The following is a 72,089-nucleotide window of genomic DNA, read 5'->3' on the forward strand; positions in this document are numbered from 1 at the left end:
ACGTTGAGGATAAACCGGTACTAAAAGCTCTTGTGTCCTTGGATGACCTCGGTATCTTACCAACACTATACTACGTCCACGATGGGTGCGCTTGCCCATATGTGTGTTTAGTGTTAGTAAATATCGTTTTTTATAAATTTAAAACTTGGCTAAAAAGTGTAAAAAGGGCTTAAAATATACACCTAAAATATATTACACTACACACGCATCAGTCATCCAAACATACTTGTGATTTTAAACCTGTCTATTGTTTTTCAAACTTTGCTGAAAATGGAAAAAAGGTAGGATGGATAATTGATTCTGGGGCTAACCAACATATGGTAATGACTGATGATTATCTTATTAATCAAAAGGATGTCACTGAATTAATATTAAAGTTAAACACCCTAATGGCACTAGTTCCTTGGTAACTAAATTTGGTGATATTAAATTAAGTGACAAGGTCATTCTTTATGATGTGTTTGTTGTGCCTAATTACTGTGTCAACCTAATCTCTGTTCATAAACTTGCTAGAGATTGTAAGCTTATTGTTTCTTTTGATGAACATAATTTCTATATTTAGGATTCTCAAACAAAGAAAGTCCAGGTGACTAGTAATCAGTTTAATGGTCTATACTTCTGTGGTAGTTCTTCTGTTTCAAATAAGGTGTGTAATGCTAGCAATTATGGTATAGTAGTGATGTGGTGGTGCTGATGGCTTGTGGTGTTTGCAATGGTGTTGTGTTGTTGTTGGTGGTGGTGATGGCTGGTGGTAAAATGTTTATAATACCACTCAGTTATATATGAATTGTCCCTCACTTAACGTTGCATTCAAACGGGGTTAGTCAGTTGGATGAAAATGATAACAAATTGTAAACCTTAGGGACCCAGATATAACACTTGGATGAAACACACAAATATGACCAAACTTTAGAGTCGATTTCAACATTTTACTCTATAAAATAATTAAAACACATTACTAAAACACTACAAAGCAAGATGCTAACTTAGAGACGATTTTGACATTTTACTCTATAAAATAACTAAAACACTACAAGATGCTAACGAAGTGAGAATTATACCGAGTACATACTTAAGAGTATTACATTAAAATTACACAAGATAAGTCAAAATAAAAAGTTGAATTTAGCTTGATTTTTAATCCAAAGTGTTAGTGCACTACATCTGTTGATTGCGTCTAGGTGTCTAGGATCAGGTCTTATATCGTATTGTATAGCATAGGGCACGTTTTACGAGAAAACATGTGTTTGTATGGGTTGTATAGGCTAGGTCCGCTCATATGAACATGAGGATTATGGTTCGCTTATTTGGCATGATGGTCCGCTTATGTGTACCATTGTGGTCCGCTCTTATGGTCATGTGACACATAAGCGGACCCAACTGCCTATATATAGGGTTGTTCGAGCGGACCTCAGTAGTTGTTGTCAAATTCCACGTCGAAGCTCTGCTGGTGTGAAGATTGAGCTGTAAAACGTTTCAAATCAATAAAACAAGCAGTTAGGAGGAAGAACTAGCTATATCTACTTGCATTTCTTATTATTCCGCATCTGAAACGCAAGAGACAACCTTTGAACGACTCGTTCGGGTCAACAAACGATCCTACAAGTGGTATCTCTGCAGATTATAGCCGGATTTCATTGATTTTTCTCTCTTCTACACCGTCTTTTCTTCGTTCGGATAGTTTTAACGGTCGAATTCATCTCAAAATTTCAAGGATTGTGCGCATCAGTATAACGACAAACCCTGGAAAGTTTCGTGTCAAAATTCGAAGTTTTAGTGGGTCAAATCATGTTCGTTATGTGGTTCGCTCGTACTGACGTCATCATGATCCGCTCTTAGATCACTATCTGATTCGCTTTTCTGGTCTCAGCTGGTTCGCTCGAGTGTACATTTTTGCTTCTGGTTTGCTCCAAAATCAAGACAGGTCCGCTCATTTGTCAAAAATGGTCCGCTCGAACGGACATTGATTGAGTTCGCTTATTTGGTCCGGATTGCCTGGTTCGCTTATTCAGTCACCCGGTCCGCTCATTTGGTTCGCTCATTTGGTTTTGTCCGATTCGCTTTTAAGGGACCGCTCTAAAGGACTTTGTCTGGTTCGCTTGTGTGTATCTTTCTGGTTCGCTTATCTGATCAGAGTTGGATCGCTTTTCTGTCATTTGTTTAGTTCGCTTATAAGTCAGTATGGATTCCGAGTTTTACAACGCTTTTGCTACATCGACTACTCCAGCAGTAATTGCTCAAGCAATGAATTTAGAAAAGAGACGGGAACGACTCAAAAGCCCCCTAGATTGATGAGCATTGAGGAGTATTATGGGTGGAAGGATCGGTTTGAAAACTGGGTTCAAGCAAACCATCTCAGATCGTGGGAGTGTATATTGAAGAAGTACACATTGCCTCGAACAGATTTGCAAGTTATTAAAGAGATATCCGAGTTTACCGATCAAGAACGAGCAATGTATAGAGCCGAGAAAATGATGATTAGTTTGTTGCAGCAGGCTATAAAGGAAGATATATTCATCTTGTTACAACACGACAAACTGCTAAGTCAATATGGGATGCTCTTAAGGTTAAATTCGAGGGAAGTGAAAACATGATCAAGAGCAAGAAAGCACTGTTAAAGAAAGAATTCGATTTGTTTAGCAGTTTGCCGGGGGAGGATACTAAAAAGCTAATCGAGAGATACTGTCACTTGGTGCGATCGTTATCGATGTTGGGAGTTGAGAAAGGTCGTGAGGAATGGGTGGATAAATTGGCTGACGCGTTACCTCAGAATGAGTGGGGAACGTATTTGATGATTTTAAAGAATACTGGTGTGTATGATGGGCTGACTATTTCACAGTTCATTGAGAAAATCGAGAGTCAGGATCTTGAGCAGCAAAAGATCGCGAGAATGAACAGTCCGAGTGGTCAACAGGACGTGAAAATGTACTACCGGGGTAGTGTTCCAGTCACTGAGTCTGAAAGAAGTCCTAAGATTCAAACTGCGTTCAGTGCTGGTGATTCATCTGAGAAAGCTGATCAGGGGTCGAATAAGAGTAGCAGCGGGTTTTCATCGTTTCCGAGTGTGAATCCGAAAGAGACTAACACAAGTTTTCAGTCTCAGAGTACAAAAACTGGAAACGGATACGTGATTCAATGCAATATAGCTCTTAATCTTCCAGAAGGTCAAAGCTTCTCTGAAGACACTGCTAAAGACCACATGACACTTCTGGGTTCAGTTCTGTTATCCTATGAAGGTCTTGTTGCTGGTCGGATCGGAAATCCTATGCTCACCAAAGAGGATTACGATCAAATAGACGCTGAGGAAATGGAACTCATGGACATTAAATGGTGTCTCGCAAGTGTTCTTCGACGAGCTGAGAAATTCAAAACTATTACCGGGAGAAATGACTTTCTTGATGCTCATGTATCTACTTTAGGTTTTGATAAATCTAAAGTTACTTGTTTTCGATGTAGGGAGAAAGGTCATTTCAAGCGGGAATGCAAGGGAAGAGAAGCTAGCGGAGCACAGAATCCATCCGGGAAAGATGATTACTGCCGCAAAGCTATCTATCAGCAAGTCGGTCAATCTCAAGAACCACAGACAGCTCATGGGAGAAAGATTGAAGATCCCAAAAGAGCATGTTTGGTAGATTTCAGCTGGAGTAATTACATATCATCTGAAGCCACAGCAACACGCATTATCAATCAAGATGATGAGAAACTACCAGAAGGTTTCAGTTGGGATATGTTTGTGGATGAAAAGGGAGAGTTTAAAGCTTTCATTGCCAAGATTGTCCGAGAGCCAGATTTGTTTGCTACTTGGATGAGATCAATTGGAGAGGCTGTGAATAGTGAAGATGAAAAATCTGTGTCATCTGAAAGTTCAGATAGTACTGATAAACTTTCAGAACATTCTGGAGAAGTATCAGAAAGTTCTGATGAAGGTTTACGGGGTTCAGATGAAGATTTACAGAGTTCTGATAAAAGTGTACAAAATGAAAATGTTCAAGAGAAAGAAGTTGTTTTTGATAAAACACCGATTGTTTCTGATGTATCAGATGATAATTCTGATAAATCTGTAAAATTTGATCAATCACCTGATCATAGCAGCAGTGATGATGAGGAAGAAAAACATATAAATATTGCAAAAACTCATCTATCTCCTGAAAGTTTTCATTTCTATTTTGCAGAAAGAATGGAAAAACTGAAGGAGAAACGAGCTGCTAAAGAACAACAAGCTGAATCTGAAGGTGATATTCAAAACGCTGAGAATGTTGCTGAGAAGATTACTGAGGCTGTGATAGAAGAAGAAAAGGTGGTAGAAGTTGTTAAAACAATCGAATTTGAGAAGATTGTTGAAGTTGTTAAGCCATGTGAGAAGTGCTTGGAAGCTTGCAAGAATTGTGCAGCCAAAGACGACATCATAGCTGAGTACGAGAAGAAAAAGGAGCAGTTACTGTTCAATCTCAATTATGTGAAAGAATCATACGATGTCTTGAACAAAACAGTAACTGGTCTTCAAAAGACAAACTCAGAGAGAGAACAAGCACTGACGATGTTGAATGCAGTTTTAATGACAAAACAAAAAGCAATAAATTTCTACATCGAAGAGAGTGCTAAGTGGAAGCAAGCGTTGGAGACGGAAAAAATAGAGAATGAGAGAATTAGACGTTTGTTACAAAGCTATTCTAGTTCTGATTATCTCATTGATCGTATTTACCCAACTGTTGCAGGAATGGAAGCTTTCAAAGATGAGAAGCTAAAAGACAAGAAAGACTGTGGTAAGAAATCGACTGTTAGTTACAACAAATGCCCGCCTCCGATTTGGGATGGTTATTCACCTAGGAGACCAAATGAGGAGCAATTGGAAAAAGCAGTCAATATAAAGCTTAAAACCGACACAACTGACGTTTTACCAGATAATATTGATGTCACGTATACCTCGTCTGATACTGATCATGAGTCTGAATTAATAAAAAAGGTGGTCGATCAGGTGTTGGATACTGATGAGGAGTCTGAGTCGAAATCTGGGTCTGGAAAGTCAAAGTCGTCAGTCAACAGTCAAAATTCGTCGGATAAACGGTCTTATAGTAAAGAATTTTTATTGTCAAAGGCAGATTTGAATGATGAAACATTTGAAGTTGTGTATACTTTGAATGGTTCGGACAAATTATATTACAATAAAGAGTTGCCAATAATGAGTATTAAAACGGAACTAATAAACAAAACTTTCAAACTTATAGAAGTTAATATTCCAGAATTAAAAGTTTTGAAAAGTTTTTTGAAAAATCTAAAAAATATACTTCTAGAGTTCAGCAACGTTTAAATAAGAAAAAGGGCAACAATTCTGGGTATGGTTTTCAAAAGAAACCTAACCAAAATCGTAGCTACAAAAAGAAGGGCCTTGGTTTTGTTCCATCAGAAAATGATAAAAATATGAAAAATTTTAAAACAAAATCTGAATTTGTGTCAGGTGGAAGTGCTGAGGAGGAACAGCAGAAACCGTTCTGGAGACAGTCTAATAAAGAGTTTCTTGCTGAGAGAAAGAAGAATGGAGCTGATATATGTTATCTAAGAGAGACTAGAACCTGTTATAGATGCAATGAAGCTGGTCACATTGCATGGAATTGCTCAAAAAGTGTCCAATCAAAACAGGGAGTTTCTCAGAAGTTGAAAGAGAGAGTTGTTGATGTTGACACACCAACCAATAGATCTAAAATTTTTGAGAATTCAAAATTCGAGGTTGGTGAGTGTTCAAAGAAGAATAAATATGAGAAGAATGGAAAAGACAACCAGGTGTGGGTTGCGAAGAAAGGTGAAGTGAATGTCGGCAATGAATCTGGTTCTACAAAGCTAGAAGAGCCACAGGTCGAGGAGAAAATTTCAGTGAATGATGAAGAGTTTCCATCGTTGAAGTTTGAAGAAGTGAAAAAGAAAGTTGGAAAAACTGAGATTTCGAATCAGTTCTACAAAGAAAAGAATGATTTTGATGTCGAGAAAACATTCAACGGGAATGTTAAAAAGATTTTTGGGAAAATGTTGAGTGGGAGAGCTAAAGGGGTTAAAGATTTTTACGCGACTAAAAAGGCAACATACAACCCAACTGCTCAAGAGCTGAAGGCCATCAAGTCTGAAAAGACTTGGATGGAAGTTTGTTTCCCATGATAGTCGAAGGACTATGCCGGAGATCCCAAGTTTATATCGTGGATCAGGAATCGGCATCTTTCTAGTGTTTGAATAGTTTGGTTGAAAGAATTTGAATAGTGTTTTGAATTTTACAGGTTGAAGGACTACGCCGGAGCTTCCAGGTTGGTAAGTGCGAATCAGAAATCGGCATCCTGATTGGTAAAATGGTGATGTAGATGTAACATTCCTACAAGTGGTAGTGTGTGTTTTTACAAGTGGTTATTTTGTTTAGAGATTGCTTGATTGCAATTGGTAAATCAGGGACATTAAGTTGTACTTGATTTACTACTTATGGGTAAAAGATAGACAAGATGATGAACCACATCCCCGTTTTTAAAATGATAGACCTACAAGTGGTTTTTATCAACACAAATTCATTTTCCGGAAAAATCATTTTGATTAAAACAAACTTAAGTGTTTTGAAATTTAAATGAGAAAATGATTTGTGATAGGGGGAGTTCAGATTGTTTATGACTAGTGAATGGCGATTTGATGTGATTCGATGTCAGTTGTTAAGTTTCTGTACAGTTTGTTTTACTTTTCATGTTTCTATTGGGTTAGAGTCTAGTTGTTTTCAAATTCTCTTTGAAATGTGTTTGCATTTTAGGGGGAGTAGGGAAATTTCGGAAAATCCAAAAACATTAGAAAATTTGAAAAAGCAAAAAACATGATAAAATTCAAAAATGAGTTTTGTTGCGAAAAAGAGGAAATGATAGTACATCAGTGGACTATCACAGCACGCTAAAGAAATGTAAAGTCAAAATGTGATAAACAATCTTACTGCGGATGTGTCAGTAGATTTTCGCACATTTAGTAAATTGAAATGAGATATAAACCTAAATTCAAACTTGCTTGATTCGTGGGTAACTATTCTTGAATATATGGGTAACCCCCGAAATCTTGTTTGAAAGATCCCGTATTCTGAGATACTAGGTCTTTATGCTCAGTGATATCTGGGGTATTATCCCGGGACTTCTGCTGAATGGAAGTTCTGACCTAGTCCCCGGATAATACTTTCTGCTAAAGCTTTGAAACATAAGCTTCGCCCTCAGCATGCTGATGAAACAATAAAATTGATAGTCGCTGCTGTTGAAATTCAAAAGATCCTCTAAAGGGGACCCACCTAAAGTCGAGCCGTCATCTCTCTGCTGAACGGAAGTTCTGACCTGAGCTCTCACGGTTTCGCATCTAACCCCTTTACAGATATCAGCTGTGGTATACTCACCTGTAAGACTGAATATTTGGGATCTGGATACGGGAGTGTATTCAAGTGGAGTGATACACAATTAAGTTTAAGTCTCTAAAACATTAATATCGTATCTCGAATCAATTGAAATTTGTGTTGAGAATTTAAGTGGACAAACATACTGACAATCTAGGTAAATTGTTTAAAGCTTAAAATGAAATCAAGCTTAACGGTGTTGGTGATTGGTCTCAAAAACTGATATGATCCTCTTGCATGAACTCACAAAAATATTGTTTGTAAATATTTCATTTCTGTATGTTTTTGTTTACAAGTAGTGTCAGGTACATTTTCTCAGAAAATCCAAAAAGATTTTGTGTGTGTTTTTAACATAAATTTTGAAAAAGTCAAAAAGATTTTCGACAGCTGATGTTGGAGAACTGATTTTCAAAATTCCGAGTGCTAAACATGATGAGCAGCATTTGAGGGGGAGTGTTTGTGTAAATCTAACTGTTTTTGTTAATCTAATCTTCTTCAAGTGGTTCATCATAGTCATATGAGTAGTCATGTGTTGATATATAGTTGTTTGAAATGTTTGTGAAAGAAAATTTATTTCGGGGTTGAGATTGTGCACTACATCTGTTGATTGCGTCTAGGTGTCTAGGATCAGGTCTTATATCGTATTGTATAGCATAGGGCACGTTTTACGAGAAAACATGTGTTTGTATGGGTTGTATAGGCTAGGTCCGCTCATATGAACATGATTATGGTTCGCTTATTTGGCATGATGGTCCGCTTATGTGTACCATTGTGGTCCGCTCTTATGGTCATGTGACACATAAGCGGACCCAACTGCCTATATATAGGGTTGTTCGAGCGGACCTCAGTAGTTGTTGTCAAATTCCACGCCGAAGCTCTGCCGGTGTGAAGATTGAGCTGTAAAACGTTTCAAATCAATAAAACAAGCAGTTAGGAGGAAGAACTAGCTATATCTACTTGCATTTCTTATTATTCCGCATCTGAAACGCAAGAGACAACCTCTGAATGACTCGTTCGGGTCAACAAACGATCCTACACAAAGAAAGGAGTTATTTGGTTGATATTTTTTAAAGTGGTTGGTCTTTGACAGCTAATTTTTTTAAAATTTGGAAATCCCGAAATATCATGAAAATATGAATCTATATATCTAATAAAGCAAACCATTGGGGGACACATGTCACCCAATGGTGCAAGCCAAGTAAGCAGACATGTCAGCATCTATGTGGCACACCTCATAGTTGAGGATTGAAGGAGTGTTTCTCATTTACGCTTATCACAATCTCTCTCCTCTCAAAACCCTAAATTGAACTCTCTCTCTTTTTTCCTCTCTGAACGAACACGGCGAACACAGGAACTATAATCGATCCAATAATTTTGTTCAAGACTCATCGGATTTGAAGTCAGATCATCTACGGTACTATCTAATTATAGTATTTCATGCTCGATTGTATGTTTTAATATGGCTAATTTTGCTGGAAATCACATCGGCGGGGATCAAATCGGTGATTTAGTGAAGAGGTATAACCAATCTTTTTAGGTAACTTTCTTCATCGACGGTATTCATGCTTCATTCCGACAACCCCATCAGTTACATAAGATTTAGTTTTCTTTGATTCGATTTTCGGATTCAATGGTTTTGTTAGATTGTTCGTTTGTGAGTAGTTGATGTTACTGATTGTCATAGCCGATTAGGGTTTTAATTCATTTGTACAGTTTTTTTTTATGGTCTCTAATAGTCGATTCTGATGTTTGGGTTTTTTTGTGTTTTAGGGTTTTAAATTCGTTGTTCATGTATTGTTATTTGTTGATGTTACTGTTGTTGGTAGCCGAGTAAGTGTTTAATTCCTGTGTACAGTTTCTTTTATTTAGAATCTGTAATAGTGTATTTCGATTTTGATCATTTGTTGGTTTTAGAAATGGTTGATTTTAAGATTTTTGATTTGAGTTTGTTTAGCTGTAAGCCTGCCCTTCTTACTTACCCGCCTGAAGTGTGTGTTATAAAAAAAGAACCAATTGATTACTTAATTTAAGTGTCTGATGAATAGGTGCCTAATGCGGTTGCTACGCCTGTATTTGAACAGAGTGTTGATGACGAAGTACCGGTTACTTTTGTTGTTGACAACGTTTATGTAAGTTTTTATTATTTACTTTTTCATAATATTAATGTATGTTTTGTAACCAGTTGAAGTCATTAGTTGTAGGAAAACCAGATTTAATGGTATCTATTATTTAATTTTATATTCTGATTTGTAGAGTTTGAAGAAGAAGTGGGCACAAACTCATGGATTGGATCGAATGATGGATTTGACCATCAAGGACAGCGCTGGTGAAACTTGGAATGTGGCTATTGGTAAGGAGTTCTCACAATGCTGTCTACGATTCAATGTTACCGGTATGTGAGAGTTTGTTAGAGACAAACGGTCCGGTATTTGGTTCTTCGTTTCAGATGGTTTTTGTTAAAAGTAAAGGTATGTTGCTTTATAACTGAGTTGGTGAAGGTACATTGTATTATTTGGTAGTATTTTTTTTGCATACACTGTTCATCGTTAGAATACATTTAGTGGTATGTTTTTGGTGTGGTTGTTACGTAGATCTGATGTCATGGTAGATGTTGGTGATACTTTTTTTGGGCCTTTTATATTTGTGGCCGAAGTACTTAGTTTTGAATGCTTATATGACTAGACTTTGTTTCTGTTTTTTCTACCTGTTTTTTATTAGTATCCTATTTTTAGTGTAATCAACATTTTTTTTTAAAATTTTATGTTTCTTAGTTTGATAATTAAGAAAATTAGTGATCATATTAAACTTCATTAACGTAATTTGTTTGAAAAAATTGTTTATGCCGCCACTTTTCAAAAAGAAACTGATATGATTTTGTTTCCTATTTTAATTTTGTAACCCACAATATAAATTAAAAAAAACGGCCACATTCTATAGGATTACCTCTAATTAGGTTGAATTTATGCTGTTTCCTTTTTTACACGCATATATAAACTTAAAAATACTTTCCATTTAATTTTTTTTAATAAAAATAAAAAAATATTGGTTATTGAAATTAAAAGGTTTGAATTTAGAATATAGTTTTTTTTTTATATTTGTGTTTGAAATTCTAAATTATATTTGGCCGTTTTATTAAAGTTTTTAATAAGACATTCCTAAGTTTTGTTTTTATTGATGGAAAGTAAGAATCGTTTTTTAATATTTTGTATTGAAGTTTTGTAAACCATTACAATCATGCCATATTTAATTAACCAATTAACTTGAATAAATAAATTCCTAAATCTTTAAGATGATTTGTAGTTTTTTTAGAAATGTAAACCCATTTCTAAAAATAATAATGTCTTTAATTTCGGCCAAAATTTTGTTTTCTAATAAATTTTTTAACTTTACAAAAATAAGTAAACTAAATTTGTATATATATATTTAGTTAATACATTCATTTGATTTCATTACGAATTATTTTCCAAAATTAATCATCTCAGTTCGGCTCAAATATCATACAAATGGATGAAAATAGTGTTACTTTCTTAAACAATCTTGATTGGAGATCCAAGTTGTTTACCATCAAAATCAAGGTGTTAAGACTTTGGATTCGTGTAAATCCAAAAAGAGAAGGAGAAATCCTTGGTACTGAAATGGTGGTCATGGATGAGCAGGTTTGTTTGAATGTCATTTGCTTTTTAAAATGTAGCTTATTTTTTATATTTTTGTCTATACTTACCAATTTTTTTCTGTTTTTATTAGGGTACCAGGATGCAGGCAACTGTTTGGAGCAAGTTTATGAAAAAACATGAAATTTTGCTCGATGAAAACAAGTCTTATTACATTTATAAATCTCAACTTTCTGTCATTAAGTCAAATTTCAAACACTTTGATAAGGAACATGCTATTAGCTTAAACTTTGATACATCTGTTAAAAAGTGTGAGAACTTTGATGGAAGTTTATATGGTATTCGGTTAGCATCTTTTGAGTCCATTAAAGGCGGTGAAGTCGATGTCAAGTATTGAGTTGGTTTGTACTTCATCATATATAACAACAATATGCTAAATTAAGAAATATATAAATATAGATTAATTTTTAACTTTTTTTTTGTGCTGATTACATTATTTATTAATCAATTTTTTTTTTCAGATTTTATTGGATATGTAGATGAGTGGTCTGAACCAGAGATGACCAAAACGAAGATGGGAAAAGATAGCAAATACATGAACTTGCAATTGCTGGATGAAAAGTCTGTTAATTAAATTCTAAATTAAGTTTATTGTAACTTTAGTGTTATATATTTTTTATTACATGATATCCTCTGATATGTTTATTTTGTATTTATGTAGGGGTATCAAGTTAAACTGCACTTTATGGGATGAGTATTGCGATGAGATGTTTGGTTACATTCAGAGTCATAAAGAAGAAGTTCATGTTGTTCTGCTTGTGCAGTTTGGTAGTTTCAACAAGTATAAAGGTATTAATTCATTAAATACTTTTTTAATTTTATAAAATTTTTATATCATTTACGAAGTTGAATATCCTAATATCTGATATAAATTTTTTTATACAGGGAAGACGACGCTATCTAATGCTTTCCATATAACAAGGCTGTTTATCAATGCTGACATAGAGGAGATTCGTTCATTTAGAACAAAGTAAACAGTTTCTAAAATAATATGAACTACTTATTGATGTTGTTAAATTTTTTTGCTTCTATTATTGTAATCAGGTTTGTTGAGAAGATATGTAAAACATCTTCTAATGGTCAGAAATCAATTGGTTCATCTAGAAGCATAAGCGTTGCGGATGACTTTTTAGTGAAGCATCCGTTTTCCAATTTCCGTGATATTACGCTCTTGGATAAGGTTTGTGTCTACTTTTTAATATTTTAAATAAATACATTACACAAAATTGTTTCAAAAATTCATTTTTATAACTCTAATATCTTACATATAATTTCAGCCTTGCGAGGTCATAGTTCTTGGTACGATCATGGGTGTGGATGATAAAGATGATTGGTACTACCTTGGTTGTGAGGAGTGCACTCGGAAGGTTGAGACAACTATGGTCATTGAGGATGCTGAAGACGGTGCTGAAGAACCGAAGTTTAAACAAGTTTTAGTTTGCTCAAATCAAGATTGTCCTAAGGAGGTTGTGGCTGCGACTCCGATGTAAGTTACTAATATTATTTGTAATTATATTATATTTATGATTACTTTATTTTACTTTAGGAATGTAAAATGTATTTATTTTGTGAATTACTTTTTGTGCATTTAGTTTTAGGATTCCGATAAGAGTACAAGATTATGCAGCTATTGCCTCTTTGATTTTGTTTGACCGTGAAGCTAGAAAAATGTTTGGTATGACTGCAATTCAATTGCTTGAGAAGTGTAAAGTGGACCAGGTAACATATTTCACATCAGTCCTTTCTTTAAATTCATATCCAAGTTACATATTATTAATGTTTAAATGTTATTTCTATGTTGTTTTCAAAAAATTTTGATTCATGTATATTAGGCATCTTTGCAAGAGAAAACCATTCCCTATCAGTTTAAATCTTTGAATGATAAGAAGTTTGCCTTCAAGATTCAAATTAGTCAATTCAATATTGACAACCATATTGATGGTTATGCTGTTCATAAGTTGGTGAATGATGCAGCAATCATTGAGTCCTTGGAGAGCCGAATTCCAGCTGATCAGGTTAACACTTACAAACCTTAGAATTATAGTTATGTTACAACATTTATTACTTTTATTGTGTCTAGCCTTATTATTTTTTTTTGAATTGTAGGGTGTGGAGGAGGCGTCTGCTGATGTTTCACTTAGTGATATGTCAACTCAAAACTCTTTTGCTCTAAAGGTATGTATTTTAAGTTAATGTTATAAAATACCAAATGTTTTAAACATTTTATATACTTTCTAATTTTGAATATATCATTCAGGATGCCGTGGATTCTATTGGTGATAGCTTCACACCCGATTGCACATCTAAAGATTGTTCTAAGACTTCGTCTTCGGAATTGAAACGTAACCTTGCTGACGTGTATGAAGTTGAAGAAACCACATCTCTATCATCAACAAAGGTTAAAAAGGATGGTGTCTCGGATGTTCAAGTTGATGATGAAACGATTTTGCTGGTTCCAAAGTTGGAGAAGTAGTTCATGGTTGAAGTAGGTTTAAGAAAAACAATTTATTTTTTTCCGAATATTGCTGCTTTGGTTTCGTTTGCGTGTTAGATTGGTTTCGATTGTTTTGTCATGGTTGGTTTGTTTGATTGATTTTGGATTTTAAACATATGGTTGTTTGGTTTTTCATTTGATGCATGGGTTATTCTTTATTTGAGACATATGGTTGGTTTGGAATGTTTCCTATTACTTATACTTCTTTAAACTTTACCTTTTGTTACTTTATATTTTGTTTAGAAAGTATAATTTTTAAAACTATTTATAATTTTTTTTAATATTTAAACTGTAAATAGAAATTTTATTAACCGATTTTATGTAAATAAATTTGTTGTAATCTTTATGTAATTACTATTATTATGTAATTACTATAATCATTATGTAACTACTATATATAAAATTGTATAATAAACCTCTACTTTTTTTTAAATTTATCTAAAGATAATAATTTGTATGAATTTGTTTCCTTTTATAAATTGTATAACCGACAATTTATATTTTTTTTTTAAAAAAAAATCCGCCATTAAATTTTATAGACTTACCTCCATTTAATTTTAATGGTAAATTGTTTCCTTTTTTTACATTTATAACCGATTTTTTTTTTTAAATTTTATAGTTTCCTTTTTTATAATCACTTCCAATACTATAAAAACCTCTACTCTTATTCATAATACACACTCCGATGTTTTATACTAAAGGTTGTACAAGTCTAATCAGAAAACTCTCTCCCCACATTCATCATTTTTGAAGTTTTGACGTTTGGTCATTTCTCATACACGTAAGTTTTATCTTTTTACATTATACTTGTACGTTTATATTGTTCTAACAGTCATTTTAATACATTGGTATGTTATATATGATACAATTTTAGGATATGACGAAGCGTGCAAAACGTCAACCTTTACCTTCATTTCCACTTCCTATTGGTGTTGAACCTTCCAATAGTATGTACTTTAGTTTTATTTTTGTTTACAAATACAATAAAAAATAATATATTAGGTAACTATGTTAAGTAATGTTAATTTTACTTAAAATTTTGTAGGTGCTGTTGGTAGAAGACCTTTGTCTAACATTACGAATGGTAATATTTGCAACTTTTTAGAAATGAATTGATTGTTTTTTTATAAATACTTAAAAAAGTACTATATGCATTTTATTCTTCAGTTGATCATAATCAAGTTGAGCATCAAGACTATGCTGAACGTAGAAAGTTAAGGAAACTGTATTTGGACAATAAAAGAGGAAATGCAAATAATAAATCGTCCACTTCACAAAACGTCATTCGTTCAGCCAACGTTTCATTATCCGATACAAATGTTTGCCATGTTGTAACACCGATTCGTACATCCTCTTATATCAATAACATGGATGGATGTATTTTGCCAACCACACCTTTAACAAATCCTACGTGGCGTGTAAGTCACTTTTGTGTTTCTTTACTATGATTATGTGTTTATTTTTTTATTTTTAAATCAAAAATTATGTAATACATAAACATATTTGATTGCTACATTGGAGTTTATTTGTTGCAGTTCAAGCTGGAAGAAGTCCATTGACTAATATTACAAATGGTAAATTTTTTATTTTTGTACACATGAATATAATGTTTCATTTAAAATTTGTTTAACATTACAAATGGAAAATTATTTGTTTTTTTCATAAAGGAATTCGTTTGTACATGTATAATTTGATAATTTATGGATATCAATTTTTTTTTTCAGTTGGTTATAATGATTTTGAGAATCAAAAATCAGCTGAACGAAGAAGATTAAAGAAACTACATGAAGATAATAAGAGACATAATGTGACCAACAAGTTAAACACAACAGAAAACGTAATTCGATCATCCAATGTTTCAGTATCCGATACAAATGATTGCCGTGTTGTAACACCAATTCGTTCATCATCTTATATCAATACCATTAATCGACGTATCTTGCCAACCACACCTTTAACAAATCCGTACGAGGCGTATACATCAGGTTGGTGTTATTTACTTACATATTTAAATTTTATTTATTATGATTATGAGTTTTTTTAAATAAAAAATTATGTAATACATAAACATGTTTCATACGGTGACTTATACTGTTTTTGTTGTAGTTGAAGCTGAAAGAAGTCCATTGGTTAATATTACAAATGGTACATTCTATAATTTTTTACACATGAATATGTTTTTTCATTTATAATTTGTGTAACATTACAAATGGTAAATTCTGTGGTTATTTAGACAAAAATACAAATTTTATTCTACAATTTGATATTTTACGGATATCCATATTTTTTTTCCAGTTGCTTCTAATGATGTTGATCATCAACAATCAGCTGAACGAAGAAAATATACGAAATTATATTTGGATAATAAGAGATATAATTTGAGTAACCAATCTTCCATTTCAAAAGACGTTACTCGGTCATTCAATGTTTCTGCATCCCATACAAATGAATGCCGGATCGTAACACCAATGCGTTCATTGTCTTATATCAATACCATCGATCCACGTTTTTGCGTAACCACACCTTTAACAACTCCGTCTGAAGCATCTACTTCAGGTTGGTTGTATGTATTTATGTATTTCACATTTCTTTTTTTTTTTATTTTGACATTTTTATTATTTTTCGTTGGTTTCAACATATAGGTGTAAAGAGGAAACAAAGAGGTAAACAAAGGTTTTCTACTAATCAAGGTAGAAACGTATATCCTATTCCAATGGTTGACTTATCTTCCGACGATCATATTATTCCTCAACAATTACCTGAAGATCCATATAAAGGAGTTTCTAACAGTAAGTACTGTTGGACCGTTGTTTGACCCTAAAACGTCAGTCAAGGTAGCTCATCATCACATATAAAGGCGGAATCAGTACATATGATGTTACAAAAGCTTGTCCTTTCAATTCCACTGCTTTTATTAGCTTCCTGAGTGAATTTTGACAGAGTTTCGGCTCCTAAGCACACACATACGTCTTATGAGATCCGCTGATAAGATCAACCATATATAGGCATAGTGGTTCGCTAATATGACAGGTCATATTAGCGGACCTGCTACACTTTAACCTAAAAGCGGACCACACTAAACCCTATAAGCGGACCTCTATACTAAATACCATAAAAGCGGACCTAAATCAACAATTACATAAACTAGACAATTTAAACCCCTGTTGACCAATCTTGACTTAGAACTTCATGTAGACGTAGTCAACAGACATCCTCTGCATCAACAGACTCCCCCTTGGATGTTGACGTAGTCTTTATCAGTTTTCAGATTCGTAGTCTTCAGTCTTGATCTTTTCACCAACTCTGTCTTCTCTTCGTAAGCATTCTTCACAGGTTCCAGGACTGTCTCCTAGCTCTAACTTCAATCTTCCCATTAGTTGTTGATCCAGACTCCCCCTTTCACAGACTCCCCCTCTCAGTATGCTGGGATCTAAGGTATCTGGTTCAAGCTTTGACAATTTGCCTCCGTGGGAGTAATGAAGTCTCCAAACATGTTACTCAACCAATAACATTACAATCTATCTTTTTCTAACAATAAACCTCACAACCAATCAGTTATAAACATCCACTCAAGTATTCAGGTCCAAATTAATGACCCTGATCACTTGATTAATCTACCAAGTTCAATTTAATGACCCTGGTTGATCTTTTGACGAAACAAACTGATTTAGTAAAATCATTTTCAACTTTTCCTGAAAATAACAAGTATCAACTTAATGAACTTGTTTTTGACTTTGAAAAACATTCAAACTTCCAACAATGTAAGCTCTCCTCATTCTTCAGCTCAGAATCTCCTGCATCTGCTTCATCTTTCTAGAATCCGACAATCAACTTTCCACTCTGGTTTGTCTAAAATAAAGCAGAAATAAAATCTTTTTGGATTTTAAGGTGATCTAAACTAAGAAATTGTAATAACAGAAAACTTAAATTGCAGAAAGTAAACTATTTACAGATTTATTTTTGGCGAGCGTGTCAGGGAATTATATCAGCTTTTCAGACAAATTACTAGTACCGTTAAGCTATATTACATACACAGACTTAAACAATTCACCTCGATTGTCGATATACTGATCCATCTTAAATTCTCACACAAACTTCAATCTATACAGGATACCGTTTAAGTGTCTTAAGAACTTAGATCAATTCATGTGTCCCACCTCTTGAATATACTCCCGTATCCAGAATCCCAATATTCAGTCTTACAGGCAAGAATACTACAATGATGTCTGTACATAAATTAGGGGTTAAATGCGAGAACTGAGGGATCTCAGGTCAGAACTTCCGTTCAGCAAAGAGATATCAGTTTCGACTTTGCAGTATGTCCCCTTTAGAGGATCTTTTCAGCTACAACAGATGATTATCAATTTTATTGTCTAATCAGCTGAGGGCTTTATGCTATATTTCAAGCATTTTGGATAAAGTATTAGCCAAGGACTAGGTCAGAACTACCGTTCAGCAGAAGTCCCGGAATAATACCCCAGACATCATAGAGTATAAACACATAGTATATCAGAATACGAGATCTTTCAAACGAGACTTCAGGGGTTACCTATATATCCAAGTAGTGTTCCCCACGAATTTCACAAGTTTGAAATTTTAGGTTTGTATCCCAAATAAATTTACTAAATGTGCGAAAACCTATCGACACATCGTTAGTGAGACTGTTTAACTCATTTTGTCATTCCAAATCTTTAGCATACTGTAATTGTCTAGCTGATGTACTATCATTTTCCCTATATACACAAGCTCTCTTTCAATTTTATCATGTTTTTGGATTTTTGCATTTTTTACTGTTTTTGTATTTTTCTGAAAATAAACTATGTACAACTATCTATCTCCCCCTAAATACCAAAACACGTAAAAAACCTACAAACCATCGCAGATTGTTTCTCGTCTTCATCTGCAACAGTACTCTCATCAACACTCACAACCCCATCCGACATCGAAAGCAATTTCATACCATTAAGTTTTAACAAATATTGAAACCGAATTTTATCAAAAGCTTTGGTATGCAAATCAGCTTTTTGTTCGTCAGTGTGGATTTTCTCAATTCGTATCAACTTTTTCTCGAAGCAATCGCGAATAAAGTGATGACGAATTTCGATATGTTTAGTTTTAGCGTGATGTACTGGAATTTTAGTTATATTAATTGCGGCCTCATTATCAACAAACAGAGGTGTGTTAAGAAACTGCAAACCGTAGTCGCGCATCTGTTGCTGTATCCACAGGATCTGAGAGCAGCAACTGTTAGCAGAAACGTACTCCGCTTCACATGTAGATAGCGCCACAGATGTTTGTTTCTTACACTGCCAGGTAACCAATCTAGGACCAAGGAACTAGCATCCTGCAGTTGTTGACTTCGCGTTGACTTTGCAGCATCCGAAATCCGAATCGGAATACCCTTCGAGCGTAAAATCGCCTTTCCTAGGATACCATAACCCCAATGACGGAGTACCTTTCAGGTAATGTAATATCCTTTTGACAATAATCATGTGCGATGCTCTCGGGTTAGACTGAAATCTTGCTGCGAGGCACGTTGGGTACATGATGTCAGGACGTGAAGCAGTCAGATACATTAAAGAACCTATCATGGAACGGTAAAACGTTTCATCAGCCCTATCTCCTGTGAGATCTGGGTGAATCCCATGATTAGTCGCAAGTGGGGTAGCAGCTGGAGTAGAACTTGACATTCCAAATTTCTCTAGAATATCATGTACGTACTTCGTTTGATGAATGAAAATTCCCTCAGGAAGTTGTTCAACTTGTAGACCCAGAAAGAATTTCATCTCCCCCATTGATGACATTTCGAATTTCTGCTTCATCACCTGTTCGAAATCTTTGCACAATTTCTCATCCGTTGACCCAAAAATTATATCGTCCACATAAATTTGTACTATCAGTAGATGACCATCAACGACTTTAGTGAAGAGAGTGGCATCCACTTTTCCACGTATGAACTGGTTAGCGAGTAGGTGTTGAGACAAAGTCTCGTACCAGGCTCTCGGCGCCTGATGTAGACCATACAACGCTTTGTCCAGCAGATAAACTTTGTTCTTGTGGATTGGGTCAGTAAAGCCCGGCGGCTGACCAACATAAACCTCCTCTTTGACCTTCCCATAAAGAAACGCTGATTTAACATCCAACTGATATACTTTGAAATTCTTCCAAGACGCAAATGCTAGGAAAATTCTGATAGCCTCTAGTCGTGCGACAGGAGCATAGACTTCTGTAAAATCAATCCCCTCCTGTTGACTAAAGCCCTGAACAACGAGTCGAGCTTTGTTCCTTACAACCACTCCTCTATCGTCCCTCTTACATTTGAAAACCCATTTTGTATTGATTTTCCTTTGACCATCCGGCAAATCAACTAACTTCCACACCCCCAACTTTTCAAACTGACTTAACTCTTCTTGCATCGCTATGACCCAAGAGTCTTCAGTAAGCGCCTCTTTGTAAGTTCTCGGTTCGACCTGCGAGATAAAACAACTTAATGAAAATTCAGTTTGTAAAGGTGCTACTGTAGAATAAAAACATGTTAAGCCCTGGTCAATTTGACGTCTTGTGCGAACGCCCGATTGCAATTCTCCTATGATAAATTCCTCTGGATGATAAGAAAGAGTTCGCGGCATCACTTCGCTTGGAACTTCTACATTTCCCTCCAGATTAGTAACATTCTGCTCTGCATCTTGTTCACCAACTTGGTTTGTTTGACTTGACAACTGGATCTGCTCCCCCTCAAGGTCTGAATCACCATGGTAAAAAACTGGCATATTTTCAGCTTCTTGATCATCATTCACCTCCGACTGATTACCAGGAGCAACTTCATCATCATGTTCACCAGCATTACTAGGACCTGCTTCATCGTCATTTGAAGTTTCCCGAGGTCTTCTAGAATACTCCGCTGGGAACCTGAGCCGCGACTCATACTCTCGCAAAATATCCAGCTCATCAAAGAAATCTTCTTCTTCCTCTGATTCTTCTCTCATGTCAAACGAATCCCAAAGTTTGTCATAATGATAACGCCTTGAATCACCAGGATTCCGTGTCGGCATAGTGTACCCATGACATTCAACATTCGCTGCCTCAATAATCTGCTTCTCGCTTGGAATGAAGACACGTCGCCAAGGACTTGAATAACCCACAAAGATTCCCTCAACGCTCTTCGGACCAAACTTTCCTTTAGGCTCTATCACCGTACAGGGTGACCCAAACGGTTCTAGATACTTCAAATTCGGCTTTCGTTTATTGAGTAGCTCAAAACACGTCTTGTTGAACTTCTTTACAGTAAGAACTCTGTTGAGAGTATAGCATGCAGCAGAAACAGCTTCAGCCCAGAAATTAATTGGTAACTTAGAGTCTGCAAGCATCGTTCTGGCTGTCTCGATTAGCGTCCGATTTTTGCGTTCTGCTACTCCATTCTGCTGTGGAGTGTACGGAGCACTAAACTCATGCAGTATACCTCTTTCATCACAAAATTCTTCCATCTTACTGTTTTTGAACTCAGTACCATTATCACTGCGAATTCTACAGATCGGCCTCTGGTACAGATTCTCAATTCTTTTAAACAACGCCACCAGGCTGTCAAACGTTTCGTCTTTGGATTTCAAAAACATAACCCAAGAAAATCTGGAATAATCATCAGTCACGACCAAGCAGTAGGAATCTCCTGTTATACTCTTGACATTCACTGGACCAAACAAATCCATGTGAAGTCGTTCCAATGGTCTTGAAACTGAATTGACTTGCTTTGTAGGGTGTGACTTTTTCTTCTGTTTGCCTTTGACACAACTTATGCACTCCCCTTCCAGATGAAAACCTTTGACATGCACTCCTGTAACCAAATCGTTATGTACCAAGTGATTCATTTTCCTTAGGTGAATATGCCCCATCTTTCGGTGCCATAACCTTGATTCTTTCTCCGTTGCCCTGGACACAAAACAATGAGCCTGACCCGTGGTTGTAGTAGCAACGCTCATGTCCAACATGTATAGATCATTGACTCTTGGTGCCCTCATGATGATCCACTCTTCAGGTATCACAAATCCCGGTTTCAAGATCAAACATTCTTTGTCGGTGAAATGAGTAGTATACATCCTGTCACAGATCTGGGAGATACTCAGCAGGTTGTTCTCCAGCTCAGCGATGTAGTTAACTCTCTCAAACGTTATGATGCCATTCGATAACGTTCCTTCACCTATGATCCTTCCTCCTTGGTTACCCGCAAAACCCACGTAACCACCGTTAATGTTATTCACATCATACAGCAGCGCGGTCTTCCCTGTCATATGCCTTGACGCTCCACTATCCATTATCCACCTGGATACAAGTTTTGGAAGATCCTGCACATAACAAATCATCATTTAAACAATCTTCAAGAAAGATGCCGACTCATGCTTCGCGATCCAGGAAGCTCCGGCAATTCAAACTGTTTAGTCAAACATTGAGTCCACCCAGGCCTCATCAGCCTTAGGTGCAACCTTGACTCTCGCAATTTGAATTTTGAAATTTTCAGCCTTAAGAGGCGGAAAATTTGCATCATAATCAACAACAATTGACTCTTCAGCCTTTTTCTCCTCAGAAGTTGAAACTTTCTTCTCAACTTTTGACTCAATTTTAGGTTTCCACACCTGTTGAGTTACTGCAACCCTTTTATAAAATTTATCATTTTGAGTTACCAACTTTTTTACGGGTTCAGTTTTTACTTTTACGTTGTCGATTTTAACGTTTTTCTTCTCAACATACATCGGTGCTTTACCCTTCACATCAACCTTCTTTTGTTGAGCCTTCACAGCTTCAGTCTTAGGCTTCACATATGTACACTTTCGTGCAATATAACCAACCTGTTCACATCTAAAACAAGTACGAGTATCAACTACCCGACTCGTGCCTTCAGACTGAGCCTGTGAAGCTCTCTTCTCAAAAAAATTCTTTGTTAGATTTTGAAAAAATTTCTTTTTCTTCATCAGCAAGTGAACTTGAACTGTTCACAAACTTTTTCTTCTTAGCAAACCTCTTGTTTGAAACATTTCTTTTCTGATACGGTTTACCCCCCTGATAACCACCCGACCAGTTGTTTCTGTTGTTATTGTAAAAACGTGGTGGATTAACCGATTTCTTGTTATAAACCCTATCTTTCTTTCGACTTAGATTATTCACTGCTGACAACTCGACTTCAACAAGTTTGAAAACATTTGTCAATTTGTTCATGTTAACATTCTCGATCGGAAACTCTGAATCCGAAAACAACTTATCCGAACCCATCATCTTGTACATGACAAGGTTTGATTCTTCATCTAAGTTGTTCTTGGACTTTTGTTTCGGAATGTATTTATCCAAGAAACACCCATCCTCCTCAGAAGTGTCACAATCCGGTTTAAGCACTTTGTCTACCACACTTTTCACCACATCACTTTGGACACCCTCGTCATTGGAAGACGTGAACGTGACATCAATGTTCTCAGGAAGTTTAGCATTACTTTCTTCCTCAATTTCCACCAAACTAGACTGCTTTTTCGTGTAGTTGTCTATGATTGGCGGTGGAACTTTGTGAAACGCTACACCCGTTCCATCAGAAAACACATCCTCGCCAGCTTTGTTTTTCCCTATAGGTTTGGGAACAATATGCTGTAAAACAAAGCTTGCTGAGCTATAGCTGTTTAACTTCAACTGAATTCTTTCATTTTCAATTTCAGCTTCTTGAACTTTAAGTTTTAATTTAGCAATTTCATCCAGTTGATTGTTAATTGATTCTTCTTTTATTCTCACCACAGCTCTCAGATGTTCGTTTTCTTTAAACGTTTTGCCATTTCGATCATCACTATCTTTGACAATGCTTTTCAATTTTTCAAACTTTTCAGAAATTTGACGGTTTTCAAGAATTAACTTTTCATTTTCACATTTTATTTTCTCACGTTCAGTTTTATCATGTTCGATTTGAGCCGTTAATTCTTTGATCCGTTCAGTTGAAGCTTTTACAGTTCTGTCACGACCTAGAATCTGATCCTTAACATTTTTAACTTTCGTTGTCAGATTCTTGATTTTCTCATTGTTAAGGTACGTAACAGTGCTACAAAAATTGCATTGTTTGGTGCAATTTTTGCAGTCAACATTTCCGTCGACCTTGTTACCTGACGCATTTGTTGACGCAATTTGACTGACCTGCCCCTTTGACTCAGTAACAGAATTAGGGTCTACCTCAAGTGCTTTCGCAGCTAGCACTTTGTCAGCCATCTTTCCCAGGTTCTCTGCCGTCAACTCCTGCGTAGTATCAATCAAGCCAGTATCAATCTGCTTTGCTTTCTCAACCTCTTCTTTTTCTTTCATCTCTTTCTCTTTTTTCTCCTTTCTCTCTTTTTCTTTTTCTTCTTCAATTATCTTCTCTGTTGGCGTTCCCCACCATTTGTGCTGCCAGTACTCATCATCCTCTTTTATCTCCTTGATGATGGCTTCCATATCGAGTGTGCTGTCATCAATCGCAATGTTTCCATACCGATCAAGATAGCATTCCCTGTCTGGATCCCATCTATTTGCTCGTCTTGCTTCCAGATAAACACGAGAGATCCTCAAGATTCTGTTTCAGCAATCATTTTTCGATAACAATACTTCTGCTCATCAGTACGATCATCTTTCCATGGAATCGGTTCATCATCATTCGCCATGAATGCGTAACCAACCGCATCTTCTTCCGGTAACACTTCCTTACTCCAATCGTACCCCTCATCATCATAAATCACAGCAAGAGCCCTTGATTTATCTCTGTTATCATCAGCCTGCTTCAATCTAGGTGGCTCGGATTTATTCTGATGATAGATTGCCTTTTTGTAGTAATCATCTCGAAATGGATTCTCTGACTCATCTGCGTACGCGTTTCTGCATTCACGCTTGAAGTGACCCTTCTGCTTACAGTTAAAGCACGTCACCTTGGATTTGTCGAACCCCAACTTTGTAGATGGACCACCGATCGTCTTTCTCCCAGTAATCTCCATAAAGCGTTGTGCACGTCGAACTGCACTTGCCATCGCCCAACGAATGTCGATCAGTTCCATTTCTTCGGGATCTATCTGATCGTAATCTTCTTTCGTCAGATTTGTACTCCCGATCTTACCAGCCACCAACCCTTCATATGATTCCAACACAGACGCCAAGAAAACCATCTGTTGCTTAGCCGACTCTTCATCAAAATTCTGTGCGTTTTTCAAATCTATCGCGATGTTGCAAGAAAACTTCGCATCAGACCGATTTGTAGAAGATGTAGACCCACCGTGATAACCACTGTGACTTCTGCTGTTTGGACTGCTTTGACTTTCTTTGTTTGCTGAAGAAACATTCTCAGCAGAAAATGCAGTTTTCGGAGAAGTAGCTTTCGGCATCAAGCTTTTCGGATAATACAAATCCAGGTTTTGCTGATAAGATGAGTGATTGACTTTGTATGTTTTCTTCAATTCTAGCTCATGACTTTCAAGTCTCTCAATCACCAAATCTGGAGTCAACTGTTCAGGAGCAATAGTGTTCTTCAACATCAGTGCGTAGTATCTCCAATCCACTTCATCTGGTAATGAATCGAACAGTTTGTCAACAAGTTCTTCATCAGAATACGTGATCTTATGTCGTGCAAGCTCCAGCTTCAGATGACCGAACCTTTCAATCATTTTGCAAACCGATTCATTTTTAAGACAACCAAACATGTCAAACTCTTTTCTAAGAAGTTTCGTTTTATTTTTTACAATCTCATTACTCCCTAGACACTTCTTCTTGAGTTTTTCCCATAAATCTTTTGCATTGGAGTAGTCTATCAACGAAATGATGTCTTCCCGCACCGACTGAAACACTAATGCCACACACTTTTGCTCGGCAACAAATCCTTCAATTTCTTCAGCTGATCTCAATGCTTCACCATTCTTCTTTCCATTTGCATATCCGTTTTTCATACTTTTCCAACTTGCAAGTGCGAATGCCATCAGCCAGTCTTCGAACTTTGTAGACCACCTACTATAATCTTCTATAGCCATCAACTTCGGAGGTTTGTTGAATGTTCCAAATGCGCTTTCAGACTCCCAAGCTTCTTTCTTTTTCTCTTTAGGTGTATCCTCATTCGTATTGCTCGAAGACGTATCATTATTTCCAGAACTTCCCGTGAAAGCGTACATGTCGCTGAAAGGATTCAAGAAGATATCATCCATCTTGACTATTCCTGCAAAAACAACCAACACTTAGAAAAAATTTCAAATTTTTGAAAATCTGGACACAAAAGCGGACCAGATTGAAGTCATAAAAGCGGACCAGATATAGTCCGTAAAAGCGGACCAGATGATGTCTGTTCGAGCGGACCAGACTTGTTCGTTCGAGCGGACCAAGTAATTCCCTAAAAGCGAACCAAAATCTCGCGAAGTCCGTAAAAGAGGACCACAGTTTTTAACCGATTTTGACCATTTTTAGTCCGAATTTTAGCCTGAAACTTTCTAGGGTTTGTTATTAGTATGATTTACACGTTATACTCAATTTTCAGACAATTTCAACCGTAGGAACCACTGAAAACCGAAAAAGTATGAGAGAAAGTGAGTAGAAAAGAGAGATTTCTGCAGATATAAGCTGTAGTAGTATGAACTCCTCGTCCTGAGCTCTGATACCACTTGTTGGACCGTTGTTTGACCCTAAAACGTCAGTCAAGGTAGCTCATCATCACATATAAAGGCGGCATCAGTACATATGATGTTACAACAGCTTGTCCTTTCAATTCCACTGCTTTTATTAGCTTCCTGAGTGAATTTTGACAGAGTTTCGGCTCCTAAGCACACACATACGTCTTATGAGATCCGCTGATAAGATCAACTATATATAGGCATAGTGGTTCGCTAATATGACAGGTCATATTAGCGGACCTGTTATACTTTAACCTAAAAGCGGACCACACTAAACCCTATTAGCGGACCTCTATACTAAATACCATAAAAGCGGACCTAAATCAACAATTACATAAACTTGACAATTTAAACCCCTGTTGACCAATCTTGACTTAGAACTTCATGTAGACGTAGTCAACAGACATCCTCTGCATCAACAAGTACCTTACACACTCACTACTTTAAGTTCCACTTGAAGAATGTCATTATATTAATTTCATAACCAATAGCACAAAATGATATATTTTTTTTATGCTCAATAATAGATTATTTGGATCATGGTGATCAAGTAGTTGTATGCGACATATGTAATGCTAAGTTGTGGAAAGTTGAGGCTGGAAAAGGAAAGGTTTACTCCGGAAGAACAACTTATATGCTTTGTTGTGCTTATGGAAAAGTACATCTTCCTAATTTTAAAGAGACGTGTCTGGAATATCAAAGTCTTTTTAAGAGTTTAGACGACAAGAGCAAGCATTTCTTACTGAATATTCGTCGTTTTAATTCTATGTATTCGTTCACTTCAATGGGTGGTAAAGTTGATTCGAAAATCAATAGAGGAAATGCTCCGTATGTATACCGAATTAGTGGCGAGAATTATCATACACTGGGAAGTCTTCTTCCTAAAGAAGGTGGTGACCAAAGTTTGCGCAGCTTTACATATACGACACAGATAATGAAGTCTGTAATCGCAAAACCGTATTTAGGTATCCCTAGAAACCATTTCTTTATTTATTTTTTTATTTATTTTTGGTTTTATGTTATATAAACACTTACTGATACTTTCACTTTTGTCTTACAATTGCTTTACAGTAACTCAAACAAACCAGCATCCGCAACTTCTGATTTGCTTGACACTGAACTCATAGAGTACCTTAAGGTGATTTTAGATTCAAATAATGAGCTCGTGAAAACATATAGACGTGTACGAGATCGGTTTATTGATAATCCTCAAGTTGACTTGAAATTAAGGCTTAAGGCAAATAGGTCTAAAGATGGTCGTACATACAACCTACCGACGTCGTCCGAAGTTGCTGCGCTTATTGTTGGAAACATTGAGGAAGCTCTTGATAATCGTGATGTAGTTGTTGAGTCAAAGAAAGATGGTCTACAACGTATTAGCGAGCTTCATCCTTCTTATCTCGTGCTTCAGTATCCATTGCTTTTCCCTTTTGGTGAAGATGGTTACCGGATTGATATTCTTCATAGAGAAGGAAGGGCATCAACGAAGAAGAAAGAGTCAAAATATACAATGAGAGAGTATTTTGCTTACCATGTTCAAGATAGAGTGAATCATTTCTCTTTGATTCTCAATGCTCAAAGACTTTTGCAACAGTTCTTGGTTGACGTATATACGATGATTGAAAGTGAACGATTACTATTCATACGTATGCAGCAAAAAAAAAAAAAAACTGAGATCTGAGACATATGATAACCTTAAAAAGCTTGAACAAAATGGTAATCCAGATATGTCAAACGTTGGAATACGCGTACTACTACCATCTTCGTTTACCGGTGGACCGCGTTATATGCGGGAGAATTATTATAATGCTATGGCCATTTGCAAATGGTTTGGCTACCCTGATTTTTTCATTACGATCACTTGCAATCCTAAGTGGCCGGAGATTAAAAGATTTCTAAAGGACACGAAGATTAATCCCGAGGATAGGCCGGATATTTTATGCCGATTGTTCAAAATTAAGCTTGACGCAATTATGAAAGACTTGCGAGAGAAATCTTTATTCGGCAATGCATTGGCAGGTAAGGATCCATATAAATCAGTTACTTTATTATATTTTTTTTGGTATGCTACGTTCATAACTGTAACTTCGAAAAACTAAATATTTTAATATTAACTATCCTATTGCAGTTGTCTATACCATAGAGTTTCAGAAACGAGGTCTACCGCATGCGCATATCTGTCTGTTCTTACATGACGAAAGTAAGCTTCCTTCGGTTGAGCATGTTGACAACTTCATTTCTACCGAGATACCTGACAAAAACTTAGAACCAGATCTATATACTCTTGTCAGCGAGTATATGATTCACGGACCTTGTGGTGTTGCAAAACCAAATTGTCCGTGTATGGTCGACGGTAAGTGTTCGAAGAAATTTCCTAAGAAGTTCTGTGATAAGACTTCTCTAGATTCGAATGGTTATCCGATATATAGACGAGCCAATTCAGGTGTTTTGTTGAGAAATCTGGTATTCAGCTTGATAACAGAAGCGTGGTTCCGTATAGCAAAACCCTATTGAGACGTTATCAAGCACACATTAACGTCGAATGGTGTAACCAGTCTGCGTCCATTAAGTATTTGTTTAAATACATTAACAAAGGACCAGATAGGGCTGAATTTGGTTTTGTACCAAATGGTGATGAAGGTCAGCTTGAAGATGGAAAAGATGAAATCAAAGAGTATTACGATTGTAGATATCTCTAGGCATGCGAAGCTTCATGGCACATATTTGCATTTGATGTTCATTACCGCTATCCATCTGTAATCAGGCTTCCGTTTCATCTACCTGGTAAACAAAACGTTGTATACGGCCCTGATGACGAACTTGATAGTGTTCTACAAAAACCTTCTGTTTCTTCTACGATGTTTTTGGGGTGGATGGAAAAGAACGAAAAAGATCCGTTGGCGCGCACCCTTGGTCGTATTCCTTGTGTGAATCCTTCTATGGGAGAGGCATACTTTTTAAGAATTCTTCTTAATAAGGTAGTAGGTCCTAAGTCTTTTGAAGACATTCGTACTGTGAATGGACAAGTCTTCCCAATATTTAGAGATGCGTGCTACGCTAGAGGCCTTTTAGACGACGACAAGGAGTATATAGAAGCTATCAAAGAGGCATACTACACACGTTCTGGTTACTATCTTCGTAATCTGTTTGCTACAATGTTGGCGTCTAATACATTATCAAAGCCTGAACATGTTTGGGAAAACACATGGGAGTACCTTGCGGATGGTATTTTATACAATCGGCAAATGCTTTTGAGGATCGAAGGTACTCAAATTGTTATTTAATATTTTGTCAGTTATATTTTACACGTTAGTTTTAATTAATTTCATTTTTATTTACAAGAATTTTAATAATTTATTTACATAAATTTAATAGGTTTGTCTCTTCCAGAAGAACAAATAAGGAACCTAACATTGTTGGAAATTGAGCGTTACTTATTACGTAACAACTCAAGTTTAAGTCGGTTTCCGTCCATGCCTCAACCCGACAGTGAATCAATATATTCAGCAGACAACCGTTTAATTGCTGATGAGCTTAGGTACGATGTAAGCGCTCCTGCCATTGAATTTGATAATAATTTAAGCAGCCTAACCGATGAGCAGCGTTTAGTGTTTGATGAGATAATTGAAGCAGTTAATAGTAATGCGGGTGGTTTGTTCTTCGTATATGGGTACGGAGGTACTGGTAAGACATTTCTTTGGAAGACATTATCTGCATCCATTAGATGTAAAGGCGATATTGTACTAAATGTTGCATCAAGTGGAATCGCATCTCTTTTGTTACCTGGTGGGCGTACTGCACATTCAAGGTTTCATATACCTCTAAATTTAACAGAAACCTCGATGTGTTTTATTAAACCGGATGATGACGTTGCTGATTTATTGAAGAAAACGAAATTGATCATTTGGGATGAAGCACCGATGAATCATAAACATGCGTTTGAAGCACTTGACCGAACATTGAAAGATATCTTCAAATGTGAGATGACATTTGGTGGAAAAGTTATGGTGTTCGGTGGTGACTTTAGACAAATACTCCCGGTTGTACCAAATGGGAGTAGGCGAGATTTCGTTAATGCTTCAATCACGTCGTCGTATATTTGGAGTACTTGCAAGGTCCTTACGTTAACCAAAAACATTAGGTTAACTGTAGGAGCCAACACATCTGATATAGACGAGATTAAAGCTTTTGCGGATTGGTTGCTTGACTTGGGCGAGGGAAAGATTGGCGACAGTGATGATTGTGAGGTGGTTATAGATATTCCTGAAGATTTGTGAATCAAGTGCTCTGAGGATCCTATGTCAGATCTGATCGACTTTGTATATCCTTCGCTTCTTCAACTGTACAAAGATAAAGATTATTTTGCTGAAAGAGCTATATTGGCACCAACGAACGAGGTTGTTTAAGAAATTAATGAAAAGTTGCTTGCTTCGTTTCCTGGCGATGAAGTGGAGTATCTGAGTTTTGATAGTATTTGTCAAACTGATCAAGGAAAGAATGAAGCAAATGCCAGACTATATTCTCCCGATGTTCTAAATGGTTTAAAAATTTCTGGTCTGCCTAATCATCGATTAGTCCTTAAAGTTGGTGTACCTGTAATGTTGCTTCGTAATATCGATCAACAAAATGGTTTATGCAATGGTACGAGACTACGGATTACTAAACTTTATAAACATGTTATAGAGGCGGAGATTAAATCCGGAGGAAACATAGGGACCAGAACGTTTATTCCACGAATTAGTTTAACACCGTCGGATAAAAGAATTCCTATCAAGTTTCAACGACGACAATTCCCTATAAATGTATGTTTTGTAATGACTATAAATAAAAGTCAAGGACAATCTCTATCGACGGTTGGATTGTATTTGAAATATCCAGTTTTCTCACATGGTCAGCTTTATGTTGCATTATCAAGAGTTAAAAGCAGAGGCGGTGTGAAGTTGCTTATACTAGACAAAGATGGGAATGTAACGAGTAAAACAACAAATGTAGTCTACAAGGAAGTTTTTTCTGGAATTTGAATTGTTTTTTGTTTTTTTTCTTCCAATGTATGCGTATGTACAAAATATTACATTTCAAAGGAAATAATATGGTTTTGGATGAAGCCGCGCATCGCGTGGGCATTAGCCTAGTTAAGTTGATATAGTAAATAATTTTCATGTAATTGTGATGGAGTAACATGGGACTATAAAAGGGTTTGATATTGCTGCGGGTAATTGGAAAGTACATTGAGTGGGCCTGTGTAAACTGAAATAACGGTTGAGTATGTGACACATGTTGTTGACTCATAAAAAGAATCATGGTCTCTTTGTAAAAAACCTCCTAAAGTGGGGTCGGATTTTAGGTCATTCGTTAACCGGCACCCGTGCATGCTATGTGCTATCATATCATCTTATTTATATCAGTAAAAGTGGGTTTATATCATGTATAAAAATAGGTTCACTCATTTGACAGTACACAAAATCACACTTGCTCTCTCTCTAAGACGAAGAACAAGAAGGTACAACTATTAGATAAATAGCCAAAAGTAGTCAACACATTACATATAAAATAAGCCTCGACTACACATACCTGCTTGTCACCTAGCTTATTGAGACCACTCTCCAACATTTCTTTGTATAATTGATTACTCTCATGGGTTTGTGTTGATGCATAGGATGTCTGTTGACTACGTCTGTAGGATCGTTTGCTGACCCGATGAGTCGTTCAGAAGAGAACTTAGACTAGTTCAGAGGCGGAATTCATTGAATTAGTCTTTGTAAAGCTTGATTTCACACTTTAACGTCTCCTTTATTGATTCACTGACTGATTACAAGCTCGTGGAGACAAATGGACAGGGCTTCACCTTTACACACACTAACTTCTCTACCTGGATCGCTCATATGGACCCCCTATATATAGACATTGGGGATCGCTTATAAGACCTGGTCCAATAAGCGACCCATACACTTGCCACATAAGCGGTCCAGCCCAATGACACATTAGCGGTCCAGATCAAATGCCATATGAGCGATCCTGCTATCTAATTGGGCCACAAAAGCTATCTAAAGCCCAATAAGCAACATGATTTCTCGTTTACTGTTCACTATACAATTTGCCCTATCCTAAGACTCGAACTAAGATGTAGTCGACAGACAACTGCACCAACAGACTCCCCCTTGAATGTTGACGGAATCTTCAGTGAGAGTCTTTGATCATTTCCAGCTCTTCACTCTTGTTCGGTCTTCTTCAGGAACTCTGCCTGGAATCAAATTTTCTTCAAGAATTTCTTCTTGGAATCACATGCCTGGATAATTCTCTGGCTCTAACTTTCATCAGACTCCCCCTATCATCATGCTGGGATCTCTGTCTGGAAATCGTTATCACCATTGAAATCAACTCCTGGCTTTCTCTGTTTAAGCTCTTCTCTGGTTCTGATGTGTCTCCTGGCTATTCGTAGCAACAGGATCAGAAACCTGCAAAACTCAACCATACTATTACAAACTAATACAATTTGCAATTCAACTTAATGAATCAGCAAATCATATAAGAAAAATTATGAAGATCAAACTGTAGGTTACCATTCAACTTATTCATCAAGTTAATGAACCAAATTTGCATTCCAAATCTTCACAATTTAACACTCTCTCCCAAACCACAAGTTCAACATGTTTAGCACTTGAAATGACAAAAATCAGTTCTTCACACTCTGTTGTCGAAAATCTTTTTGTAGTTTTCAAATATCAAACAAAAATACAATATTTTTGGATTTTTGAATTTATAGAAAAACAGAAATGAACACTATTTTTGAGAGATTGTGCAAGAGGATCATATCGGTTTTTGAGACATATCACCAACACCGTTGATCTTGATTAATCAGCAAATGTTAAAAACAATTTTACTTCTGATTGTCAGTATTGTTGTCCACTTAAACCTCTACACAAATTTTCAATTGATTCAAGATACGTATTTAATGTATTAGCACTTAGACTTATTTGAGTGTCCCACCTCTTGAATATACTCCCGTATCCAGATCCCAATATTCTGATCTACAGGTAAGTATAACTACAAATGATATCTGTATATAAATTAGGGGAAAAATGCGAGAACTGAGGGATCTCAGGTCAGAACTTCCGTTCAGCAGAGAGATATCAGCTTCGACTTAGCATTGGGTCCCCTTTAGAGGATCTTTTCAGCTACAACAACTGATCATCAATTTTATTGTCTAATCAGCTGAGGGCTTTATGCTATGTTTCAAGCATATGAAGAAAGTATTAGCCAAGGACTAGGTCAGAACTACCGTTCAGCAGAAGTCCCGGAATAATACTCCAGACATCATTTGAGTACAAGAACCTAGTATTCCAGAATAAGAAACCTATCAAACGAGATTTCAGGGGTTACCTATATATCCAAGTAGTGTTCCCCACAAAATAAGTAAGTTTTGATTTTATGTTTATATCTCGAATACAATTTACTAACTGTGTGAAGCCTACTGACACATCATTAGTAAGCCTTGTTTAAAAACAATTTTGTCTTTACAAATCTCTAGCATGCTGTGATAGTCCACCGATGTACTAACATCTCCTCTTTTTGCAGCAAAACTCATTTTCATTTTTCAATTTTTTAAATTTTTCAAAATTTTATTACTCCCCCTAAAATCAAAATATATTTCAATTTTGATTTTCTGAGAAAAAAAATTGAAAACAAACTATACAAGAAACTTGACAACATTATGTGAATTACCTCAATTCACCATTCTCGTGCAAAAACAATCAGAACTCCCCCTCACAACAAACTATTTTCCCATAATGATTTCAAAACACTTAAGTTTGTTTCAATCAAAATGGTTTTTCCGGAAAAATTAGTTTGTGTTCCAACCATTTGTAGATTTGGGGTTATCTCATCATCTTGTTTTCTTCAAACCTTTTAAAGATTTAACATTTTCAGTTTTAACATAAACCATTTGTAGAAAATCAAGTACAACTTAATGTCCTTGATTTACCATATTTTAGGCGAAAAATCACCAAAGTGAAATTTCTCAAGAAATGTGCCGATTCATGATCCACGATACCATCTTGGGATCTCCGGCAAGTCAGGTTTTTCTATTTAAACAATTTCACCCAAGCCTGACTGACCTTGGGTGATTTTGAATTCTTGCTCAACAATGGTGGAAAATTTGCATCATCCATTGCTAAACCTGAATTCTCCTTTTTTACCTCAACCAAAGGCTCCTCTGGCTTTGACGAACCAGAATCATTGCCTGCAGGTGGCTTGTCTGATTTTAACCTATCAGATTCATCGCCGACATGTGGCTCCTTTGTTTCCGAAGAAACAGATTCATCGCCAGGAAGTGAAAACTTCACTTTCTTCTTTTTCTTCTCCTCTTTTGTCCCCAGATTTATATCTGATGAATTCTTTTTGCTTGTCTTTGCAACTGAGGGAGTAGATTCATCAGAACTGTTATTCTGTTTATCCCGTGAACCCGAGGACAATATCTTCTCGAGATATTCTCTTGCTTTCTTTCTTTTCTTCCTCAGTCTGTCTTTCTGCCCCTGTGAAAGCTTGACTTTCTTTTCTTGAATTTTCTGTTCTTGAACTTTAGGTTTTAGAACCTTCTGTTCCTGGGGCTTGACTTTGACTGGAATCTTTGCCAATTTCTGAGAATTAACCCTCAATCTGTCATTCGATTTCCTTGGGCATTCTCTGGCAATGTGACCTTTGATGTTGCAATTAAAGCACCTTCTGGTCTCATAACTCCAATTCCGGCAGTTAACAGCAATGTGTCCTTGATAACCGCATCGGTAACACACTCTGTTATCGTACCGTATACCACCTTCACACCAAACGCTCAAATCATAGCATTGTCTGGCTTGGTGATATTCCTTCCTCAAGTTTGCTGGATTTGGCTTTTGAGCACTGTGGTCCGACCTGCACCACTTATTACCAACAATTTTTGAATTTTCATTTTTTACTTTTTGTAATTTTTTCTTTTGATTGGATGATCGATCTGATGAACTTTTATTATCTTTTTGTTTCTGTTCCACTTTCTTCTTCAAAGGTTTCTGTTTAGAACATTCACCTTTTTCAGTTGATTGTAGAACAGTTTTTTTAAATTTTTCTTTCAAATTTAAAAACAATTTTTGTTTTTCTTTTTTAATATTTTCATCATCAGGTGTCTCATCACAATCTTCAACTTTGACAGAGTCAAAGTTTGTGACATCGTCACTTATTGGAACTGAATTGATCGGTTTTGGACAAGGAATATTCAACTTGTCAGATTTAGTCGCAAAACTGATCAATTTCTTTTCAAGTTCATCAATCTTGATCCTTGAACTCTTAGCTTCGTCTTCAAGCTTAGATATTCTTTCAAGATGAGACTTGATTGAATTTTCATTTTTATTTTTCAAGTTTTCAAGAACAGTTTTTTCATTTTCCAAAATTTTTAACTGTTCTTGAAATTTTGATTCACTGGCTTTCAGGTTTTTGTTTTCAAGCTTGATCCAGAAATCCTCATCTTCTGACGATTTCTGTTTGTTTTCAAAAACCTTTATATTTTCTTTCAACTTTCTGTTTTCAAATGTCAAACTGTTCAAACCACCCAACAGTTTGTCATTTTCTGCCTTCAACTTCTCACAACTTTCTTGAATCATAAGAATCTGTTTTTCATCAGCCTGCTTCTCTTCTCTCAACTTCTTGATTTCCAATGCCAAACTTTCCGCATCTTTGACAAGTTTGTCATTATCAGTCTTGAAGTTGTCGCATTCGAAGCATACTGTTTTCACAGATTCTTCAACCTTCGGCACTTGTTCTTTCTCTATCTTGTATGTACCTGCACCAAAGATTGTAACAAAATCAAGAGGATTTCTATTATCATCGATATAACAGCCTCTTTTCATATCATAAACCGACTTTCTTTTTCTTCCCAAACAAAAATTGATTCTTTTGTTTATTTCGTTTATCACTTCTAAATTCAAATCTTCCAAATTCATTTTTATCTTATCCAATAATTCTTTCTTCTTTTGATAATTCTCATAATCGTGTTTTTTAAGTTCGCCGATGAATTTATTCAGAGTTAATTTTGAGAAATTAGAGTTTTCTTTCAAATTTTTTCAAAACATCATCCCATTCAACTGATAAACCATTAGCGAACTTTGATACCATCTCAGCTTCTGATATCACTATTTGATTTTCTTTCAAATAGTCTATCAAACGATCAAAACGTTTACCCAGATCATCCAATTTTTCATCTTTCTTACTCAAAAAGTCTTTGAAACGTTCATACCAAATATCTTTTGATATTTTCTGATAAGAACTACTAAAATATCCTCGATACCAACTATTCATTCTCTCAAGATCATTGTTTTCCTGCACATCAAACCTCATTGTCATTTTTTTTTCAAAATATCCCAACAAATATTTTGTAAACTCAAACGCGAATCAACAATTGGTCAGATAAACGGCCCAGACAAGTTTGTCGAATAAACGGTCCAAACAAACTGTCTGAATAAGCGATCCAAATGAATGTTGATTTTATATGTTTGCTGTTATTGGTTCTTATAGGCGGTTCACACTGTTCCAATGGGCGGTCCAACTAAAATCAATAACAGTTCAAATGAGCGATCCACGTATGTTATAACGATGCCTTATGAGCGAGCCGTCCAAAAAGCGATCCAGAAATTTTGACCAAAAAGCGAACCAGATAATAAATTTGGAGCGGTTCACAACAGATTTATGAGCGGTTCACAACAAATTTCGAGCGATCCAGCGAGCTTTCGAGCGATCCAAGACTTTTGAGCAGTCCGATCGAGCGAACCAGCCTAATATGTTCACAAAAGCGGTCCAGAGTGTAATTTTGAGCGATCCAGACCTGTTATCTTCGTGATTTCGAACCGAAAAACCTCGATATCTCCCAAACGGCTTGGAATTTCGAGCTGAAACTTGGTAGGGTTTTTAATCAACACATTTCGCACAACATACTCAAAAATCAGCCAAAACGGACCGTGAAATCTTGTCGAACCAGAAAAAGAAGGCGTAGAAGTGAGAATTTCGAGTGAAAATCGAGCTAAACGGCAAGAACTCTTCCTCCTGAGCTCTGATACCACATGTAGGATCGTTTGCTGACCCGATGAGTCGTTCAGAAGAGAACTTAGACTAGTTCAGAGGCGGAATTCATTGAATTAGTCTTTGTAAAGCTTGATTTCACACTTTAACGTCTCCTTTATTGATTCACTGACTGATTACAAGCTCGTGGAGACAAATGGACAGGGCTTCACCTTTACACACACTAACTTCTCTACCTGGATCGCTCATATGGACCCCCTATATATAGACATTGGGGATCGCTTATAAGACCTGGTCCAATAAGCGACCCATACACTTGCCACATAAGCGGTCCAGCCCAATGACACATTAGCGGTCCAGATCAAATGCCATATGAGCGATCCTGCTATCTAATTGGGCCACAAAAGCTATCTAAAGCCCAATAAGCAACATGATTTCTCGTTTACTGTTCACTATACAATTTGCCCTATCCTAAGACTCGAACTAAGATGTAGTCGACAGACAACTGCATCAACAACGTCTACGTGAAGTCTTAGGTCAAGATAGGTCAACAGAGGGTCTAGATTGTCAAATTTAGAATGTTATGTATTAGGTTCGCTTTTATGTACATTTATTAGTAGATTAGCTCATAGGGGTCTTAGTTAGATTCGCTTATAGGTCAACAGGTTGGTTCGCTTATGTGTCATGGTAACAGGTTCGCTCATATGGCAGTCATATGAGCGAACCAGTCATGTCTATATATAGCCTGTTCATTCGAGCGAACATAGTAGTCGTGTATGTGTTTTTGGAACGGAACTCTGTCAAAATTGTCTTAGAAAGCAATAAAAAGCAGTGGAATTGATAGGACAAGCTGTGTAACTTCATATATACTGATTCCGCCTTTATATACGAAGATGAACTACCTTGACTGACTTTTAGGGTCAAAACAACGGTCCAACAAGTGGTATCAGAGCTCAGGACGAGGAGTTCATACTACTACAGCTTGAATCTGCAGAAATTTCTCTTTTCTACTCTCTTTCTCTCATACTTTTTCGGTTTACAGTGGTTCCTACAGTTGAAATTGTCTGAAAATGGAATATAACGTGTAAAACATACTAATAACAAACCCTAGAAAGTTTCAGGTTAAAACTCGGAGTAAAAATGGTTAAAATTAGGTAAAAACCTAGATTCGATTTTTCGAACTATCGAGAGATTCGCTTTTTCAGACATAAGTGTTTAGGTTCGCTCGAAATTCACAACAGGTTCGCTTGAAATAATCTAAGTGGTTCGCTTTTTCAGACATTTTTACTGAAAGATTCGCTCAAACAGACACATTCAGGTCCGCTCGAACGTACTTGTCTGGTCCGCTTATTTGTTAAAGTGCTAGATTCGCTCATCCAGTTCGCTTATATGTACAGTTTCTAGTCCGCTCAAGCGAACAATCGCTGGTTCGCTCGAACATACATTACCTGTTTCGCTCGAAGTAATATTGTTTGGTTCGCTTATTTGGTTCGCTCGAACAGATTCGCTTATCTGATCAATACAGATTCGCTTATCTGTCACCTATACAGATAGATCCGCTTTTGTGTCCTGTTTTTTTTTTCAAAAATTTCGAAAATTTTTCTAAGTGTTGGTTGATTTTGCCGGTACAATCAAAATGGATGATATTTTCTTGAATCCTTTCAGCGACATGTATACATTCACGGGAAGTTCTGGAAATAATGATACGTCTTCGAGCAATACGAATGAGAGTCCACCAAAAGAGAAAAAGAAAGAAGCTTGGGAGTCGGAGACTGCATTTGGTACATTCAACAAACCTCCGAAGCTGATGGCTATAGAAGACTATAGTAGGTGGTCAACAAAATTCGAAGACTGGCTGATGGCATTCGCATTTGCAAGCTGGAAAAGTATGAAAAATGGATATGCAAATGGAATGAAGAATGGTGAAGCATTGAGATCAGCTGAAGAAATTGAAGGATTTGTAGCCGAGCAAAAGTATGTGGCTTTACTGTTTCAGTCGGTGCGGGAAGACATCATTTCGTTGATAGACTACTCCAATGCAAAAGATTTATGGGAAAAACTCAAGAAGAAGTGTCTAGGAAGTAAAGAGATTGTAAAAAATAAAACGAAACTTCTTAGAAAAGAGTTCGACATGTTTGGTTGTCTTAAAAATGAATCGGTTTGCAAAATGATTGAAAGGTTTGGTCATCTGAAACTGGAGCTTGCACGACATAAGATCACGTATTCTGATGAAGAACTTGTTGACAAACTGTTCGATTCATTACCAGACGAAGTGGATTGGAGATATTACGCCCTGATGTTGAAGAACACTATTGCTCCTGAAGATTTGACTCCAGATTTGGTGATTGAGAGACTTGAAAGTCATGAGCTAGAACTGAAGAAAACATACAAAGTCAATCACTCATCTTATCAGCAAAACCTGGATTTGTACTATCCGAAAAGCTTGATGCCGAAAGCTACTTCTCCAAAAACTGCATTTTCTGCTGAGAATGTTTCTTCAGCAAGCAAAGAAAGTCAAAGCAGTCCAAGCAGCGGAAGTCACAGTGGTTATCACAGTGGATCTTCGTCTTCTGCAAATCGTTCTGATGCGAAGTTTTCTTGCAACATCGCGATAGATTTGAAGAACGCACAGAATTTTGATGAGGAGTCGGCTAAGCAACAGATGGTTTTCATAGCATCTGTGTTGGAATCATATGAAGGGTTGGTGGCTGGTAAGACCGGGAATACAAATCTGACGAAAAAAGATTACGATCAGATAGACACCGAAGAAATGGAGCTGATCGACATTCGTTGGGCGATGGCAAGTGCAGTTCGACGTGCACAACGCTTCATGGAGATTACTGGGAGAAAGACGATCGGTGGTCCGTCTACGAACTTGGGGTTCGATAAGTCAAAGGTGACATGTTTTAAGTGTAAGCAGAAGGGTCACTTCAAGCGGGAATGCAGAAATGCATACGCTGATGAGTCAGAAAATCCATTTCGAGATGATTACTACAAAAAGGCAATGTATCATCAGAATAAATATGAGCCGCTTAGATTAAAGCAGACTGAAGACAACAGAGACAAAGTGAGGGCTCTCGCTGTGATTTACGATGATGAGGGGTATGATTGGAGTAAGGAAGTTCTACCAGAAGAAGATGCGGTGGGTTACGTATTCATGGCAAGCAACGATGATCCGATTCCGTGGAAAGATGATCGTACTGACGAGCAGAAGTACTGTTATCGAAAAATGATTGCTGAAAACAGAATCTTGAGGATCTCTCGCATTTATCTGGAAGCAAGAAGAGCAAATAGATGGGATCCAGACAGAGAATGCTACCTTGATGCGTATGGAAACATTGCAATTGATGACAACACACTCAATATGGAAGCCATCATCAAGGAGATAAAAGAGGATGATGAGTACTGGCAGCACAAGTGGCGGGGAACACCAACTGAGAAGATGATTGAAGAAGAAAAGGAGAAAGAGAGAGGAGAAAGAAGAGATAGAGAAGAAAGAAAAAGAAGAGTTCGAGAAAGCAAAGCAGGTTGATACTGGTATTATCGATATTACGCAGGAGTTGACAGCAGAGAACCTGGGAAAGATGGCTGACAAAGTGCTGGCCGCGAAAGTACTTGAGGTAGACTCTAATTCTGTGACTGAGTCAAAGGGCCAGGTCAGTCCAAATGCGTCAACAAATGCGTCAGGTAAAAAGATAGACGGAAATGCTGATTGCAAAAATTGCAACAAAGAATGCAATTTTTGTAGCACTGTCACGTACCTAAACAGTGAGAAAATTAAGAATCTGACAACGAAAGTTAAAAATGTTGAAGATCAGATTCTCGGTCGTGACAAAACCGTAAAAGCTTCAACTGAACGGATTAAAGAATTAACGTCTCAAATTGAAACTGATAAAATTGAACATGAGAAAGTTAAACGTGAAAATGAAAAGTTAATTCTTGAAAACCGTCAAATTTCTGAAAAGTTCGAAAAACTTAAAAGTATTGTGAAAGATAGTGATGATCGAAATGGCAAAACATATAAAGAAAATGAACATCTAAGAGCTGTGGTAAGAATAAAAGAAGAATCAATTAACAAACAACTGGATGAAATTGCTAAACTGAAACTCAAAGTTCAAGAAGCTGAAATTGAAAACGAACGAATTCAGTTGAAGTTAAACAGCTATAGCTCAGCAAGCTTTGTTTTGCAGCATATTGTTCCCAAACCTATTGGGAAAAACAAAGCTGGCGAGGATGTGTTTTCTGATGGAACGGGTGTAGGTTTTCACAAAGTTCCACCGCCAGTTTTGGATAACTACACAAAAAAGCAATCTAGTTTGGTTGAACTTGAGGAAGAAAGTGAAGTTAAACTTCCTGAGAACCTTGATGTCACGTTCACGTCTTCCAATGATGAGAGTGTCCAAAATGATGTGGTAAAAAGTGTGGTTGACAAAGTGCTAAAATCGGATTATGACACTTCTGAGGAGGATGGGTGTTTCTTGGATAAATACATTCCGAAACAAAAGTCCAAGAACAACTTAAATGAAGAATCAAACCTTGTCATGTACAAGATGATGGGTTCGGATAAGTTGTTTTCGGATTCAGAGTTTCCGATCGAGAATGTAAATATGAACAAATTGACAAATTTTTTCAAACTGGTTGAAGTTGAGTTGTCAGCAGTGAATAATTTGTGTCAAAAGAAAGGTAAAATGAGGTTTCAGAAACAAAAGGTTTACAACAAGAAATCTGTTAATCCACCACATTTTTATAATAACAACAGATATAACTGGTCGGGTGGATATCAGGGGGGTAAACCTTATCAGAAAAGAGATGTTCCAAACAAGAGGTTTGTCGAGAAGAAAAAGTTTGTGAACAGTTCGAATTCACTTGCTGATGAAGAGAAAGAAATTTTTTCAAATCGAACAAAGAGTTTTTTGAGAAGAGAGCTTCACAGGCTCAGTCTGAAGGCACGAGTCGGGTAGTTGATACTCGAACTTGCTTTAGATGTGATCAGGTTGGTCACATTGCACGAAAGTGTACATTTGTGAAGCCTAAGACTGAAGCTGTGAAAGTTCAACAGAAAAAGGTTGATGTGAAGGGTAAAGCACCGATGATTGTTGAGAAAAGAGTTGTTGAGAAAAAGAATGTTAAACTTGACAATTCAAAGTGAAAAATGAACCCGTAAAGAAGCTGGTAACTAAAATTGACACATTTTACAAACGGGTTGCATTAACTCAACAGGTGTGGAAACCTAAAATTGAATCAAAAGTTGAGAAGAAAGTTTCAACTTCAGAGGTGAAAAAGGCTGAAGAGTCAATTACGGTTGATTATGATGCAAATTTTCCACCTCTCAAGGCTAAAAATTTCAAAATTCAAATTACGAGAGTCAAGGTTACACCTAAGGCTGATGAGGCCTGGGTAGACACCATGTTTGATTAAACAGTTTGAATTGCTGGAGCTTCCTGGATTGCGAAGCATGAATCAGCATCTTTCTTGAAGTTGTTTAAGTGATGATTTGTTATGTGCAGGATCTTCCAAAACTTGTATCCAGATGGATCATGGATAGTGGAGCGTCAAGACATATGACAGGGAAGACCGCGTTGCTGTATGATGTGAAAAACATTAACGGTGGTTACGTGGGTTTTGCGGGTAATCAAGGAGGAAAGATCATAGGTGAAGGAACATTATCGAATGGCATCGTAACGTTTGAGAGGGTTAACTACATCGCTGAGCTGGAGAACAACCTGCTGAGTATCTCCCAGATCTGTGACAGGATGTATACTACTCATTTCACCGACAAAGAATGTTTGATCTTGAAACCGGGATTTGTGATACCTGAGGAATGGATCATCATGAGGGCACCAAGAGTCAATGATCTGTACGTGTTGGACATGAGCGTCGCTATTACAACCACGGGTCAGGCTCATTGTTTTGTGTCCAGAGCAACGGAGAAAGAATCAAGATTATGGCACCGAAAGATGGGGCATATACATCTTAGAAAAATGAATCATTTGGTGCATAATGAGTTGGTCACAGGAGTGCATGTCGAAGGTTTTCATCTGGAAGGGGAGTGCATAAGTTGTGTCAAAGGCAAACATAAGAAAAAGTCACACCCTACAAAGCAAGTCAATTCAGCTTCAAGACCTTTGGAAAGACTTCACATGGATTTGTTCGGTCCAGTGAATGTCAAGAGTATAACAGGAGATTACTACTGTTTGGTCGTAACTGATGATTATTCCAGATTTTCGTGGGTTTCATTCTTGAAATCAAAAGACGAAACGTTTGACAGCTTGATGGCGTTGTTTAAGAGAATTGAGAATCTGTACCAGAGGCCTATCTGTAGAATTCGCAGTGATAATGGTACTGAATTCAAAAACAGTAAGATGGAAGAATTTTGTGATGAAAGAGGTATACTGCATGAGTTTAGTGCTCCGTACACTCCGCAGCAGAATGGAGTTGCAGAACGCAAAAATCGGACTCTAATCGAGACAGCCAGAACGATGCTCGCAGATTCTAAATTACCAATTAATTTCTGGGCTGAAGCTGTTTCTGCTGCATGCTATACTCTCAACAGAGTTCTTACTGTAAAGAAGTTCAACAAGACGTGTTTTGAGCTAATCAATAACCGCAAGCCGAATTTGAAGTATCTAGAACCGTTTGGGTCTCCCTGTACGGTGATAGAGCCTAATGGAAAGTTTGGTCCGAAGAGCATTGAGGGTATCTTTGTTGGCTATTCAAGTCCTACACGGCGTGTCTTCGTTCCAAGCGAGAAGCGGATTATTGAAGCAGCAAATGTTGAATGTCAAGGTTACACTATGCCGCCACAGAATCCTGGTGATTCATGGAGATATAATTATGACAAACTTTGGGATTCGTTTGACATGAGAGAAGAATCAGAGGAAGATGAAGATTTCTTTGATGAGCTGGATATTTTGCGAGAGTATGAGTCGCAGCTCAGGTTTCTAGCGGGGTATTCTGGAAGACCTCGGGAAACTTCAAATGACGATGAAGCAGGTCCTAGTAATGCTGGTGAACATGATGATGAAGTTGCTCCTGGTAATTAGTCGGAGGTGAATGATGATCAAGAAGCTGATAACATGCCAGCATTTGACCATGGTGATTCAGATCTTGAGGGAGAGCAGATCCAGATGTCAAGTCAAACAAACCAAGTTGGTGAACAAGATGCAGAGCAGAATGTTACTAATCTGGAGGGAAATGTAGATGTTCCAAGCGAAGTGATGCCGCGAACTCTTTCTTATATTCCAGAGGAGTTGATCATAGGAGAATTGCAATCGGGCGTTCGCACGAGACGTCAAATTGACCAGGGCTTAACATGTTTTTATTCTACAGTAGCACCTTTACAAACTGAATTTTCATTAAGTTGTTTTATCTCGCAGGTCGAACCGAGAACTTACAAAGAGGCGCTTACAGAAGACTCTTGGGTCATAGCAATGCAAGAAGAGTTAAGTCAGTTTGAAAAGTTGGGAGTGTGGAAGTTAGTGGATTTGCCGGATGGTCAAAGGAAAATCAATACAAAATGGGTTTTCAAATGTAAGAGGGACGACAGAGGAGTGGTTGTAAGGAACAAAGCTCGACTCGTTGTTCAGGGCTTTAGTCAACAGGAGGGGATTGATTTTACCGAAGTCTATGCTCCTGTTGCACGACTAGAGGCTATCAGAATTTTCCTAGCATTTGCGTCTTGGAAGAATTTCAAAGTATATCAGTTGGATGTAAAGTCAGCGTTTCTTTATGGGAAGGTCAAAGAGGAGGTTTATGTTGGTCAGCCGCCGGGCTTTACTGACCCAATCCACAAGAACAAAGTTTATCTGCTGGACAAAGCGTTGTATGGTCTACATCAGGCACCGAGAGCCTGGTACGAGACTTTGTCTCAACACCTACTCGCAAACCAGTTCATTCGTGGAAAAGTGGATGCCACTCTCTTCACTAAAGTCGTTGATGGTCATCTTCTGATAGTACAAATTTATGTGGACGATATAATTTTTGGGTCAACGAATGAGAAATTGTGCAAAGATTTCGAACAGGTGATGAAGCAGAAATTTGAAATGTCATCAATGGGGGAGATGAAATTCTTTCTGGGTCTACAAGTTGAACAACTTCCTGAGGGAATTTTCATTCATCAAACAAAGTACGTGCATGATATTCTAGAGAAATTTGGAATGTCAAGTTCTACTCCAGCTGCTACCCCACTTGTGACTAATCATGGGATTCACCCAGATCTCACCGGAGACAGGGCTGATGAAACGTTTTACCGTTCCATGATAGGTTCTTTGATGTATCTGACTGCTTCACGTCCTGATATCATGTACCCAACGTGCCTCGCAGCAAGATTGCAGTCTAACCCGAGAGCATCGCACATGATTATTGTCAAGAGGATATTACGATACCTGAAAGGTACTCCATCATTGGGGTTATGGTATCCTAGGAAAGGCGATTTTATGCTCGAAGGGTATTCCGATTCGGATTTCGGATGCTGCAAAGTCAACGCAAAATCAACAACTGCAGGATGCCAGTTTTTTGGTCCTAGATTGGTTACCTGGCAGTGTAAGAAACAAACATCTGTGGCGCTATCTACGTGTGAAGCGGAGTATGTTTCTGCTAGCAGTTGCTGCTCTCAGATCCTGTGGATACAGCAACAGATGCGCGACTACGGTTTGCAGTTTCTTAACACACCTCTGTTTGTTGATAATGAGGCCGCAATAAATATTACTAAAAATCCAGTACATCACGCTAAAACTAAACATATAGAGATTCGTCATCACTTTATTCGCGATTACTTCGAGAAAAAGTTGATACGAATTGAGAAAATCCACACTGACGAACAAAAAGCTGATTTGCATACCAAAGCTTTTGATAAAAATCGGTTTCAATATTTGTTAAAACTTAATGGTATGAAATTGCTTTCGGTGTCGGATGGGGTTGTGAGCGTTGATGAGAGTACTGTTGCGAATGAAGACGAGAAACAATCTGCAATGGTTTGTCGCTTTTTTACTTGTTTTGGTATTTAGGGGGAGATAGATAGTTGTAAATAGTTAAACTTTAAGAAAATACAAAAACAGTAAAAAATGAAAAATCCAAAAACATGATAAAATTGAAAAAGAGCTTGTGTATATAGGGAAAATGATTGTACATCAGCTAGACAATTACAATATGCTAAAGATTTGTAAAGTTTAAAATGAGTTAAACAGTCTCACTATTGATGTGTTGATAGGTTTTCATACATTTAGTAGATTTATTCGGGATATAAACCTAAAATTTCAAACTTGTGAAATTCGTGGGGAACACTACTTGGATATATAGGTAACCCCTGAAATCTCGTTTGAAAGGTCCCATATACTAAGATACTAGGTCTTTATACTCAGTGATATCTGGGGTATTATTCCGGGACTTCTGCTGTATGGAAGTACTGACCTAGTCCCCGAATAATACTTTCTGCAAAATGCTTGAAACATAGCATCGCCCTCAGCAAGCTGATGAAACAATAAAATTGATAGTCGCTGCTGTTGTAATTAAAAGATCCTCTAAAGGGGACACACCAAAAGTCGAGCCGTCATCTCTCTGCTGAACGGAAGTTCTGACCTGAGCTCTCACGGTTTCGCACCTAACCCCTTACAGATATCATCTGTGGTATACTCACCTGTAAGACTGAATATCTGGGATTCTGGATACGGGAGTATATTCAAGAGGTGGGACACATGAATTGAACTAAGTTCTTAAGACACCTAAACTGTATCCTGAATAGATTGAAGTTTGTGTGAGAATTTAAGATGGATCAGTATATCGACAATCGAGGTGAATTATGTAAGTCAGTGTATGTAATGTAGCTTAACGGTACTAGTAATTTGTCTGTAAAGCTGATATGATTCCCTGACATGCTCGCCAAAAATAAATTTGTAAATAGTTTACTTTCTGCAATTTAAGTTTTTCTGTTATTTCATTTCTTAGTATAGAACACATTAAAAATCCAAAAGGATTTTATTTCTGCTTTATTTTAGACAAACCAGAGTGGAAAGTTGATTGTCGGATTCTAGAAAGATGAAGCAGATGCAGGAGATTCTGAGCTGAAGAATGAGGAGAGTTTACTTTGTTGGAAGTTTGATTGTTTTCAAAGTCAAAAACAAGTTCATTAACTTGATACTTGTTATTTTCAGAAAAAGTTGAAAATGCTTTTACTAAATCAGTTTGTTTCGTCAAAAGATCAACCAGGGTCATTAAATTGAACTTGGTAGATTAATCAAGTGATCAGGGTCATTAACTTGAACTTGAATACTTGAGTGGATTTCTAAAACTGATTGAATTTGTGTTTATTGTTAGAAAAGATAGATCGCAATGTTATTGGTAGAGTAACAGGTTTGGAGAATTCATTATTCCCAACGAAGGCTAATTGTCAAAGCTTGAACCAGATATCTCAGATCCCAGCATACTGAGAGGGGGAGTCTGTGAAAGGGGGAGTCTGAATCAACAGCTAAAGGGAAGTCTGAAGTTAGAGCTAGGTGTTAATCCTGGAACCTGTGAAGAATGCTTATGAGGAGAAGACAAAGTTAGAGAAAAGACCAAGACCGAAGTCTCAGGAGCTGAAGACTGATGAAGACTACGTCAACATCCAAGGGGGAGTCTGTTGATGCATAGGATGTCTGTTGACTACGTCTACGTGAAGTCTTAGGTCAAGATAGGTCAACAGAGGGTCTAGATTGTCAAATTTAGAATGTTATGTATTAGGTTCGCTTTTATGTACATTTATTAGTAGGTTCGCTCATAGGGGTCTTAGTTAGATTCGCTTATAGGTCAACAGGTTGGTTCGCTTATGTGTCATGGTAACAGGTCCGCTCATATGGCAGTCATATGAGCGAACCAGTCATGTCTATATATAGCCTGTTCATTCGAGCGAACATAGTAGTCGTGTATATGCTTTTGGAACGGAACTCTGTCAAAATTGTCTCAGAAAGCAATAAAAAGCAGTGGAATTGATAGGACAAGCTGTGTAACTTCATATATACTGATTCCGCCTTTATATACGAAGATGAACTAGCTTGACTGACTTTGAGGGTCAAAACAACGGTCCAACAGTTTGTTATCCAACTCCAGCAAACACAGAGAAACCACCTGGTAAACAAAAATAAATAATGCTATATAAGAAATGTCAAGCAAATTATGGTGATGAAACTTATCAATAAAATTAAAAACCTAACGTTGGTGCATATTTCGTACGTCTGCCACTGTGTGAATAGCTAAAGAGAGCGTGTGTTGAGTATTGTATAGAATAGGATCAGTTAGACACGGTGTTGATACTGTAAAGGTCCATCCGGACGGATGACGAGTCCATACCCCCATCCGAATGTATAGGTTTCGAGATTGTAAAGTCCATCCAAACGGATGGAGTCCATCCGGACGGATGGACACTAGCTCATTTGGACCGGATAGGCTGTTGCCTATAAATAGGGAGTTGGGGTTCCCATTTTGACAAGCTTTTCGAATCTTTAAAGGGATATGCTGTCTGATTGGTCTCACGGTGATGTAACTTTTCAAGATATGAATAGAGACTAGATTATAAGTGACTGTTTGGTGTCGTATCTATCTTATACTTCTTTCTTAGTAGTAATAAATACACCGAACACGTCGTATCAGGACCGAAGCTCCGTCAAACTCGCCGGATCCTGGAATCTCAAGTGGTATCAGAGCTACGGTACCGATTCAATCGATCTAACAGTCGATTGAATCACCCAAGCTCATTAATTTTGGTTTAAACAGGAGTTTTGACGTTAAAACATAGAAAATCATCAAAATAAAGGTCGATTCACGGATAGAATTTGGAATTGAAAACATCATTCTGTTCGGAATTGATTCGCACACAATCCTGTGAAGTTTCATCATGAAATTCGAAGTAATAAAGATTCTGGATCGAAAAATGTGATTGGGAGTGTTCTTGAGTTGTTTGAACATGTTCGGTCTGGATGGAAACATTCGGATCGGATGAACACATCCGGATGGATGCACTCATCCGGATGGACAATAGACTCTCATCCGGATGGACATCAACTCAATCCGGACGGATGGGTAGACACTCATCCGGATGGGCATCAACTCCATCTGGACGGATAGGTAGAAACTCCCCCGGATGGACACCACATCCATCCAAACAGATGAAGACACCCAGGTGCAAAATTGTCAATGTGATTCAGATCTGTTTATCTGGATGGATGGACCTACTCTATCTGGACGGATGGGCATGCCTAAAAAAGGCATTTTTTATCGCAATGACGAGGTGAGTCTCCAGAAAAAATTTGGTGATTGAAATTTTTTTCGAGTTTTTAACGACTAAGTTGGGTTGTTCGGGGACACCGTCTGGGGCTTCAGCAAACAAATTTGATGATGCGATCACATATTGTGGAAAATAGTGGGGTGGTCATGATACTGGTGCAGAATGTTTATCTTCCAGGTTATCTGACCATTTATCGGTCGAAAAGAATAATCCGCAATGATGAAAAACTGACTTCTGGTGGCCAAAATGACACATTTTCGGTATAGTCGAGTTTTTCAGAGAGGAGAGAAGACTGAATTGCACAGTTTTGAGGGGGAATTCAGTGAGAGCACGTTAGAATTTGCAAAAATGAGGGGGAATAAAAATTTCAATATGAAATTCTGACTTTTTTGAATTTCGTGACGCTGCAACAGTATCCGGGTGGTTCTGACTTTAGGATTGTCTGGAGATGCATAAGATCTGGATTTGTGAATTCGTGATCATAGGAAGTTCAGACTCTACAGATCAGGGTTAGATTGACGTCTTAGGGTTGGAGTCCCAGGTCTTCGTCAAGCCGGTCAGCAGGATTAGCATCAGGAGGTGCAAACAGTATTTCAGATGCTTATAAGATATCATAGACGTACGATAGTCTAAAATGTCAGAATGGTTAATCTTTAAGCAGATGAATTGTTTTTCGGACTAATCACAGGAGAATGATGATGTTTGTTGGTTAAGTTGCTGCCGGAACTAGCGAAGAAGACTATAGATTTGTTATCGTGATTAAAGAGGAAGAATGTGAGTCTGATCGTGAATGAATGTTTCTGAGATCTGAATGTGTTACCAGATGATTCATCGGATTGTCCGGGAATGTGAATCTGATCGTGAGTAAAAGCTTCCGAGATCTAAATGATCTGAGGAAATGATATTTGATCGTGGACGAAGGCTTCGGAGATCTGTGAGTGATCGTGGATAATAGCTTCTGAGATTTGGATTATCTGAGGATATGAATCTGATTGTGGACGAATGCTTCAGAGATCGGAATACATTACCAGGAGATTTGGGTTCCGATGAAGAGTTGCTGATTGTGGAGAATACCGGTTATTCGGGATATCAGATCTTCAGGGGGAATTACGGATTTGAAGTTGATCAGTGGAGTATTTGAAGTTTCTATCAATTGCCGGTTGAGTTTTTGCTCATTCTTCGATCAAGCAAGCAGAATGCGAGATCGTGGTGCTGAAACAATATAGCAAAAACTGAACGCGGAGGTGGCTAAAGTTGAAACAGAGATTAATGCATTGATTAGTTTCAAGTTGGTGATTGTTCGTGAAGATTGCATTTTAGCAATTAAGAGGAGGAGTCAGGAACCATGCAAACAATGAAATGAAGATTCATTTCATGGGGAATACATTGTTAAAGATGCAAACCCAGACCATCAATCAAGGGGGAATCTGTTGGTAAATGTCAGATGATTGATTGAAGTTGCAGAATATTTAAACACAGCTCAAGGTTCTCAATGTGATAGAGATGATTCGACAGTGACAGCCGAGGGGGAATCTGTTGGTCCATATTTCCTATGTCTGCCACTATGCGAATAGCTAGATAGAGCGTGTGTTGAATATTGTATAGAATAGGATTAGTTAGACACGGTGTTGATACTGTAAAGGTCCATCCGGACGGATGGACAAGTCCATCCAAACGGATGGTCAACATATAAGTCCATACCCCCATCCGAATGTATAGGTTTTGAGATTGTAAAGTCCATCCAAATGGATGGAATCCATCCGGACGGATGGACACTAGCTCATTCGGACCGGATAGGTTGTTGCTTATAAATAGGGAGTTGGGGTTCCCATTTGGACAGGCTTTTCGGATCTCTAAGGGGACATGTTGTCCGATTGGTCTCACGGTGATGTAACTTTTCAAGATATGAATGGAGACCAGATTATAAGTGACTGCTTGGTGTCGTATCTATCTTCTACTTCTTTCTTAGTAGTAATAAATACATCGAACATGTCATATCAGGACCAAAGCTCCGTCAAACTCGCTGGATCCTGGAATCTCACCTAAGTACCAACCAAATTATGGTGATGAAACGTATACCATGCCCTTGGAAACACTGTTAATAAGCTCCACAATAATAACAGTTTTTCCCATACCAGGACCACAAAAAATACCAACATTTCCTCCTCCTTGAAGGTGCAAGAAGATCCACCACCTAAGGCTATGGGGTATGGGGCTTTGGTTGGGGCGTGGCCCTTGGGGCTTGGGTTTCAAGCCGGGCATGGGGCGGGGAAGCGAGCTGACATGGCGGGCTGATAGCCGTTGGCTAACAGCTATGTTAAAAAAATATAATTTTTCGCTATAAAACTCACATTTTTCTTCCATTTTTTACCACATTAAACCACATCTTCTATACATCTTCAATTCTCCTTCTACAAAACGAAAAAATGCATCCTTACAACCGTCCTTTTGACCCGAACAACTCGTATGCATTCCAAGAAAATAATCCTAGCCCACCACCCACTCGTTCAATGGCTCGTCCATTTTTCATACACTCTTCTATGCCCATTGAAGCGAGTTATGCATCGTATATCGAGAATCGTGTGTTTACTAACTTCCCACACACCGATGATTCGATACCTACCCTGTTTACACAATCGCCCATCGACCTTTCACCAACCTCCATCGACCTTTCACAAAACGAAACCGTTCCCGAAACTCAACCACCCAGTGATGGTCCTTCCGCATCGAAACCCATCAAGAAGAAAAGTCATAAGAAAAAAACCGAGGTGGATAAAGTAGTTGAAACCGTCAAACGAAAACAACAAAAATGGGTCATTGCTGAAGAAGTTGCATTGGCGAGGGCTTGGTGTCAACAATCTCAACATTCAACTTTAGGTATTCTTAACCTTTGTTTTTATTAATGGTTATTTTTTATATAACTTTGTAATATATTAAATTTTGTTTTTATTAAAATAGGAAATTCGCAACATCGAACCGCCCTGTGGGAAGTGGTTAGTAGAGTATTCCATGAAGAGGCTTATCGTGAAAACGATAGTTTATCCTCAAAGTGGAGCGAGATAAGCACCCAACTTACAAAATTTAGTGGTTTTTTAAATAAAGCAAAGCAAAACCCAAAAAGTGGTGAACCCGAAGCCGACATTTTGACAAATGCAGTGGTCACATTCAAATCAAATGTGGGGACCGACTTCCGTTTCATGCATTGTTGGGAGATTTGTAAGTTCCATCCAAAGTGGGCGAATATCCCCATTGGTAGCGAAACTAACTCGTCTTCCAAAAGGTCAAGGGCCTCGTCCCAAGCCCAATCTGATGCACGAGATCAAGAGTTTGAGGACCTTTTGGATGATTCACCAAGCCCAAACCGGCCTGAGTATGGAAGAAATGCCTCAAGAAGGCGTGCTCAAAAATCAAGATCTGGTACGGCATCGCCTTCAGCTGGGAGTTCGGGCTCGCGTAGGGGAATATACAGCGAGCAGTTGGATGACATTTCATGCAAGTTGGATACATTCAACGTATTCCAACAACAAAGGGCCGAAATACAAAGGAGCAAAGAAGCTAGAGATGCCCAGAAACAAAAACGGGATGATTTGAAATTTCTATCCCAGCCCATTGATCACCTAGAGGGTGAAGAGTTACAACTAATCTTGGCGATGAGAGAAGAGATAAAAAACAAATATAAAAGTTAGGAATTTTTTTTTGTAATTTTCTTTATTTAAAAATATAAAAAAATTATTTTTTTTGTTTTAAATAATATTCAAATAGCCCAGCGAAGCCCGCCAAACCCACGCCCCAAAACCCCGCCCCACCATACCGTGTTGAATGTGGGTTAGCCCATGTCTGCCCCCCCCCCCCTCCCAACCAAGACACGTGTCAACTAATGCCCCAACCCAAACCCAACCTCCGCCCCACCATGCCCGACGGCTTAAAACATCACAAAAGTTTATTATAAATTTATAACTCAATAAAGTGTGACAGTATATAAATGTCGGTGTGTACATCTCCATTCAAATTTCTCTATTAATAACTGGTGACCAGCTTCCTGTTTTTTAACAAGTTTTCAGTGTCAGCTTGTCTGCTGGATGAATCATGATAATCAAATTACAAAAAGGAACATAAAAAGGAGAGAATTATAAAGCAAGAAATATATGAAGCTTTAACTTGGTATATATTCCATTTTAATACGGATACTTAAAGAGAGTTATCTTACCTGTAGGATCATCACTTCTCTGATTCTTTTCTAGCTAATCCACTATTTCTTAAACATATTACTTCCACCAGATGTAGAAACTATATGTGGTAAAAGCAACTTCAATCGCGCTTCTGAATCAGGATTGCTATTATACTCTGGCAATATTTCTTGCAATTCAACATGTGGATCCTCTTAACTGTATACATGTGTACAAATGTCACACAAAAATATGAGCATGTAAAATCATATGTTGATATCAAAGATATATATTAGACGTACAAGGTAGTCGACAAGAGAGTCCCCTTAAGTGAGCTCAAATTTGCAGACGGAACAAAGTGGGTCCTAAGACCTAGATACAGTGCATCAGCTGGAGTAGACACCCTGTTTCCAGTCATACAAGATAAGCACCTGCCCAGATATGTAATTAACTTTCTTGAATAAATTTTTAAAGTATCTATTAAATTTGAACATGCATACATACCAACAGATCCTTTTCCTGGACCTTGTGCTACTATATAAGCAATCCCGACATCCGGGAAACTGACCTCTGGTAAAACGCCATCAATGTACAATGTGTGGTTATCGGTTAGAATTTTACATAACCGCCACTGCTAAGATTGTTGTCACCTTCAAAGAGAGTTTAGTTTACCTCGGTTATGACTCTATACCTACCATGACTATATAGACCTATCCCAAACCCCATTGTTATGGCATCCATGAAGCTTATGTATGGCTTCTTGTATGCAAAGATTTTGCAAATAAGAAAGCATTCAACCCTATAAAGATCAGTCGTTGTTGTTAAACGATGCTTATACAACCTTTCAGTAAATCTAGTCCCATGATCATTAACTAGAACTGAGACACAACTGGTAATAGTCAAAGGCGACCCGGGGGCGCGTCTAGGCACCTAGGTCAAGCAAAACCAAAACACCTTGCGGACTTCAAGACGCACCAAAGAGATTCCAATCTGAGCCGTCGTCTAACCTGAGCCTATAATCAAATGTTTCATCAAATTGAATGTTAATAAATTTGATTCATAATTGTTAAAATATCAGTTTAAATGTGCCTTATCCTTTTTTTATATTTTCTAATAATGTGCTTTGTGTTTTTTGTGAGGTGTGCTTTGGGCTAGCTTTTGGGCCGCTTCCTTCCTGTTGCAGTTTGGTTCGCCCCCTTTGGGCCGCTCCTGTTCAGTCGCTGGCCTTTCTCCTTGGGCTCCTCCAGCTATAATACAGCTGTCTAGGGTTGTGCTCCCCATATATGTTGTCTCGGTTGTTGGCTTCATCATTATCTCAGCCTCTTGTGCTCTTTGTCTTGCTGATTCCTCACACGTATAATTCGTGAGAAAGTTTAGGGCTTCATTGTTGCAGTTGTTTGTTTCTGCTCTTTACATGATTCACCAGTCAATCTGTGATGACTGGCTAATCATTTCTTTGTAACTGCTGTTGATTTCTCTTTGAATAAACTTGTGTTTTACTTTGGATCTGAGACTTGTGACATGGTATCAGAGCCCCAAGGTTGATTTGGGCGCTGGTTCTTCTTCCGCTACGGTACAAGGTTCCGATTGTCCTTCTCTCTTCCGATTTAGGGTTCTTGACGGCTCTTGTATTCTGGTCCCTGTTTCCAGAGTAATTTCCTGCTCAGAGGAGACGGTGTAGATCTAGAAGTGTGAAACCCTAATTTTCTAGGGTTTGGGTTTTGTCGGTGACGGCGCTGCTGTGGAAACCCTTTTTCTGGGTTTATTGTGTCTTTGTTGAAGAAGAAGATCCTCGTTGGTCCCATTAGGGCAAACCAACAGGAACTGACCTCCGGTTTTCTGACCTGTGTCTTGCAACCCTAAGTGAAGGTTGCAGTCCTGGTCCTGTTCTCTACTGGCACCCGCTGTGAGATTGTTCCTTTCCTTGTCTCTTTATTTTCTTTGTTTTGCATCACTGAGTCTTGAGTCTAGGCATCCTTGATATCGGTTTTTAGGCAAGATCGGTTTGATTATTGGGACACAGAGAGGGTTCACTCTGTTGCATTGAGTCTGGTTTTGTCAGTTGAGTTGTGGCTCCCTGGTCATTGTCTACGGAGGCACCTTGAGTGATGAACCTATGATCGGACCTCTGTCCAGGCTTCGCAGGTGTGCGTTTAGTGCTCTTTGATTGCTTATCTGTTTGATTCTTGGTTGCTTATCTGTTTGGTTCGGTTGTCTGCTTATCTGTTTACTGTCTATTTTGTTCTGTGTTCTCTTATCTTGCCATTATGCCTGATAAATCTGAAACTGCTGTGACCTTGATTAGCAAGTTGGATGCCAGTGACCCATTATATCTTCATGCTAGTGACTCTAGTAGGCTCACTATAGTTATCATAAAACTAAAAGGAACTGAAAATTATGTGGTCTGGTCTAATGCTATGAAACTTGCTTTAATGGCTAAAAACAAACTAGGCTTTATTGATGGAACTTGTGTTAAATCTAAAGACAATGATGTGCTTGCTAGTCAGTGGGATCGATGTAATTCTATTGTTCTCACCTGGATTTTGAACTCTATTTCTGATGAATTATATGTTGGTCAAGTCTACTCTAAACTTGCTTCAGAAGTGTGGGATGATTTAAAAGACACCTATGATAAGGTTGATGGGTCTGTTGTGTTTAGCCTATATCAAAGAATTAAGTCTGTTAGTCAAAATGGCTCTAGTGTGTCTGAATATTACCATAAAATTAACACTATGTGGAAACAGTTTGATGCCATGCTACAACTGCCTTCTTGCACCTGTAATGCTTCCACTAAATTTAATGAGTTCAGTCAGTTAATCAAGCTTATGCAATTCTTAATGGGTCTTGATGATATTTACCAACCTGTTAGGACCAATTTGTTAACTAGGGATCCTCTACCAACCATCAAAACTGCATTCTCTATCATTTCTAGAGAAGAATCACATAGAGGATCTAATGGTGGGTCAAAAATTCCTAATGTTGGTTTTGCTGCTAAGACAAGCAATTTTTATGACAACAAGAAAAGACTTAACAAGGGTCCCAACCCTAACCTTAAATGCACTCATTGCAATAAAATTGGGCATACTATTGATAAATGTTTTGAACTGCATGGCTATCCCACCAATTATAGACAAAAACCTAATCAAAATGGTCAATGGTCTAGACCTAATACCTCTGCTAACAATAGTAATGGCCCCTCTGTGAACAACTCTGTGTGTGATAAAGGTACTAGTTCCTTGAACGCTCTGTCTGCTGATCAGTTTTCTAAGCTGCTAGGTTTGCTGAATGAAAATAAAACTGAAGACACTATTAAGTCTAATGTAGGAGGTAAATGCTTTAACTCCTTCTCATATTTTGAAAACTGCAATCATTTTTTCTGCTTTAACTCTATGAGCTCTACAACACAGAATCTGAACTGGATCATTGACTCTGGTGCAAACCAACATATGGTTATGTCCAGTGAAAATATGTTCATTTAGGGGATGTTTCTGAATACAATATAACTATCCAGCATCCGAATGGGACTGATGCTAAAGTCACTAAAATTGGTTGTTTTAAACTATCAGATTCCGTGATCTTGAAAGATTTGAAAGATGTGTTTCTTGTTCCTGAATACTATGTTAATCTCATTTCTGTGTATAAACTTGCTAAAGACAACAAACTTAGGGTTATATTTGATGAAAATACTTGCTACATTCAGGACTTATGCACAAAGAAAACCCTGGTGACTGGTAGGTAAACTGAGGGTCTATATTTTTGTGGTAACTCCCTAGGATCTATTTTTTCCTGTTTAAGCAAGACTGAAAGCATAAAGCTCTGGCACTCAAGATTGGGTCACCCTGCTGAACAAGTGTTAAAAGTTTTACAAATTAAAACTGAGTCTAGTGATACAAACCCTTGTGACATTTGTCACAGGGCCAAACAACATAGGGTACCTTTTCCACTAAGTGACCACAAGTCAACTAAAGTAGGGGATCTGGTACACTTGGATGTTTGGGGTCCTTACAAAGTTACTAGCATAGAAGGTTACAAATATTTTCTCACTGTAGTTGATGACTTCACCAGATCTGTATGGGTCTATCTAATGAAGTCCAAATCCGAAGACTTTAAAAACATACAAAATTTCTACAATCCTGTGAAAACCCAATTTGAGGTCAACATCAAAATTTTTAGGAGTGATAATGGCTCAAAATTTGTCAACTCTCAAATGTATGATTTTGTTAAAAATAAAGGAATCATACACCAGACATCATGCACATATACTCCACAACAAAATGGTGTTGTGGAGAGAAAACATAGACACCTTCTAAATGTTGCAAGAGCTTTATTATTTCAGTCAAAAGTGCCCCTCAAATATTGGTCTGAATGTGTGCTTACTGCTTCCTATTTAATTAACAGGCTTCCTTCTTCTGTGCTACATGGTAGTTCTCCTTATGAAATGTTGTTTGGGTTCAAACCTTCTCTTGATCACTTGAGAGTCTTTGGTTGTCTTTGTTTTTTTACTGTTTTAAACAACCCCGATAAACTTGAGGAACGAGCCGAAAAATGTGTTTTCATGGGATACTCAAACTTTAAAAAGGGATATAAGGTCTGGAGTTTAGACCAAAAGAAATTCATTTTTTCCAGGGATGTCAGCTTTCATGAAACAGTTTTTCCTTTTAAAAAAGGATTATCCTATTCAAATAAATCAAAATCCTTTAAACCAACTTAATTTTTTTGACAGCTATGAGACCTCAAGTGATGCAAATCCTGATGATGAAGAGAAGGACATCACTGATTCGCCTGCTGAGACACAACAACACAGCGATGAGGCCGAGGTCACTGTTGTGAGTGATGCACAGCAGTCCTTAGGGTCTGATGGTGCGTCAAACAGCCATGAGACCACAAGTGTTGAGCCTGATCCTGTGAGGGCTGAGTCAAGCAGTGGCAATGTTGAATCAAACCTTCCTGAGGGTAATCAACCTACTAGCAGATCGTCCAGATCTGTGTCGGCTCCAAAAAGGTTTAATGACTTTGTGGTAGGACATGCTAAGTATAGTTATGACAAGGTCGTTGATTACTCAAACCTTCCTAATGAAAATATATGTTTTGCTGCCAATGTGAATAAAATCACTGAACCAAACACCTATAAGGATGCTCTTAAGGATAATAGATGGGTTGAGGCCATAATGATGAATTAACAACCCTACATAGAAACAACACCTGGGATATAGTCGACCTACCCAATAGGAAAAAACCCATTGGGTGTAAATGGGTGTACAAAGTCAAATATAAATCCACGGGTGAGATAGATAGGTTTAAAGCCCGCCTAGTAGCTAAAGGCTTTAACCAACGAGAAGGAATCGACTTTGAAGAAACCTTCTCTCCTGTAGTCAAAATGGTCACTGTTAGGTGTGTTGTTAGCTTGTCCGTCCAGAATAATTGGCCATTGTACCAACTTATGTTAATAATGCTTTCCTCTACGGTCACCTTAGGGAGGAAGTCTACATGAATCTTCCTGATGGGTTAGGTATCAATCACCAAAACAAAGTCTGTAGGCTGAACAAGTCTCTATATGGCCTAAAACAGGCCCCACGTATGTGGAATGAAAGACTTGTTCAAGCCTTAGTTAAGATTGGGTTTGTTCAGTCCAAATGTGATCACTCTATGTTTGTTCTATCAAAAGGGGAAGTCTTTCTTGTCCTTCTAGTTTATGTTGATGATATTGTTTTGATCGGGAACAATGAAAGCAAAGTCAATGAGGTTAAAAATTTCTTAAAAACTGAATTTCTGATCAAAGATCTTGGTTTGTTAAAATTCTTTCTTGGAATCGAAGTTATAAAGACCGACAATGGTGTCTGTCTTTCTTAATGGAAGTATTGCGTGGACTTATTGAATGAATATGGGATGAGTGGCAGCAAACCGCTTAGTTGTCCCATAGAACAAAATCACGTTCTCACTAACATAACCAAGGAAAAAACCAATGATGTCGACATTACCCAATATCAGAAATTAGTTGGTAAATTAATTTATTTGTCGCACACACGACCTGACATAGCTTATTCAGTTCACTATTTATCTCAATACATGCGCAAACCAACTGAGGCTCACACTCAGATTGCATTCAAAGTCCTGCGATACCTGAAAGCCGCCCCGAGCACCGGGATTATGTTCACAAAAACCAATTCCTTTCATCTAACAGCCTTTGCAGATTCTGACTGGGCAAAATGCATTGATAGCAGACGGTCTGTCACTGGTTTTTGTATCTTCCTTGGGGGTAGTTTGGTTTCTTGGAAAAGCAAGAAGCAAAGCGTTGTTTCCAGATCGTCTGCCGAGGCAGAATACCGATCCATGTGTAGCGCTACTTGTGAAGTCTTATGGCTTATCAATATTCTTCGGGAACTCAAGGTTGATGTTACCATTCCGGTGGTTTTAAAACGTGATAGCACAGCGACCTTATCCATTGCCGCAAACCCAGTTTTTCATGACAAAACCAAGCATTTTGAGGTTGACCTATTCTTTTTACGGGAAAAAATTGCCTCCGGCCTAATCAAAACTCATGGGATCAAGACAGAGGATCAGCTTGCTGACCTGTTCACTAAAGGCCTCCTACCAACAGCACACTCTCAAATGTGTAAGTCCCTGGGTCTTATAAACCTGTTTGTACATTCAACCTGGGGGGGGGTGTTAAATATCAGTTTAAATGTGCCTTATCCTTTTTTTATATTTTCTAATAATGTGCTTTGTGTCTTTTGTGAGGTGTGCTTTGGGCTAGCTTTTGGGCCCCTTCCTTCCTGTTGCAGTTTGGTTCGCCCCCTTTGGGCCGCTCCTGTTCAGTCGCTGGCCTTTCTCCTTGGGCTCCTCCAGCTATAACACAGCTGTCTAGGGTTGTGCTCCCCATATATGTTGTCTCGGTTGCTGGCTTCATCATTATCTCAGCCTCTTGTGCTCTTTGTCTTGCTGATTCCTCACACATATAACTCGTGAGAAAGTTTAGTGCTTCATTGCTGCAGTTGTTTGTTTCTGCTCTTTACATGATTCACGAGTCAATCTGTGATGACTGGTTAATCATTTCTTTGTAACTGCTGTTGATTTCTCTTTGAATAAACCTGTGTTTTACTTTGGATCTGAGACTTGTGACAATAATCGAAAATGGAAACAAATTCATTACGTAAGCCTATAGAACATCAAACAGACGAATACTATTATGAATTCTAGCCTTCAGATCTGAGATCGAACTGTCGTTTATAACCACATAAACACCAAACTGACATGATGATCGGAAGCACCAATCGTCTTTTCTGACCGGTGCAGGAGATCATACGTCTTCATCTCCACTTCGTCGAAAGGTTATAACCGGAATTTCAAATTCAGTTTTAATTTGGTTGATCGATTTGGATTAGAATATTAGGGTTTGATTTGAATTATCAACTAGGGAAGTACGGATTATCTCATGGGGCGGTCTAGAGAAGATCTAAAGTCGAAGGACTAAACGAGTAAAATAATAATTAAATTTATTTAATTATTATTTGAATTATCTTAGTATTAGATTTGATTAATGTCCAATTGTTTAGAGATACGTATCAGTCAGAATTGAAGTCTATATTCCTTAAGTCTTTTAGTTTTATTAAGGCTAAATTGCACTTTTCGTCCTTTATGTTTCAATGTTTCGACAGACGTTGTCCTTTAACTTTAAAAATTACACTTTATGTCCTTTATATTTGTAATCATTAACTGGCGGTGTCCTTTCAGCTAAACCCAACTAATTTTTTATGTTAAAACCCCTCTTTGTAAAACTCCTTAACAACAGGGACCATATGTGTTAATTTTTTATGTTAAAACCCTTTTACAATCTATAGACGACGAAAATAATTATAATCATACCATTAAACCTCCATTAAACCTCTAAAATCATACCTTCATTCCAATCCACGTTTCCTCCCTTATCCCCTTCACGACAAAGCAATCCATCTCATCCTTCCACATTATAACCTCCATTTAACCCCATATTTTAGGGTTCAATTCAATTCAATTCAGTCTCATTATTATTCAGCATGATGATCCAAAGCAATGCCGGAATCTCACAATTAAACGTCGAATGTGAAGACCCCAGGCCTGACTACGTCATCATTGATTATATACAGTATCGATAACTTCTTCTATCCGGATTCCGAGATCTCGAAAGCTCCGGTGCAGATCGAGAGTTTCAACAGTTTCAACGGTTGCGATGCATGGTACGGTTCAGGTGATAAAAATCGGATGAGTTTCGGTGAAATTCATTCGGATTTCGATCGTTTTCGGACTAATTTGGTAGTATTTCAGATTGATTCGATGTGTTTTAGTGATGTTTGATTGAAGTTATTCAAACTGTTTTTGATTGAGTTCCGCAAAATTTCTGGCTGAAACAGTTGTTTTCGGTGTGTCATTTGATGATTTCGCACTGATTTGGTTGAGTCTCGGATCATTTCGGTGAAACTATGACATATTTTCAATTGATTTAGATCGAAATTGGACATTATTTTTCAACATCAGTTTATTTTGATGATTGTTGATTGAAGTTTCAAATTGATTTTGTGATTTAATGTCATAAGATACAACTTTCTGTTGAAACTTACACGAAACAATTTTTAACAAACAAGAAATAGATCAAAGACGAAAGCACTTGTGTTGCCAGTGAATTGATTGAAATCTGATATTATTGTTGTTGTTCGTCAAACAAGAAGTGAAGATCTAGATCTGAATCGATGTAGCAATTAACGAAGAAGATGAATAAGTATAGTAGTTTGAGTGTTAAACGACTAGATCTGTTTTGATATTTGTGTGTGTGTGTAAATTGATAATCGAAAATAAAAGATTTGCAGGTTTTAATAAAGAGGTTTTCTAATGGCACACCCCTCTGTCTATCTGCACACCTTTTCAATTCAATACGCATCGTATAGGCTTATACGATGCGTATTGAAATAAAGTAAAAGACATGGCAGACAGGTGCAGGTTATGTCTGGCGGCGGGCTTGATACGCATCGTATAGGCCTATACGATGCGTATCAAGGCAATGATTTTTTGAAGTTTATTTTTTGGTGTCTTGTGTCGAATGCGAACCCAAGAAACGAAAGGGATTTCGAGCAGTTGGTCGATGACATGATAGATAAAGATCTTGACACGATCATATTCAATTTCAAATGTTAGACTAGATAGTCCAAGATGAAATATATTAAAACCATTCAAGTGCTTTTATCATGTGTCATATGTTAACAACTAAAATGGAACGGAACATAATCCCAGATTGTCTAAAGAAGCGTTTTTATCATGTGTCATATGGTAACAATTACCAAGGGGATATTCAGATCTTCCATGGAGTCACAGATCCGACAATATGGACCACGGATCTTATGCCCACCCGAGACCGACCTCTAGATTACATGTGTTGAATGATCGAGAGAAACTTCTTCGAGTTAATTGCCGATATCTCATCCTTTTTATCTTCCTATTAAACGAGGTTGTTCTCCACAACAACGATACGCTTGTTGACTGTCACATGAATAAGTCAACGCATATTCTTGTTTGCAATTTGCAAGTATACTAGCTAATAAAAATATGTTTAAGTTTTGAAGTCTGTATATTCTCTAACTTTTGAAGGTTCTTTATATGCTTCTTTCCTGATGCATGTATGTGTTAGAGAGTAGAAGAGTCGCATTGCCGGAGCCGGAGAGATGTTGCCACAAAGTGGACCATTTTTGTTTGAGAGTAAAAGAGTCGCATTGTGCTTATCAAACCAGGCTGCCACATAAGAGTATGTTGTTCCAAGATCAATTCCAATTGCGTAATGAGCGTTGATTGTACAAGCATGGTTCACGTTCAATAGGGTCCACGGATCTTAATCACATCTTCCATGGAGTCACAGATCCGACAATAAGGCCCACAGATCATATGCCCATCAACAAAGATATGGGACAAAAACCAACATTTCATATCTAATGAGTTGATCAACACCAACATTTCTTCGAGATAACTGCCGATATCTCATCCGTATTTTCTCCTTTTCTAATTCTCGAAGAATCTCATAACGTATTCTCTGTTTCTCTCAATCGTCTGTAAAATTATGTTTCTCTAATATGACACATGATAAAAGCGCTTCTCTAGACAATCTGGGATTATGTTCCGTTTTATGACACATGATAAAAGTACTTCTCTAGACAATCTGGGATTATGTTCCATTTTATGACACATGATAAAAGTGCTTCTTTAGACAACATGTGCAACTTTACGGCACGCTTACCTAAATCACATTTTCCATGGAGTCACAGATCCGACATAGGGCCCACGGATCTTATGCCCACCCGAGACCGACCTCTAGATCACACGTGGGAGAAAAGACCAGCACCCTTGTCGTTCCGTATTTTTTCCTTTTCTAATTCTCGAAGAATCTTGTAACGTATTCTCTATTTCTCTAAATCGTTTGTAAAATTATGTTTATCTAATATGACACATGATAATAGCGCTTCTCTAGACAGTCTGAGATTATGTTCCGTTTTATGACACATGACACATGATACGACAAGCTTACCTTAAACAGGGGAATTCTACTGGAACACCTGATCGAGAGAAACTTCTTCGAGCTAACTACCGATATCTCATCCTTCTTATCTTGCTATTAAACGAGGTATAATAGCTAATAAAATATGTTTAACTTTTGAAGTCTGTATACTCTCTAACTTTTGAAGGTTCTTCATATGCTTCTTTCCGGATGCATGTCTGTGTCGAACAGTTTCTCCGTCGCTAATTTCTCCACTCAGCGTGAAATCGAACAGTTTCTTAATAGATTCCGTCCGGTTTCAAAGCCGGTTGAGGATTACAAGTGTTCTAGACTCGTTCAAGGCATGCTTGTTTGTGCGATTTACAGAAATAAGGATGCATTCCACGGTAAACCGGAGCTTTTATCTCGGTTGTTCAGTACTTCCGAGACGATTCAAGTGATGAAATCGGAGCTGTTATCTTGGTTTTTCAGTAATTCCGAGACGATTCAAGTGAGAGGGTTCTTTTGACTATGTTTTTATCATGTGTCATATGGTAACAACTACCAAGGGGATATTCAGATCTCTATTCGGTCATCTTTCCGAGCTTTTACACATCGGTTTTTCAGTACTTCCGAGACGATTCAAGTGAGAGGGTTCTTTTGACTATGTTTTTATCATGTGTCATATGGTAACAACTACCAAGGGGATATTCAGATCTCTATTCGGTCATCTTTCCGAGCTTTTACACATGAATATGTGGTTCTCAATTTGTAACAACGGTTCTCCAATTCCAGAAACTTATTCAGATCTCTATTCGATAAATTAAGGGGTATTTTTGAGAAATTTATAGTTTAATACACATCGTATAGGCCTATAGGATGCGTATTAATCGATGAATTTACTGAAATACCCCTGTTTTCTGATAAATTCAGGGGTATTTTTGAGAAAATTCAAAGTTTAATATGCATCGTATAGGCCTATACGATGCGTATTAAGCCGATATACGATACGACATAGGCCTGTACGATCGTATATGGCATTATTTCAAATTTAGTTTTATCGTGTTTCCCTCGGTTTGACGCGTGTACGTGTCGTTTTTTGCCGAACTTTGGCATACTTTGTCGTTTTATGACGTATACCTTCAACATACGTCGTTTCGGTGCCGTTCGGTTGCGTGCAAATATCGTATTCTATGATTACGTACAGTTTTGTTTGAAAACCACTGGTAATAGTGCCGTGTTATATTTATACGTGTGTGGAAATATCATTAGTCGCGTATTTTGACGTATTTTTACCTATTTTGAAGTATTCTAACATATTGTTGCGTATTTTAAAGTATTTTTGATGTATTTGAGCGTATTCCAACGTATTTTTGGGTATTTTTACGTATTTCAGCGTACTTTAACGTATTTTCATGTATTTTTTCGTAATATGATGTATGTTAACATTTTGCAGCATATTTTAGCATGTTTTCATGTATTTTATCGTATTTTAGCGTATTTTATCGCATTTTAGCGTATTTTAGGGTATTTTTACGTATTTTAGAGTTTTGTTTCGTATTTTAGATTTTTTTCGTAATTTAGAGTATTTTAGCGTGTGTTGAAGGATCACGCAAACAAGTTCTCCACAGTTTGTTATTCAGATCTCTATTCGGTCATCTTTCCAAACTACAACACACGATAAGTTTAAACTTTATAGTGTGTGATTTGACCAGGAAAGGATTGGAGGTGATTTATACTTTTAATAAGTTGTCACAGTTGTAAAATTCGTTGCGTGCATTCATATTGTTTAGACAACAATAGATAATGAACGGATTGTTAGACTTCTTGTTCCAAATGCAGCTGTAGGATCCGTACTTAAAGGTCTCTTTAAAATATGCAACCGAGACCGCCTTGTTAATTTTAATGAAGCAATGAAGATTGAATGTGCAAACCGCAACCGTTTTTTACTACGGAAACGGTGGCTATGCGAAATACAAACCGCAACCGTTTTTTACTACGGAGTTGGAGCAAGAAGAAACGAAACCATAACATTCGTTGAGTGAGAACGTGCGTAGACTTAAACAATGCACGCCTCAATTCGTATTTTTTACTCTTTTCTTCAATTTCAACAAATCTTTTCAATAATCAGTACGCAACAAATCTTTGTGTAGTTATTCGGAATGTTTGGAATCATCATAGAAGATGCAACCATTTTTCCTTTTCCTTCAATTTCGAGAACATTCTCCGTAACATGAAGATGTCGGGTTCTTCTACTAGTGGTTTCTGTAACCAATTGGGATCCACATATTTGCTTCAAGATTTATGTATCTGAATCAGGTCCTCAAACATGCACTACTAAAGATGAGTTGGTATTGAACCAAGAATATGAAGATCACGGTGTAACCAAGACCGTCTTGTTAATTTTAATGAAGCAATAAAGATTGAATGTGCAAACCGCAACCGTTTTCTACTATGGAAACGGTGGCTATGGGAAATACAAACCGCAATCGTTTGTGAGTATAGGAAACACGCGTTTTCTTTTTGAGCTTGATAGATGTCCGTTATCTCAATGCTTCTCCTTACATTACTGATCTGGAATTGGAGAACCATTGTGTATTTGCTTACTGATCTGGAATTGGAGAACCGTTGTGTATCTGAATCAGGTTCTCAAACAAACACTACTAAAGATGAGTTGGTATTGAACCACGAATATGAAGATCACGGTGCAGACATGTGGGAAGAAAGTCATTGGACTGCCGCAGATGAAGTCAAATGTGGTCAAACTTGAGTAACAAGAGTATGTTATTCCAAGATCAATTCCAATTGCAGTTTTTTCAACTCTCCTGGCCATTTTCATACAAGTAGTTGTAATGATGGGACCCTTGATTTGAAACACATAATGTGCGTTGATTGGATTGTAGATTGTAAGTCCCGTAAACCGGATCTTTCAATGATATCAAACAACCCTATTGATTGTGCGGAATCCAATCAATGGGTGATTCAAGAAATCAAAACGAAAAGAACAAGAACACCGAAATAACCTTTAAACTTGCACACGATTCTATTACTTGAACAAGCAAAATCGTCTGGTACAAGCTCACAACCAATCGCCTCTCTCTCTAACTCTAGAGGAATTTTGCAATTCTCAAGATCAAACCCTAAAACAAGTTAGAAACTTGTTTATATACATAGACAAGCCCACTTCCCTACATGGGCTCCCCTTGGGCCTGCTTGGCCCACATGGCCTAAAACTTGGCCCAAGTGACCTGTAAAGGTCCAAAACCTAATATAACTAACCCAGTAAAGCCCAGTTCGTAACCATAACCCGTTGTGTTAATTTGATGCGTCAGTCTCACACTTTAGGGCCTAACATAGATATTCGTTGCGTGCATTCATATTGTTGAGACAAACATCAGATAATGAACGAATTGTTGGACTTCTTGTTCCACTGCAGCTGTTGAAACCGGAGCTGTTATCTCGGTTGTTCAGTACTTTCGTGATAAATACAATGTTCATCTTCGTTATCCTTTGATTCGGTACCTTCGTGATAAATACAAGTGAGTCCTATGAAGCAAGTGTCTGTCTATTCAATTGAGAGGAATCATTGCATTACATCCCTGTTGAAAAAACGGAATCGATAAATTTAGGGAAAATGTGGTTGAAAGATGATAACCCAACAGTACAGGATCTCATTCTACAGCTTCGATAAATTCAGGGGTATTCTCAAATAATGTTTCCAAGATGTTTGAAGACTAACAAATGTCCAAAACGCTGCTTCTTCGTTTGCGTGACGGAAAGCTACCGCGTGACAGGAAGCTAACTTGCAAAATTAAAAAAATAAATCGACACCTTCAATACGCACCGTATAGGCCTATACGATGCGTATTACTTTTTGGTAAGGGGACATTGTCTGCCTTTGACAGACATAGAAGTTTGAACCCACCTCAATACGATGCGTATTGAGGGTGTCAATTTAATCCCCCAAGGTGTGCCAATAATACGACCCTTAATAAAAGAAAATAAGATAAATCGAAGAACTAGATTAGATTCTGGTTGTTATTGGTCATCGAGTAAATAAGTAGCTGAAAGAATTATAGCGACGATTGTAGTGTTGAAGTGATAGGGTTGTTCTTAAGAAGAAGAAGAGTCGCCCGTTAATGATTGCAAACATAAAGGACATAGAGTGTAATTTTTAAAGTTAAAAGACAGCGTCTGTCGAAACATTGAAACATAAAGGACGAAAAGTACAATTTCACCTTTTATTAATTCACAACAATTAATAGGACTTTGTGAATCCTGTTTGTATTCGTCTCTCTGATCTTGTACCCAAATTTAACACGTAATATATTTCTTTAGGATTCTAGTGATATTATAGCTAGTCCCTCTAAGGTCGAGTACTACTTTTTCCCTGAGTGCTTATATAAATACATAAAATTGCTTTCTAATTAACCCAAACTCTTGAACCTTTTACCAACTTTGTTAGGTCCAAACTCTTGAACCTTTTACCAACTTTGTTAGGTTTAAGATGATTTGTGGTTTTATCAATTCAGAGCCATAGTGGAATTCTTTTCTCTTTAATATTGTGTCCATTACATATGATCTGGTGGGGCGCTTTTAAATTAAACTATATATGACCAATTTTATTTATCTATCAACTGCACTACATATATCAAACCCCAATTAATTAAACAATGTCTTTCTTCTACCTTTTCATCCATACAAGTACATACATATATAAAATCTGGGATGGGGAGAAAAGACATGGCCCTTGGAGAAAGTGATAATGTACATGATTTAAATGCTAAAGATTGAAGTTCAAATTAGCTGGTCACCAATATAATGTATAAGGGGGAGGGGGTGGTTATCACTTGCAAAACTTCCATCACTTATAACATCTAATCAAGTTTCGTCATCTTATCAACCATTATTCCACGACTCACAACCTTTTTTAGTGGCAATGGTCATCACTCACCACTACACCCAACAATTTTCCCCACAACCAACAATTTCCCTCATCACTCAATACCCCATCACTCATGAAAAGTTCCACGTGTTATTAAATTCACGCGTTATCAAAGTAAGTGGCGGTGGTGTTGTTTTTTGTATCACTCGTTATAAAAGCCCATCACGTGCTAAAACTTCACCGCCCCGCCTCCCCTGAGGGTGTAGGGAGTGGTTAGACAGTTGAAAGTGGTAAACTTTAAAATCAACCAATGAGAGTGTGCCATGTCAAAGTGGTAAACTATGCTCAAAAGTGTTGGCAATGGTTAGACACTTCATGAATTGGTAAACTATTTAAAAAAAGAAAAGAAAAATGTGTGATTGGTTGAGATGACATGAGCCCCACCACACACCCCCACTCTCTCCCCTCTCCTCCCTCTCCCCGCATCGGCAACCCCTCACCGATTTCTTCCCCCCAATCGGTAAAACATGTGCGGTAAATGCCTTGGCATCGGTCACCGATCGGTGCCGCATGACTTTGCCGACTCCACTCCGGACCGCCTAATATATACTACTAATGCTTACATATCATTCCTCTTTATTTTGATTAAGTTTTAAAGTCTTCTGTTAGTTCTATATGATCTGCTTCCTTGTTTTTCTCAAATTTGGTGACATGGTTTCTTTTTGGTTTTTTTCTTTCAATGGTCAACTCTATATGTTCATCTGAGGTGGAACTTTTGGTGTCAACGGTTTCAAGATTATTCATTCATTTTCTTTAAATTGATCCGCGAACTCTTCTGCTGCTGCTGCAAGACCGAAATTTTAGGTTTTATTCTTTAAATCTTTCACTGGATGATCAATTAACTCGATCGGTAATCCAAGAGACCAGAAGTGTTAGTACTTCTTTAAAATCTGTTTGCTGTTGAAAGCAAAAGGTGATTAAACATCTCTAGTTGGATCATCAATCATACTATTCAAACCTGTAGTAATCATCCCTGATCATGTGATTAACCAAAACCAATGAAAATTTTGTTTATGGGGGTTTCAAACACTTGTCATACGACGCAGCCTTCAAGTTTCCATATCTTGAAAGAATAAGCTGTAAAATACCGAAATATGTAAAGACAAGAAAATGAATTTGCATCAGCTTCACAATAAGTTGTAAGCAATTCCATTGCATAAGGCCAAACTTAGTGACATATGGAACCCAGCTTGTGGACTGGTCATATGTCTGAATGCAATGTGATTAATAATATCACATTTCTTAGTGTAGATTGGTGGGTGGGTATATATATTATATAGGAAGTAGTTTCACAATTTTTATAATAACAAAATAAATAAATAATAAATAATAACGAGACTCTCGTTATTTGTGGGAAATTCTACTAGTAGAATACCGGTTACATGAAGCAAATAAACTAATATAAAATACCATTTAATTGTACCAATCTTGATTCAAGTCGACGTCTTTGGAAAACTTCAACCACACCTTATGGATTGCAACAATGAACGTACCACAAAAAGATGAAGGTTTTGGTTGAGGATCGTGTTTGACACAAGGGCCTTAAAACAGATTTCGCGGCTTCTCTGAGACGGTCTGTTTTCAGAATACAACAACCGAAGCAGTAGTTGTACTGCTGGAGATGACACTCGTGTCTGAGATTACACCGGGTATGATGGTGTTCTTGTTTAAATTGTAAGAAATTATAAAGTTGCAAAGAATTTCTTGAGATTACTCACTCTTAAGGTGCTCAATTTTAGAGAGCCAAATGTGTATAATTCTCTCTTATCCAAGATTATCAACTACCAAGTTCATATATATACACATCAAGATTAATGTCATTAAATCTTGTAACAAGACATTCAATTTGTAATAAACAAGATATTAAATCTTGTAATTAACAAGACAATTACTCAGATTTTAATCTCTAATAAAAATAATTTAAGTGGTTAGTCAAAACTGTCATTTTCATTCATGACACGAATTAAACGAGTTGTAACAGCTGGTTTGACTAGGTCCAACCAGCTCTCCTGTTACTGCTGCAAACCTGCCTGCGCTCCTCAACTGACCTACCAGTCGGCGCGTCGCGCTATATGGACTTCACGCCACGCGGGGCGCACTACACTTGAACCCACGCAAAGCTTTCGGGTGTACAAATGTCCTTGCACCATATGCTCACGGCACAAACAGTGGCCCGTGAATGACCTGCACATGCTACACTCAAACCCGCGCACTACCCACGGGTGCGCCAGAAGCGGACTCGCCACCCGCCATGTACTTGACCACGCGCTCGTGGACAAAATATACAATTGGGGCTCTCAAGCGGCTCGCGGCATTGTGCCCATTGGCTATGCCACGCGTGTGCGCAAGGTAGGGTGCGGCGCACCTTTTAGGGTCCCACTAGTGTTTGCTTTTAAGGAAACAATGTTCAATCACCTCAAGTTTTGTCATCCCACCTATGTGGGATAAGTTGACAATGTTCAATCCAATTTTCTCATCTTTGTTTGTTCCAAACATACAACTTCACGTTTCGATATCAAATTCATCTTAGCTCAATTTTAGACATAGTTTGGTTTGTTATGAAGCTTTCACAACGTAGAACACAAATCAACAAAATAATTATTTATACAACACATATATAAATATTATTATTGGTGTCCAAAATATTTAGTGAAAACCTCATTTTCACTAAAATTTCGAACAATCCCCCACATGAATAGAAATCGATTAAAACACACAAAATTCCCCGATGAAAACTCGACAGACGAGTATTGCAAGATAGGTAGGTGTACACTACTAGAAAAAGGGACAATTTCCTATAGAAATTTCCTACATAATTTTTTTCGTCACAGATTACTACACTTTTATACGGAAAGGGTTTATTAACATGCTAAAGACACTTTTTGTTGGAGGTGGGATCTGGAAAACGAGCAACTCATATGTGAAGGGTTTATTAACGTGCTAAAGACACGTTATAGTGACATAATGAGGCATTTGAGAATAACCTCCACAAGGATG

The 72,089-nt window shown here is 37.5% G+C and overlaps 1 protein-coding gene across 1 annotated transcript; it reads left to right on the forward strand.

Annotated features, from left to right (window-relative positions):
- Positions 1 to 26,977: 26,977 nt before the first annotated feature.
- LOC110924055 lies at positions 26,978 to 30,470 on the forward strand. The gene is made up of 7 exons (XM_022168097.1): positions 26,978 to 27,150; positions 27,265 to 27,799; positions 27,897 to 28,212; positions 28,322 to 28,546; positions 28,789 to 28,867; positions 28,958 to 29,457; positions 29,569 to 30,470. The coding sequence occupies exons 1-7, from the start codon at positions 26,978 to 26,980 to the stop codon at positions 30,468 to 30,470; spliced, it is 2,730 nt and encodes a 909-aa protein (XP_022023789.1).
- The last annotated feature ends 41,619 nt before the right edge of the window (positions 30,471 to 72,089 follow it).

Source organism: Helianthus annuus, chromosome 11, assembly GCF_002127325.2.
Source record: "Helianthus annuus cultivar XRQ/B chromosome 11, HanXRQr2.0-SUNRISE, whole genome shotgun sequence".
Classification (NCBI taxonomy): Eukaryota; Viridiplantae; Streptophyta; class Magnoliopsida; order Asterales; family Asteraceae; genus Helianthus; species Helianthus annuus.

What these genes read in the sequence shown, in the direction of transcription:
- LOC110924055 (XM_022168097.1), top strand. Translation starts at nt 26,978, where the DNA reads ATGGGTGGTAAAGTTGATTCGAAAATCAATAGAGGAAATGCTCCGTAT. An exon ending in TGCAACAGTTCTTGGTTGAC is followed by an intron (nt 27,800 to 27,896) that starts GTATATACGATG and finishes AACCTTAAAAAG; the next exon opens with CTTGAACAAAATGGTAATCC. An exon ending in ATTCGGCAATGCATTGGCAG is followed by an intron (nt 28,213 to 28,321) that starts GTAAGGATCCAT and finishes ATCCTATTGCAG; the next exon opens with TTGTCTATACCATAGAGTTT.